Source organism: Eleutherodactylus coqui, chromosome 5 (genome assembly GCF_035609145.1).
Source record: "Eleutherodactylus coqui strain aEleCoq1 chromosome 5, aEleCoq1.hap1, whole genome shotgun sequence".
In the NCBI taxonomy this organism is placed as follows: domain Eukaryota; kingdom Metazoa; phylum Chordata; class Amphibia; order Anura; family Eleutherodactylidae; genus Eleutherodactylus; species Eleutherodactylus coqui.
In genome coordinates, this window is record NC_089841.1 from 270,584,578 (window position 1) to 270,656,666 (window position 72,089).

At 46.1% G+C, this 72,089-nt stretch overlaps 3 protein-coding genes across 3 annotated transcripts in view; all 3 read right to left on the reverse strand.

Annotated features, from left to right (window-relative positions):
- Positions 1-11,467: 11,467 nt before the first annotated feature.
- LOC136627127 (trypsin-3-like) lies at positions 11,468-22,437 on the reverse strand. The gene is made up of 5 exons (XM_066602062.1): positions 22,328-22,437; positions 20,235-20,379; positions 16,055-16,196; positions 15,228-15,479; positions 11,468-11,730 (listed from the first exon to the last, which is right to left on the reverse strand). Exons 1-5 carry the CDS (start codon positions 22,395-22,397, stop codon positions 11,578-11,580), a joined length of 762 nt encoding a protein of 253 aa, XP_066458159.1. The 5' UTR covers positions 22,398-22,437; the 3' UTR covers positions 11,468-11,577.
- Positions 22,438-39,288: 16,851 nt separating this feature from the next.
- On the reverse strand, positions 39,289-50,174 carry LOC136627128 (trypsin-3-like). The gene is made up of 5 exons (XM_066602063.1): positions 50,094-50,174; positions 48,020-48,164; positions 45,024-45,165; positions 44,197-44,448; positions 39,289-39,554 (listed from the first exon to the last, which is right to left on the reverse strand). Exons 1-5 carry the CDS (start codon positions 50,161-50,163, stop codon positions 39,402-39,404), a joined length of 762 nt encoding a protein of 253 aa, XP_066458160.1. The 5' UTR covers positions 50,164-50,174; the 3' UTR covers positions 39,289-39,401.
- Positions 50,175-66,571: 16,397 nt separating this feature from the next.
- Positions 66,572-72,089, reverse strand: part of LOC136627129 (trypsin-3-like) — a 10,878-nt gene continuing 5,360 nt past the window's right edge. The window contains exons 4-5 of the mRNA XM_066602064.1: positions 71,480-71,731; positions 66,572-66,837 (exon numbers count right to left, since the gene is read on the reverse strand). Coding sequence (XP_066458161.1) covers positions 66,685-66,837; positions 71,480-71,731 — 405 coding nt within the window. The 3' untranslated portion in view covers positions 66,572-66,684. The remainder of the gene's footprint in view (positions 66,838-71,479; positions 71,732-72,089) is intronic.

The following is a 72,089-nucleotide window of genomic DNA, read 5'->3' on the forward strand; positions in this document are numbered from 1 at the left end:
TCCTGTACTGCAGACTCCCCCGGTGTGCAGTCCTCCCTCCCACTGAGATACTGCAGTTGTGATATATCAGTGCACTGCCGGGCCTGTGATTGGTCCGACCTGCGGTGGCTGATAGCAGAGGAGGGGAGTGAGCCAGCAGGGTAACCAGGTATGCACCGCATGTAATCCTGTATGTATAGCTGGTATACGTTATACCAGCTGTTCATATATAAGTATATACAGTAGATATATTTAATTGTTTTCAAATAGCTCATCTACGTATGTAATATATCTACTAGAATGTCCCTGTAAGCTTCAATATACTGGACGCACCACCTAGACCCTGAGAAGTCGCATCAGGACTCAAATATACAGGAGATACCCCGGCTACACCAGCATGCTCCATATCACTATATACAGGAGACTTGACGAAGGCCGCGGCGACAGCCGAAACGTTGGCATCAAGCCCGTGTGGCTTCAATAAAGATGAAATTCTTTTATGTTTCTGCATTGAGGTATTTGGGTCCCCTGCTCTGCGGCTCCAACACATCATTTCTTGCTGGACTGTATAGGGGTCACAGATCAGACTCCTTTTGGGAGCCCGCAACACACACCGAAAGGAGCCTCCCTTATTCTATAAGGTACGCACAAGTGCTGTTGTGTTTGTGTTATTTGGTTCTACTATATGCAGGAGATATAGTAAATATATATATATATATACTAGCTGATATACCCGTTTTCATCTGAGTTAATTTGGTACAGGTGTTTACATGTAGTTCGCATTGAAAATTTTATGAAGTCGAGGTTACTTCAGAGGAACTGAGGAATAAAGTATGTATACTCATAGAGGAGCGTTAGATTCTCCTCACACTGCATGTACCGATGTGCCACCCCTCCCATTCTTGTCACTTTTCACCCTTAAAGGTAATGTCCCTTTTTATTCAAATTTCCCCCCATACTGGAGGTTGCAGTACCCTCCAGCTTGGATACAAGATGTGATATCAGCGGGCATGAAGGCTCTATTACCCTGTTTTACTGCCTCTAGCTTGGATACAAGATTTGATACGGGTGGGCATGGAGGCTCTAGTACTCTGTTATACCACCTCTAGCTTAGATACAAGATGTGATACAGGTGGGCATGAAGGCTCTAGTACCATGTTGTACCACCTCTAGTTTGGAGGCAAGATGTGATAGGGCGGGCATGGAGACTCTATGCCCTGTTGTATTACTTCTAGCTTGGATACAAGATGTGATATAGGCAGGCATGGAGGCTCTAGTACCCTGTTGTACCACCTCTAGCTTGGATACAAGATGTGATATGGGGGGGGGTGCATGGGGGCTCCACTACCGTGTTGTATCACCTCTAGCTCAGATACAAGATGTGATACAGGTGGGCATGGAGGCTCTAGTACCCTATTGTACCGCCTCTAGCTTGGATACAAGATGTGATATGGGGGGGGGGCATGGGGGCTCTACTACCGTGTTGTATCACCTCTAGCTCAGATACAAGATGTGATACAGGTGGGCATGGAGGCTCTAGTACACTGTTATACTGCCTTTAGCTTGAATATATGTATAAAATTCTATATGTACAGCTGGTATATGTTATACATCCTGTCTAAAGTGGTATGGACCATGCTGGTATAACTTGGGTATCTCCCTATGTGATTGCACAGTTTACACATAATTAAAAAATGTTGTATTGTTTAAATCGACATGTGGTTTTTAAATACCACATGCAGTTTTTGGATGTGTTTTTTTTTATTGTGGCTCAAAAATGCAACCAAAAACATGAACAGCCTAAGGGGCTACAAACACATTGTCATGTAGTCCAGGAAATGAGTCATGTTTTGAAAGCTTATGCCAAGGGGCTGGATCATGTATGTAGATTCATTTTGCAGCTGTATGCAGCACGGTTTAAGTATGGGTATAGGTGAGGGAGGGGGGACCGGGGCCCGAGCTGAACTTTTGCACCCGGGCCCCTGAGCCTTTACTTATGGCCCTGGTTGGAGCTGCGCATGCTTGTCGGATGATCAGACGCTCCTCTCTACTGGTGGTCTGTCCTGAGCCCGGTCATCTTGAGTGCCCTCACACATCTACTGGCCCCAACACCTCCTAACAGTCTGGTCAGACGCTCCTCTCTACTGGTGGTCTGTGGGGGGCATCCTGAGCCCGGTCGCCTTGTGTGCCCTCACACATCCACTGGTCCCAACACCTCCTAACAGTCTGGTCAGACACTCCTCTCTACTGGTGGTCTGTGGGGGGCATCCTGAGCCCGGTCGCCTTGTGTGCCCTCACACATTCACTGGTCCCAACACCTCCTAACAGTCTGGTCAGATGCTCCTCTCTACTGGTGGTCTGTGGGGGGCATCCTGAGCCCGGTCGCCTTGTGTGCCCTCACACATCTACTGGCCCCAACACCTCCTAACAGTCTGGTCAGAAAGGCCCGGGTTGCAGGCAGTGCGTTGATACGACCATCCATCTTCTTGCATCCCAATAATTCGCCCCTCTCAGACTCTGGTAACGGGTGTGGGGATTAGCGTTTAGGGTCAGTAGCAGCGTGGGCATCTGCGGCCAGAGACAGTGACACTGGGCAACAAAAGGTCCTTTAGTCCAGGCTTCGCCTGGGTTTATTGCAGCATACAACACAAATAAAACAGGCCTTGACTTCAGGCCAACAGAAAATAATCACCTGCTCGTCTGAGCGCTTACTACACAGAGTCCGGCCCTGACTACTCACTTCAAAACGTCACATAGCCAGTCCGGTCCTCAGACCTGTGGAGGTCTCACCACACCCTCCTGTGTGTTGAGGTTAGGGGTGTCACCCTGTCAACCTCGCCTTTGGCTCTCTCAGCCCACACGCTGGGCTAGCTGGGCTCCTTGCTCCACAGAGCCCTTTCTCTGGCTCTCAGCCAGACGCTCTCTCTATCTCTGACCTGCAGGCCCAGGCTTTATAAGGCCTGGTACCAGCCTCACCTGGTACGTGGGAGTGGCCATCCCACCCTTCACTCTGACCACTCCAGGAAAAGCCGGCCCGGACTATGCGGCTTGGAGCCGCTTACTTGCTACAAACGTGTTAGTAGCTTAATGCTACTAACACACAACTTCCGGCTTCCTCCACCGAGCCCAGGCTGCTCGGTGGCATGTATCTGCCCTCCAACACGCTATCAGTCACTGTCTTACACGAGGCAAAATCTCTTCTCTGCATCGTAGAGGCGTCTAGTGGCCAACAAGCTCTACACAAGCGGAAGAAGAGGTCACTGCACACAAGGAGCCTCCGAGACCCTCTTATAGGCCAAGGGGGGGAACCACTTTTAGGGCCTCATGTGACAAGACCGTTCATCTAATCACGACAACTCTTATCATTCACATATCTGCCTGAGATGGAACTGCAGGACGAGTTTTACAGCGAATAAGGGAGATATATATATATATATGTTACCTTTTATTGTCATCCAGCCTGTGACAATAATGAAATGACTGCTGAAAGGTTTAGTAACACTGTGTGTCTGTAGGTGACAATTAACATGTCTGGAATGAGCTCTTTGTTCCCAAATTACAGTATTTATATACATATACATCGGGCCGAACGTTATTAAATATTTTCTGCAGTGTTTTATATTTTTCACTCCTTTTTTAGTCCTCGGCTAGCTCAGTATAACTTGCCCTTTAAATGTGTCTGACAAGTAATACATTTGTAAGGCTGGAGGTTGTTCTTGTTCTTCTTTAAAACAGACCCTAAAATATTGGTCCCGGCTCTTCCTAGCTAGTGAAAAGCAGACCTGCTTTCAAATACAGTGAGCTATCCACTACATGTGAGTGTTCGCATACAAGCGCTGGCGGCAGCCGCTAGCATTCACAATTTAGTGTTTACTGCCACTCTAAATGTGCATGTCCAGGTGCAGCCTGACAATTAGCTTTACATTGTGACAGTCAGCGGCACTTGCAGATTCAGCTCGGCAATTGTCCGGGAGACGCGCATGCTAATGGCTCTTGCTAGCACCAATGTAATAGCAGCCTGAGGCTAGTTTTACACGAGCGTTTTATTGCAGCAACCTTGCCTCAATTAAACGCTAGCCGAAAATCGCGACCATCTGATGCTTTGGATTCCAATGCATCCTTTCAGATGGGCGATTTTCCGGGGCATAGAATACGGTGCGCATTCTGTCCAGCCGCTTTTCTGTCCGGCTTGAAAAGATAGGTCTTGTCCTATAATTTGCCAGAATACGACAACCGTTCTAATAGGCTCCTATGGAAGCCTATGAGAGTCGTCATACAAGGGAAAGGGGAGGGAGTTTAGCAGCGGTTCACGATGCTAAAAGTCCATCCCCTTGCCGGCAGCTCCCATAGGCTGGGGAGAGGGGAAGGGAGTTTAACACACTAGCTCTACTAAGCTTCCCCTCCCTCCCTTTGCCAGCAACCTTTGCCAGCACCAACCCCCTCCCTCCCGACAATGGCATTCCGAGCTACAGCCCAGCCATCTGAATGTGCCATAAAATGGGAGAAGGCCAAAAACTGCAGCACCCATGTGAAGGGGTTCTAAGAGTTTAGAAATAAACACTAATGATTACTGATTTTTACCGCCCTCATTCGTTATATATTCCTCATTTAATATCTACATAATGACTCTACAAAGACAGACTTGCAACATCAACCATTTTATTGACTAAGCTTTTTTATTGACATTTGACAGTAAATGATGGAAGTAGACAACTCATTGGATCAAATTTACCTCTTAACCCTAAAGTGCATATATGCCCACCCGCTAGGGGTGGGGTCTTTGACCCGCCCACAAAAGCTAACAAACCCTTTAACCTTTTAACTCCAATTCTTGCAGCAGCTTTTTAAATGAGATTATTAGGTACCGTTCCATTGTCATGGCAGCCCAGGAGCGTCTGAAGATTCCCAGGATTGCCATGAATGATTGTTTATATCAAGATGTGGCCACAGGCATGAGGCAATACTATGGTATTGCAGAAGACTGAATGAGTGATCAATCAATTAATCGCAAGCTCAAGTCTCACTAGGGTACAAAAGTTTTTTATTATTGTAAAAAATAAATAAAGAATATTAGAAGTTTAAAAAAAACTTTTCCCATATATCTAATTTTAAAAAAATCAAAACAGAAAAAAGACCAAAACATATTTGATACCACTGCTTTCATAAAAGTAGTACAGCAATTTTTTTTTTTTTTAATTTTTCAGTGCATTAGTCCCATTGAAAAATTGAACTCGGCCCACAAAAAATAAGCCCTCAGACAGCTATGTTGATGGAAAAATAAGACTTATGAGAAACCAAAAATTTTTAAAAAAGGGCTTCATCATCAAGGGGTTAAAGAAAAATCATATATTTTATTAATAAATAACAGAAGGATCGATACAATAAAATCCTGTGGCCATTCCTCAGGAGTAGAGATGAGCGAACGTAATCGTCCGAGCTTGATACTCGTTCCAGTATTAGCGTGTTCGGGATGCTCGTTACTCGTAACGAGTACCACGCGATGTTCGAGTTACTTTCACTTTCATCTCTGAGACGTTAGCGCGCTTTTCTGGCCAATAGAAAGACAGGGAAGGCATTACAACTTCCCCCTGTGACGTTCAAGCCCTATACCACCCCCCTGCAGTGAGAGGCTGGCGAGATCAGGTGTCACCCGAGTATAAAAATCGTCCCCTCCCGCGGCTCGCCACAGATGCGTTCTGACATAGCTGAGGGACAGTGCTATCGTGTTGGAGCTGCTGTAGGGAGAGTGTTAGGAGTTAGTGTAGGTTTCAAGAACCCCAACGGTCCTTCTTAGGGCCACATCTAACCGTGTGCAGTACTGTGGAGGCTGCTTTTTGCAGTGTTGCACTTTTTTTTTTTTTTGTATATCAGCCGTGCAGAGCATTGTGCCCTGCAGTAATTATACATAGTCCAGGGCCAGTAGTGGTGAGGCAGGGACAGAAGACATATTTAGTGTATATAGGCAGTGGGCCTTTCCAAAAACATTTGGGAAAAAAAATCTATTTGGGCTGCCTGTGACCGTCCTCAGTGTACTGGGTCTCTGCTGGGGGTAGTTGTCCTCCTAATTCATACGCAGCCAGCTAAGTGTTACAGCAGGCTTGCGCAAAATTATTTCCTGGCTCTGTGTTGGCTGTTAAATCACTATGAAGGTGCTGAAGGGTCCGGACAGTTACAAGGGTCTCTGTTCCTAAAAGCGTCAGGTTTGTTTCAGCAAGTCCAGAACTTAGTAGTCAAATTGGCAACAAATACAAGTTATAGATGGCTGGCCGACTTGGACGCAGTAGAGCAATATCACTATCCGAAGTCCAACCTTTGCACTGGGAGGGGGTATGATTGTGGTTACTTGTATTGGTTGTTCGGTCCTTTCCAGCCTCCGGCGGTCGTGTTCGCCTGTAGAGTAATATGAGAGAATATGGAAATAGAAAGCATTACTTGCTGTAACCGATAGTGGAAGGTTAATAGACTGAATTTTGAGTTTTTCTCCTAATTGCCAGTAGTGTTGGGTTATAATAGGGTGGTTTGGGTGGCCATCTAGGGCCCATGCCCACCCAAACCGCCCTACCATGGATACAAGCTCTCTTTAGTCTTTCAGAAGCAGCCGTATCCTACAAGTATAAGACGTGCCACATGGCGCCAAAAGAGGGCCGTGTTGCAGCAGCATTGCTTACAAGCAAGAAGCCATGACTGTGTGTAGCCTTGCTAGTGACTCCCAGCAGCCCACCCAAAGCCAGAAGTCCCACCACTGAGGAACATGTTGCCCTCTGTCCATCGAGGGGCAGCAGAGAGGAGAGGCAGATAATACTCTGATCAGGCAGCAGTGAAGCAAGTCAGCAGCTTCTGATCATTAACCCTTTCCAGCCCAACCTCCCTGCCGCCCGCACCCTCCCCAGCTCTTATTTTAGGTGGGAGAGTGCTTTGAGGATTCCTTGGAATTACTCAACAGAAACAAATAAAAATGATGTCAGGATGATTTTATTAGCATTTTTAAAAACAAGGTCAGTTAATATTATATATGTATATTACACTATCTGGGTGGATACGCTTTGTCTGTCTCCTCGGTTGAAGCCTGTCTGGCATGGGTGACCCTACCGGCAGAATACACTACCACCAGCATAGCTTTCAGCCTTATCGGAGCACGCAAGCCCCTCCCCCACGACAAGGGGGTATCTCTTGTCACAAGTCCATCAAGGATTTGATGTATTTTCTTGTGAGATTGCTATAATCCGAGGTTGATTACACTGTATGACATTGTAGCCCCATTAGGCTTTCATCGACATTACATGTACCCCTCTAAACTAAGTAGGTTACAAGTGCATCTGTGTAGTGAGGATTATCTATAGTCTTCTCTGTGAAGCCGTTCAATGGATGATAGATAGCATATATAACTATGATCACTGCATCTATCTATATTGACATAGATATTCACTAACAGATCAGGATATATGACATTTGGAGGGCACTGAATAATCTCTGAATTACCAGGCAATTTATGTAATTGAATGGGAGTATGCAGATAAACAGCAGCCCCTCTACTATATGGGGATGACATTATCCCTAACAGCCTCGAATTCTTCTTTCCTGTGTCCATTGAGAAATCTATACATTGGTCTTAGTATATCTGGTTTAAGCGCAGTTAAAAGGGTTGTCCCGCGAAAGCAAGTGGGGTATACACTTCTGTATGGCCATATTAATGCACTTTGTAATATACATCGTGCATTAATTATGAGCCATACAGAAGTTATTCACTTACCTGTTCCGTTGCTGGCGTCCTCGTCTCCATGGTGCCGTCTAATTTTCAGCGTCTAATCGCCGGATTAGACGCGCTTGCGCAGTCCGTTCTTCTTGTCTTCTGAATGGGGCCGCTCGTGCCAGAGAGCGGCTCCTTGTAGCTCCGCCCCGTCACGTGCCGATTCCAGCCAATCAGGAGGCTGGAATCGGCAATGGACCGCACAGAAGCCCTGCGGTCCACCGAGGGAGAAGATCCCGGCGGCCATCTTCACCAGGTAAGTAAGAAGTCACCGGAGCGCGGGGATTCAGGTAAGCGCTGTGCGGTTTTTTTTTTAAGTCCCTGCATCGGGTTTGTCTCGCGCCGAACGGGGGGGCTGTTGAAAAAAAAAAAAACCCGTTTCGGCGCGGGACAACCCCTTTAACTATCTATGGGGATGTAATAAGTATCAAGAACATCCTTTATAGGCCATAATTGGTGGGGTCGCCACAGTTAGACTGTCAGTAAAGGGATTGATCTATAGATACTGATAGCAATAGTAAGCGGTGGCGAGAAGCTGTGACGGTTTGTCCTCCGGTTCTTGCATGTCATTTTTGTACATATTTTCGCCACATTTTTAATATATTTAATAAAGGTTATATTTTAGGTCAGTTTTTTGTTCCCATTGGTGATTATAAGTATTTAATAAAGGTTAATTTTTGATTGCAGTGAAGGCATAAAAACTCTGGTACAGTTTGTTATATCAATGGGCCGTTTCCAAAGCATTCAGCACACTGTACATAACAAGATGTCAGCCATCGGGCCTAAGGGGGGCTTTACTTGAGATGAGTGTTGCGCACATAAGCGCCTGACATTCCTCTCATTGACTTATTGATTCTTGCTTTCACATAGGAGCGACAGTCATTCTATGAATGTAGGTGGAGCGCCGCAGATCTCTTCTGGCCGCCGGCCCCCATTCGCTGTGAAGAAGTAGTCATTGAAACCTGAACAATTGCTTGCTTACATTGAGCAAGAACTAGTTGCTCTTGTGTTTACACAGGATGTCTATTGCTGTAAATCACTCGCTTGTGCGATTTTTCGCCCGAGAGTCGTCCCATGTAAAGCCACCCCAACTGTACAGGTGACATCGCTCTCCTTGTCTTACCGCGGACACTGCCGGGCTCTCTATAGAGGCACGCATGTGTCAGCAGGTTAGTTCTCACCCTGCGACTAATGGATTATTTGAACCTGCTCAGAATTGACATATTTTGCCCAAATCTCTTGAGACCTGTGTGCACCATTTGAATATAAAGTTGAACAAGTGGGCAAAATAAGGTGAGCAAAACCATATACCATAAAAGTATATTGGAAACTGAAGCTTGTTTCCACTATAATTGGATTTCACACTCTATTTCGCCCACTTATTCATATGGGACACAGATAGGTCACGAGATTTTGCATTGGGGCCTCTGAACTTTAAAAATTCTGCATAACATGTTCTTCTTGTGATGTGAGGGCATTTAGTTGTATAAGTGCTCAGGACCGCTCCTATGACAGGCGAGCACTACACAGCAGCTATTCTAGTAGCTCTAGCCATACCGGTACATTGCCAGCTGGGCTTCTGTCTTTCAAATATAGTGAGAACTCTTTGAGACAACAACCGAAAATTGCAAAGCGGTCTTTTAGGGTCTTCTGTAAGAATATGTCCACCATGTAGTGGAATTGAAGCACAAGACCGCTGGGGTCAATGACTGACTGAAGTGGTCACGCACTTAAACAGGTATGTGACTGCGGGAACTGGAAGAGGAGACCACGGGAACCAGAGTACACAAGAGGTAAGTGTTAGTTTACTATGTTTTTAAGCTCCAGAAAACTTTTCAAATCTATCTGTAGTGTCCCCGAACAACATCCTGGTCCCCTCCATAATTGTCATACATGTCTGTCTCATGTGGATGCACTGTGTAAAACTGTCATGTCTATTTTCTGTATGTATGTTGCACGGCTGCAGCTTCTAAAGAGTTAACTCCCATAAAATCATCGCCTGTCAGCTCTGCTGCTGAATGTATCTATCCTCCTGTGTCATGTGGTACAAGTGAGGTTATAAAAGTGAGTGTCTGAGAGCGGGAAAGGTGGTTGTGGTTGATGATGATCCATCTGGCCATGCTGTTGGAGGACCCTGTAATGACTCTTCACAGGATTGGGCGTTGCATATCTGTGCCCTGGTACCGCTGCCATGGCCAGAAGCAGATGCACCATTGTTCTTTTGTTAAAGCAGACCTATTTGCAAGAGCTTCATGTAAAGACTGGCAAGACTGGCACGTTTCACCTGGTACAGGCATATAATAATAATCTTTATTTATATAGCGCCAACTTATTCCGCAGCGCTTATATGTTTTGCTCACTTCGTTTTGAGTGCCACATATCCCATATACGCTGGGAAAACCCTTGGTGAATATGTCAAATATATCCATAGAGCTCCAGTCAGCAGAAGAAGGCTGAAAGTTTATCCTTCCAGCATCTGCTGGCTGGTATTTTCTACAATGGGAATCAGTTGGCGCCACACGCCTGTGTAGTGTCATACATCAGAGCCCTGAGCACAGGCATGTTCGCCTGTGACTGATTGCTGCATTCTTGCAGAATGAACAGGGCTTTTTTGTTCGCACATCCGTGTGTTTTACTGTACTTTGTGCGCCGGTAAGGCGTGTTCATTTGCACCCAGCAAACAAAGACACACTGACTGACATGGCTAATTAGTCTTCATGAGTTCCAGATGTGTTTTTTTTTCCTGCGCATTCACACATCTTTGCGTATTGTATATACATTTGCGCATCCCCTATAGGCTTCTATGGATACCTTTGGTGAACAAGTAGAGCATGCTGATTTTCTTTTTGCGCCTTAAATCGACGCGCCAAACTCTGATGTTAATGGGTTTGGTCTAATTTCCATATTTTGTGCGCACATTTCGTACGTGCAAAAAAAATAGAACATGCTCTATTGTTTTGCATATTTGTGCACCAACGGTCCACATAGAAGTCAATGGGGGTGCGCAAATGTGCAAGCAATACATGAGTAGATGCATGAAACACTGCATGATTGTGCAGGAAAAAGAACACATCTGGAACTCATTAGACTAATTAGCCATTTCAATTGGTGCGCGTTTGTCTGCCGCGTGCAAATGAACATAAGTTGCAGGCGCAAAAAGTACAGTAAAATATGCTGATGTGCGCACAAAAGAGCCTCCTTCATTCTGCTAATACGCATACGCCCGTGTGAGGCTGGCCTAACACTTTCCCTCCATTGTATGCGTTAACTGTTGTACTACACCTCGAAAGTGCGTGGTTTACAGTGTTCCTAAGTGCACACTCCCAGACTTTGGCGTGAGAACATATGTTTTGTATCACTGATCTATAACCATCCGTAATTTGACCTGTTTTAATCTATATTAATAAAAGTTATATTTTAATTGTTTCTGCTTTTTACAGACAAAAAAATTAAAGATAGAATGTTGGCAGCCACCACTAGGGGGAGCTAAGGAGCGTACGTCATACAGTTATACATTGAACGCAGTCTGCAGTAACCTCCTAAGCTCTGGAGGTGGAGCCGTAGGATTATAGGTTGCGATTGATGGATTTGTGTCTTTTTTCAATGTTATCAACTATATAATAAGTTATCTTGGAACCAACGATGAATAACACTTTCTTGGAAACTCTGCAGTGCTGAATGCTGCTTGTTGTATAATGACCTGCAAGAAAATCTAAAACACACAACACTTCATAAATCTAATTTTTATACACTATTGAATATTTTTATTTTACTGTGAAAGTAAGGCCTGTATGATGAGTAATGTGAACATGCAGGAACAAAGGACCCCTAGAGGCAGAAATGTGCAACTATTAGAGATCTGGGGTTTCATATTGGGAGATGGTCTGTTTGATCCATTCCAAGTATTGGCCAACTCTTGCATAGACACCAGGAGGGTGATCATATCCGAATGACACGATGCCTTCTAAAGCCCCGTCACAAACGAGGGGTCCACCTGAGTCTCCCTATAAACACAAGAGGAAGAAATTAGGGAAACACATTATGAATCAGTCCTTGAGCCTAAAAATATATTCGTTTGTGGAGAAGAAACCCAAATATCTCTAGATCAGTCCAGCAATCATCATCTCACTGGTCGCTTTTTCTCCCAGTAAAACTGAATAGACCCCATTATGTCAAAGAGGTCCGTTTGGCCGAAAGACAGACCCATTCGACCAGGGGATTCCCCTTTCCTGCTCTCATATTGGAATCCAATACAGGGTCCTAACTAGAGATGAGCGAGCGTACTCGCTAAGGCAAATTACTAGAGCGAGTATTGCCTTTTGCGAGTACCTGCCCGCTCGTCTCAAAAGATTCGGGTGCCAGCGGGGGAGAGCGGGAGGAATGGAAGGAGATCTCTCTCTTCCCCCTGCTTTTCCCGCAACTCACTACTCACCCCCGCCAGCACCCGAATCTTTTGAGACGAGCGGGCAGGTACTCGCAAAAGGCAATACTCGCTCTAGTAATTTGCCTTAGCGAGTACGCTCACTCATCTCTAGTCCTTACTAGTATAGGCACACAACAGGCAGAAACTTTTCAGTTTTCTGCCAAAATCAGGATCAGATGCCATCAGGACAAAGAACAGGTACGCCCCCAGTGGCTCGGCCAGGAAAGAATCAGCCTGCTTGGTTATGATGGGATTTTTCCCTGTTCCTGGCAGAAAATATGCATGGAGCTGCATTACCAGATTCTGAAACATGGAGCTGCATTACCAGAGTCTGCAACATGGAGCTGCATTACTAGTGTCTGAAACATGGAGCTGCATTACCAGAGTCTGAAACATGGAGCTGCATTACCAGTGACTGAAACATGGAGCTGCATTACCAGAGTCTGAAACATGGAGCTGCATTACCAGAGTCTGAAACATGGAGCTGCATTACCAGAGTCTGAAACATGGAGCTGCATTACCAGTGACTGAAACATGGAGATGCATTACCAGAGTCTGAAACATGGAGCTGCATTACCAGAGTCTGAAACATGGAGCTGCATTACTAGTGTCTGAAACATGGAGCTGCATTACTAGTGTCTGAAACATGGAGCTGCATTACTAGTGTCTAAAACATGGAGCTGCATTACAAGAGTCTGAAACATGGAGCTGCATTACTAGTGTCTGAAACAATGAGCTGCATTACAAGAGTCTGAAACATGGAGCTGTATTACTAGCGTCTGAAACATGGAGCTGCATTACTAGTGTCTGAAACATGGAGCTGCATTACCAGTGACTGAAACATGGAGCTGCATTACCAGAGTCTGAAACATGGAGCTGCATTACTAGTGTCTGAAACATGAAGCTGTATTACAAGAGTCTGAATCATGGAGCTGCATTACTAGTGTCTAAAACATGGAGCTGCATTACTAGTGTCTGAAACATGGAGCTACATTACCAGAGTCTGAAACATGGAGCTGCATTACTAGTGTATGAAACATGAAGCTGCATTACTAGTGTCTGAAACATGGAGCTGCATTACAAGAGTCTGAAACATGGAGCTGCATTACAAGAGTCTGAAACATGGAGCTGCATTACAAGAGTCTGAAACATGGAGCTGCATTACAAGAGTCTGAAACATGGAGCTGCATTACAAGAGTCTGAAACATGGAGCTGCATTACAAGAGTCTGAAACACGGAGCTGCATTACAAGAGTCTGAAACACGGAGCTGCATTACAAGAGTCTGAAACATGGAGCTGCATTACTAGCATCTGAAACATGGAGCTGCATTACTAGCGTCTGAAACATGGAGCTGCATTACTAGTGTCTGAAACATGGAGCTGCATTACTAGTGTCTGAAACATGGAGCTGCATTACTAGCGTCTGAAACATGGAGCTGCATTACTAGTGTCTGAAACATGGAGCTGCATTACTAGTGTCTGAAACATGGAACTGCATTACCAGAGTCTGAAACATGGAGCTGCATTACTAGTATCTGAAACATGGAGCTGCATTACCAGAGTCTGAAACATGGAGCTGCATTACTAGTGTCTGACACATGGAGCTGCATTACTAGCGTCTGAAACATGGAGCTGCATTACAAGAGTCTGAAACATGGAGCTACATTACAAGAGTCTGAAACATGGAGCTGCATTACTAGTGTCTGACACATGGAGCTGCATTACCAGAGTCTGAAACATGGAGCTGCATTACTAGTATCTGAAACATGGAGCTGCATTACCAGAGTCTGAAACATGGAGCTGCATTACTAGTGTCTGACACATGGAGCTGCATTACTAGCGTCTGAAACATGGAGCTGCATTACAAGAGTCTGAAACATGGAGCTACATTACAAGAGTCTGAAACATGGAGCTGCATTACTAGTGTCTGAAACATGGAGCTGCATTACTAGTGTATGAAACATGAAGCTGCATTACTAGTGTCTGAAACATGGAGCTGCATTACAAGAGTCTGAAACATGGAGCTGCATTACAAGAGTCTGAAACATGGAGCTGCATTACAAGAGTCTGAAACATGGAGCTGCATTACAAGAGTCTGAAACATGGAGCTGCATTACCAGAGTCTGAAACATGGAGCTGCATTACCAGAGTCTGAAACATGGAGCTGTATTACTAGTGTCTGAAACATGGAGCTACATTACTAGTGTCTGAAGCATGGAGCTGCATTACAAGAGTCTGAAACACGGAGCTGCATTACAAGAGTCTGAAACACGGAGCTGCATTACAAGAGTCTGAAACATGGAGCTGCATTACTAGCATCTGAAACATGGAGCTGCATTACTAGCGTCTGAAACATGGAGCTGCATTACTAGTGTCTGAAACATGGAGCTGCATTACTAGTGTCTGAAACATGGAGCTGCATTACTAGCGTCTGAAACATGGAGCTGCATTACTAGTGTCTGAAACATGGAGCTGCATTACTAGTGTCTGAAACATGGAACTGCATTACCAGAGTCTGAAACATGGAGCTGCATTACTAGTGTCTGACACATGGAGCTGCATTACCAGAGTCTGAAACATGGAGCTGCATTACTAGTATCTGAAACATGGAGCTGCATTACCAGAGTCTGAAACATGGAGCTGCATTACCAGAGTCTGAAACATGGAGCTGCATTACTAGTGTCTGAAACATGGAGCTGCATTACCAGAGTCTGAAACATGGAGCTGCATTACAAGAGTCTGAAACATGGAGCTGCATTACCAGAGTCTGAAACATGGAGCTGCATTACTAGTGTCTGACACATGGAGCTGCATTACCAGAGTCTGAAACATGGAGCTGCATTACTAGTATCTGAAACATGGAGCTGCATTACCAGAGTCTGAAACATGGAGCTGCATTACCAGAGTCTGAAACATGGAGCTGCATTACTAGTGTCTGAAACATGGAGCTACATTACTAGTGTCTGAAACATGGAGCTGCATTACTAGTGTCTGAAGCATGGAGCTGCATTACTAGTGTCTGAAACATGGAGCTGCATTACTAACATTAGTTAGCCAGCAGTTTGCACAGCGCTTTACCTGACTGGAGTCAGTGATTCTGCTGTGGCTCCCAGCACAGATCATCCCTTCGGTCAATCCAGGATAGTACCGACGACACAACCTGCGGCTCACAATAGTAACATTGGTCTCAAATAATTTATCAGTGTAATGCGTCTGATCAATTTTCCCCCAGCCTGCGACACTGCACGGCGTATCTTTCGGAAGATCCATGGTGCTGGAAGGAAGTGGAATTGTCTGTACATATTCGTTTATCTCAGCCTGCGATGAAAGCTGTAGGAGCAGAAATGTAAGGTTACTATTACAAAATGGTCCTGGCTTATAAGGTTATAGCGGCAGATCAGGGTGTATTCACACGGGCGAGCGCGATATCCATCCAAGAAACTCCGAGTGATATCGATCTCTAAAGCCTCCGATTCTGGGTGCGAGCGCGATGTATTGTTGCATCTCTGTACTCGTGTTTTTCACACCTGTGAAATTATTTCAAAAGCTTCCAATAGTTTCAGTGGTAAAAATTGCATTGTAGTCGCATGTAAATCTCACGGCATGCGAGTGGGATTAGATTATTTTACAGATCATACAGGAAATAATGGGTCAGTTCTTGCAAGGAATCACCCAAAAATAGGACATGCAGTGATTTTTCAATCTCTCAGCATCGCTGCAAGAGAAAAGTAAGCCAACGTTTCCACCGCACTCACCTACCACATTATATGAAAACAGATGGAACATTTTATAACATTATGGAGAAAAGATAAGTGTTCTTAGCATATAATGTAGTGACAAAAAGTGCCTCCAAGTACAGCGACAGCCAGATGGTGCGGAGAAGTGAAGATGATCGCACATCTCACCTTTAACAACAGGACATCATTGAACGGCATGGCTGCTTCCTCATCGTATTCTGGGTGCATGTGATAGCTCTCAACCCCCAGAATCTGCTGCGTTGCCTCTGGCTGAGAGACATCATGAGCGCCAAGAATGACAACTGTGTCCCTGCAAAGACACCATCATCAGTAATTATGACAATACCAAAATATTATTTCTTTTAGGTTCTTCCACTTTTGTACAAAGAAAACCCTTTTTTTTTACATTTTTTATTCTTTTACGTTGTTAAATTCAAAGTCCCATAGCTTTTTTATTTTCCATGGATGGAGCTCTGTGAGGTCTTGTTTTGTGTGATGAGCTGTAGTTTTTAGTGGTACCATTTTGGGATTCATGTGATTACTTTTATTGCATTTTTTGGCTTATTCCAAGGATTGTATATCGGCTGCCATTTTCTTGGCTGTCTTCCCCTTCCCTCCACCTCACCGGCTCTCTGCTGTCCTCCCCTCTGGCTGTTTACAAGGGAAGGGAATGGTGGCGGAGCTAAGCTCCTGCCCCCTCTCTGCAGCCAGCAATGGAAGGGGGCAGGAGCTCCACCTCTGCCCCACCCCCTGGAAGGGAAAGACAGAGAGCCAGTAAGGGGGAGTGAAGGGGGAAGACAGCTCAGATGGTAGCGTATACATCAGCCAGCCGTGAAAACGGCGGACGGTATACACTGCTGTAGGAGGAAAAATGAACAAAATAAGCATTTTGCCTCCTTTTTTAGTTTTTTTTAGGTCTTTTTGCTGTGCAGAATGTATGGTGTGTTCAGTTTTTTTGTACAGGTCGTTACGGGTACGATGATCCCAAATATGTGGGTTTAAAAAAAAATAATAATAATTTTGTGTATACAAATGGGAAGTGTGCAAAAATTTTTTTTTGTTTGATACATTTTTTTAAACTATATACATTTTTAAAATATTTTTTATATCCCTGTAGGGGACTTTAAAGCTATGATCGCTTCACATAACGGGCAGTTCTCATCGATCCCCGTGGCTGCAGCGGGAGGCCGGCTATCAGTCACAACCGACTCCTGCTGCAGAATGACACAGGCCCACTTCTGAGCTCGCGCCATCCACAGGACATACGTTTACATCCTGTCGCATTAAGTTCCCCCCAGGCTGGATGTAAACTTATGTCCTGTGGCATTAAGTGGTTAATAACAATTCCTTCACCCACATAGCCACAAGAAGCCTTGTTTTTTGTGGGACCAGTTGTATCTTCTATTGGTGCCACTTTGGGAACATATAAGGCATTGTTTAACGTTTATTACTGTTTTTCTGGAGAGGATGGAAGGTAAACAGACAATACGCCATTGTTTTTTAGTTTTTTTTTTTATGGGCTTCACCGTACGGTAAAAACAAAATGTGACTTGTAGTCTGCAGGTCAATATAAGTTATGTTAGTATTCTTATACAATAAAAGCACTTCATTGTATTTGCATCGCCACCTTCCACGACCCATAAGATTTACATTTTTTTCGCCCAATGAGCCATGGGAAGCCTTGTATTTTGCAAGACAAGCTGTAGCTTCCTTCCGTACTACTTTGGGATATATGTGATACATGGGACTTTTTGATAACTTTTTATTGTGTTTTTTAGGAGGTGAGTGAATGAAAAAAATAAATTTTCACATTGTCTTTTTAATTTACCGTGTGGGAGAATGAAACTATAGTATCAGCTGTATCCCACTGTGAATTCCTGATAAGGCTGATCGTTCTCTTTCAGCACACTTAAAGGGGTGGTCTCGCGAAACCAAGTGGGTCTATACACTTCTGTATGGCCATATTAATGCACTTTGTAATATACATCGTGCATTAAATATGGGCCATACAGAAGTTATTCACTTACCTGCTCCGTTGCTAGCGTCCTCGTCTCCATGGTTCCGTCTAAATTCGCTGGCAGCTTGCTTTTTTAGACGCGCTTGCGCAGTCCGGTCTTCTCTATTCAGCACGAGCCGCTTCAGTGTGCTCCTCGCTACAGCTCTTCTGCGCATGCGCAGACGAGCTGTCACTGCTCGGGAGCGCGCTGCAGCGGCCATTCTGCACCTTCCTCTGTTAGAGGAAGGTGCAGAAACTGGAGCTGCCCAGCGGAGAAGCCCAGCCCAGCAGCCCCGAGAAGCGTCCCAGGTAAGTGATGGGTCGGGGGGGGAACTAGCGCTGCGCCGGGGGAACTAGCGCTGCGCCGGGGGGGGGCTGTCGCTGCGCCGGGGGGGCTGCCGCTGTGATGGGGGAACTAGCGCTAGGCCGGGGGGGCTGTCGCTGCGATGGGGGGGCTGCCGCTGCGCCGGGCTGCGCCGGGGGGGGGCTGTCGCTGCGCCGGGGGGGGGGGGGCTGCCGCTGTGATGGGGGAACTAGCGCTAGGCCGGGGGGGCTGCCGCTAGGCCGGGGGGGGCTGCCGCTGTGATGGGGGAACTAGCGCTAGGCCGGGGGGGCTGTCGCTAGGCCGGGGGGGGCTGCCGCTAGGCCGGGGGAACTAGCGCTGGGCTCCGGAACCTAGCGCTGGGCTCCGGGGCCTTCACCTGGGCTGAGGGTCTAGCGCTGGGGAGCCGGGGGCTAGCGCCTTACCTGCTGCCTGGCGGTGGGCGTCTGGTCGGCGGCTGCGGGGCGTCTGGTCGGCGGCTGCGATGCGTCCGGTTGCCATGGAGACACAGCTGGCGGCGTCTCGGGAGCGCGCACGTCGGGCTGCAGCGAGCGACGGGGAAAGAGCCGGCGGCCATCTTGAGAAAACTTTTATAAGTTGCTGAAACGCTGGAACGGTAAGTACGAACCAGCTAGAAATGTCATTTACAGGGGGGCTTAGTAATGTATGTTTAATGGGGGGGACTGGGCAAAAAAAAAATTTAACTGCTTCCTCGAGACATCTCCTTTAATAAAAACTGCACAACGTCAGTTATCGCTCAAAAGATGGCTTTGGGCAATTTTTAAATGCAAATCGTGTCTAATTCAGCCTTTAGGTTAGGAAATATGCTGCGCCTCCCAAAAAAGACGTGCATTTAAGTCACACTTTATATATGTAACTGTTGGGGATTAACCTGATTGTCCCGGGTAGCGCAATCCAGAGAATTGGAGCAGCTAGGGAAAAGTCTTGGAGAGAAGGGTTTAAGTTAAAAGTTTCTTTTAACTATATTTGATTGCACACTGCATACATTCAATACAAGTGGCATATCTTACACTGCAAGTAGTGAACTTAGTGAAATTTACTTATTTTGTAGTCATTATCACTTTACTTATTTTGGAAGAACTGTGTTTCTTAAAGGGGTTTTCCCATTATTTAAAATTGCTTCACAGCCACTGTGTCCTACCTGGTTGCAGCTGACCAGAACATGTGACTGCTGTAGCCAATCACTGGCCACAGCAGTGACTTTCTGTAGCCAGTGATTTGCTGCAGCATCACATGTCCTGGTCAGCAGCAATCAGGAAGGACAGAGCTGGTGTAAAGCATTTTTAAGTCATGTGAAAACGCTTTTAAGCAAGTTGTCACATCAAGACCAGCCCTCTTCATACGTCTAATCAGGGTATATATATATATATATATATATATATATATATATATATATATATATATATATATATATATATATATATATATCACTAGAGTTCCACCATAGTGACTGATGCAGTGGAAATGTATGGCTAGCCCTGACTCCCCCCAGTAATCACGGGTTTCTGAACCCAGACCTGAGGAAACCATCTGATCACTGGTCGAACTTTGTCAAGTTTGAAAAGGAGTTGTCTTTCTGAAACAACTCCCTGTAGAGACTTTCTAATTAAAGGGAATATATTACCTAAATCAAATCAAATCATGGTATTTGTATAGCGCCAACTTATTCTGCAGCGCTTTCAGGTAATTATTATTTATTATCCCCCCACCAAGCTGGGTTCTCATATTTAAATATATTATATATTACCTATTATTCTTTTACTAATATTCTAAACTACAATATTCAGAACCTTTATTTTTTTTCCAACTAATCCTTATTCTGTTTCTGTATGTGATCATTGGGCGGCCGTCCTGCCTGAGCCGCTGTTCTGTTCCGTGAACAGAGATTTGCTGTACAACAGCCACATGGACGTAGGAAACTGATACCTAGAGATGACTGTTGTGGCCATGCTCTGTGACCAGGCAGATGCTTAGTTAGAACACATATAAGTAAACTTGGATTAACTTACCCATTGCAATGGGCAGCAGATAAGACCCAGCCTGGAGAAATCAAAGAACCACCACAATAACCATAACCAATTTTTAAATGCGCTATATAAGGTCTTGAATGTGGTTTGGCTTCATTCCCTCCAACGATCTGATGGTGGAAGTTTTCTGCAATATACATCAAATTTAATACAATTTAGTATTCAGTAAAGGAAATACATGAATATCTTCCAATATTTTGTCACTAGTCATGATAGGCCAGTGTGCCAAAAATTGCAGAATTTGATTGGATCAGCCCAAGACAACAGTGCTAGTCTCTGAGCCACCAAACTTCCTCCTCCTTCCTTCTCCAGAGGTGAAGGAGATCTTCTCATCTTCCTCCTTTGCCTTCACTTCCGTTTTGCTTGCTTTCCTCTTATTCTTCTCCTTCTTTGTAAGAGGGGAGAAGTAAGAAGAAGAAAGAGAAAGGAGGAGCTGAAGGAAGAACAAGCATAGTGGCTCAGTTTAGCCCTGTTGCCTTGCAGTGCTGAAGTTCTACGTTCAAATGTGATAAAGGGCAACATTTGTATGGAGTTTTTCAAAGTCCATGCTGATGTTGTCTATGATGAGATTTGAACCTAGGACCCCAGCAAGGCAACAGTTCTAACTACTGAGCTACGCTCATTGAAGAGCCCCAAAAGCACTTTTCAGTATACATTATGGAAAACCTATTTTCAAGTGATGTTTGCCAAAAATCAGTTTGGGCTAATCCCATCCGATTCTGTGAAAATCAGCCTGATTTGACCCACCAGCCAATCACAATGAGCAACTCTACTTATAAGTCTTGAGTGGTTATGGACAAATATTGAATAGCCCTGAGGATCTACAGTGGTACATTGTAATATTCCTAGTGGTTTGGGATGGTGTAGTCAATGGGGTTATCCCAAAATATCAAGTTAATGATCAGTGGGGGTTTCACCGCAGACACCACACTCATCCCATCATCGGGGGTCCCATGTCTCTCCTCATCACTGTGGGTTAGCTGCATCCCCCACAGTGAGGATGAGCTTGAATAAAGAGGCTGTCGCGCATACGTGGTGCCACTCCATTCACTTGCAATGGGACTGCTGGAGATAGCCAAGTACACGAGATCATCAATTTTTGTAAGCCCCTTTAATGAAAGGAGCAGCGGCTGTGCTTGTCATGAGAAGAAGGGGGTACGGGACCCCGTTCTCAAAATCATAAAGATAACCAATCATAAAGATAACCAATCATAAAGATATCCCGTATTCTGTGGATAGACAATAACTTTAGATTTTGATATGACCCTTTGAATTACGTGTCATATAAAAAGATACAAACTTCTGTGTGGGGTCAAAGCTGTTTTACGGCTTCAGAGCTCCAAATATCCTATATCTTTTCACACCGCCAGCAGAGCACTAGGTGAAGCCCCCTGAAGTAGGGATTCATGGAGCGTAATAAGTCCATTTCACCCGCTTCTCTATTTGTCCTAGTTTAAAATAATAATTCATAAAGTTTTACTTTTTTAGGTAAAAAACCGCCTTATAGACAACCGACATGTAAATAAAGAATTCTCACCATCCAGTTGTGGTTCCTGATATCAGCATTCAAGAGACAAGCGATCACAGTATACAGAACATTAGGAAGCTGGAGCACAAGATACAGTCTGATGTAAGAAGTTATTATTTATAGGTTATAGAACCCCTTCATGTTCCCCGTAATAAACATCGATGTTACAAGTTGTATACACATAATATGGAAGACAATGGGGCAGATTTACTACCCAAAAGACAATAGTTTTGGGTGTAAATTACTGTCTTACATGATTTCTGCCACATTTACATTTTTTTTGACTTGCCCAAAAAGAGGTATAGCCAAAAATTTCACCTAAACTTTGGCATAATTTTTGTCGTAAACTAAGACAACAAATAGGTGATGTAAATTTAGACTAGTCCGTCTTAAAATTTGACAGATTTACCTTTCAGCTGGGATGTTTCTGGCACGTCTTGTCTTAGTTAGAACTAACTTTTAGACAGTATTAGTAAATGTGGCCCAATGTGATTACTCCGTTACACATTACAACAAAACACGCTCTGCTCTAGCTGGAAATACTGACCTGCAGACGGGGTTGATATGAAGAAGGCAGAAGATATACAGACCACAAGGATAAGCTGAACGTGTTCCATCTCACGCTGCTTCCAAGTCTCTACAAACTCTCTGCTTCTAGTCCCTTTATGAACTTCTTACCACTGATAATATCTGCAGTCACACCCCGGACCCACAGCATAGGCGACTGCTAGTAAGTCATGGAAATCAACTGGTTTCTTAAAAATTAATGATAATTCAGAATATTGGAGTAGTAATGAAACCTGAAAACTATGGTACTTCTTTTCACTTCGTTTATACCGTTCTGTGTGTGCTGTGCATTAGACAGAGGTTTCACCGCTAAACAGTACTGTAATATTACCGGGGCCACTGCAAAGTATTTCAGCTCTGCCGCTGTGCAGAGCATCCCACATTACCATTTCCTTTGGTGGGGTTGAGATCGCCGCAGTTACCAGCACTATCCACTGGCTTTAGAGTCTTCTCCCACTCCACACAGCCTCTATTATCTACAAGTCTCTGCGAGCTGTAAATTACCCCTAGTTATCAAGACAGCGGGTCAATTTTTTCAAGTCACAGCATAGAGCCTCCGCTATCTACAAGTCTCTGTGTGCGGTGAATTAAGGCCCAGTTGTCAGCGCTGTACAGTGGGGTAATTTATTTGGGCCCTGCTCTATTCTTAATCCGCCATGATGAGGAGTAGGGGAAAGAGTCGAGGACGTGGACGTGGTAGAGGACGCGGACGTCCAAGTGAGGGTGTGGGCACAGGCCGAGTTCCTGGTCCAGGTGAATCACAGCCGCCTGCTGCAGGATTAGGAGAGAGGCAAGTTTCTGGGCTCCCCAGCTTCATATCACAATTTATGGGTCCACGTGGTAGACCTTTATTACAAACAGAGCAGTGTGAGCAGGTCCTGTCGTGGGTGGCAGAAAATGCGTCCAGCAATGTATCGACCACCCAGTCTTCTACGCAGTCCACTACTCCCGGCTTAGGGACTGCAACTCTGAATCTTTTGGCTGCTGCTCCTCCTTCCTCCAGGCCTCCTCTCTCCATAAAAATGACATATTCTGAGGAGCAGGCAGACTCCCAGGAACTGTTCTCGGGTCCCTGCCTTGAGTGGGAAAAAATGGTTCCTCTCTCACCTGAGGAGTTTGTCGTGACCGATGCCCAACCTTTGAAAAGTTCCCAGAACCCGGGTGATGAGGCTGGGGACTTCCGGCAACTGTCTCAAGAGCTTTTTGTGGGTGAGGAGGAGGATGATGATGATGAGACACAGTTGTTTGTCAGTGAGGTAGTAGTAAGGGCAGTAAGTCCGAGGGATGAGCGCACAGAGGATTTGGAGGAAGAGCAGTTGGACGATAAAGTGACTGACCCCACCTGGTTTGCTAAGCCTACTGAGGACAGGGCTTCAGAGGGGGAGGCAAGTGCAGCAGCACGACAGGTTGGAAGAGGCAGTGGAGTGGCCAGGGGGAGAGGCAGGGTCAGAGCAAAGAAACCCCCAACTGTTTCCCAAAGCACCACCTCACAGCAAGCCTCCGTGCAGAGGGCTAGGTGTTCAAAGGTGTGGATGTTTTTCAGTGAGAGCGCGGATGACCGACGAACAGTGGTGTGCAACCTGTGTCGCACCAAGATCAGCCGGGGAGCCACCACTACCAGCCTCACCAGCATGCAGAGGCATATGATGGCCAAGCACCCCACAGGGTGGGGCGAAGGACATTCACCGCCTCCGGGTCACACCACTGCCTCTTCCCCTGTACCCCAACCTGCCACACAGATCCAATCCCCCTCTCAGGACACAGGCACGAGCGCCTCCTGGCCTGCACCCACACCCTCACCTCCACTGTCTTCCACCCCATCCAGCAATGTCTCTCAGCGCAGCGTTCAGCTGTCGCTAATACAAGCGTTGGAGCAAAAGCGCAAATATGCCGCCAGGCACCTGCATGCACAATCTTTAAATGTGCACATTGCCAAATTAATCAGCCTGGAGATGCTGCCGTACAGGCTTTTGGAAACATAGGCTTTCAAAAACATGATGGCTGCGGCGGTCTTGCACTACTCGGTCCCCAGTCGCCACTGTTTTTCCTCGTGTGCCGTCCCAGCCCTACACCAGCATGTCTCCCACAACATTAATCGTGCCCTCACCAACGCGGTTACTGGGAAGGTCGACTTAACCACAGAAACGTGGACAAGTACTGGCGGGCAGGGCCACTACATTTCCCTGACGGCACATTGAGTGAATTTGGTGGAGGCTGGGACCGAATTAGAGCCTGGGACCGCTCACGTCCTACCCACCCCCAGAATAGCGAGTCCTACCTCGGTGCTGGTATCTGCGGCGTTTTATGCCACCTCCTCCAAACCCTCCCCCTCCTCCTCCTCCACCACCTCTACCTCTCAATTAAGAAGTGTGAGCACGTCGCCAGCAGTCGGTATCGCGTGTCGCGCCAGCACAATAGTGGGCAAGCGTCAGCAGGCCGTGCTGAAACTAATTAGCTTAGGTGACAAGAGGCACACGGCCCCCGAACTGTTACAGGGTCTGACAGAGCAGACCGACCTCTGGCTTTCGCCGCTGAGCCTCCAACCGGGCATGGTCGTGTGTGACAATGGCCGTAACCTGGTGGCGGCTCTGCAGCTCGGCAGACTCACACACGTGCCATGCCTGGCCCACGTCTTCAATCTGGTGGTTCAGCAGTTTCTGAAAAACTACCCCACTTGTCTGACCTGCTCGGCAAGGTGCGCCGTGTCTGCGCACATTTCCGCAAGTCCACCACGGACGCTGCCAACCTGAGGAGCCTGCAACATCGGTTTCAGCTGCCAGAGCACCAACTGCTGTGCGACGTGCCCACATGCTGGAATTCTACGCTGCACATGTTGGCCAGGCTGTGTGAGCAGCATAGAGCAATAGTGGAATTCCAGCTGCAACATGGGCGGCGGAGTGGTAGCTCTACGGAGCAGGATTGGAATATGATGTGCGCCCGATGACGCGGCACGCTCTAGTCATGTGACCACGCTGTATGGGCGTGACGTAATGACGTCACAATGAACGCAATGAGACTTACACAGATTCTGGCCAGTAGGAGCCCCATACAACAGATCTCCATGACAACATATCCACACAAGGAAGTAAAAGGTTGCTAGCACAATGCTCCACCATAGCTACAACCCCGCAACATGTGCATGCCATGATGACATCAATGAATGCAGGTGAATTTTATCATGTGATCTATTGTGATTGGTTTACTGTGATACTAGACACACTATATATTTGTATATTGTTCACTTGTTGTCCATACTTGACAAAGACTCTTGTAGTCGAAACGTCGTGTTTATCTGTCTGGGAGGAAAGAAATAAAGAAAACTTCATTGTTTTGCACCTTGATCTGCTGCCTTCACTACTTTTTCAACATTTGTAGTAAAAGTATAGGCAGACCCCTGTAACATTCCTGTAGCAAGAGTATAGGCGAACCCCTGAAACATTGGTGTACCATGAGTGTAGGCGAAGGCTGGAAAAATTAGTTAGAAAACAGTATAGGCGAGGGCCAGAAAAAGTTGTGTACCAAGAGTACAAGTATATCCCTGAAAAATTGCTCAGCCGCGAGGGCAGGTGAAAGTCATAAACATTTTTTAAAGATACAGCTCGCTGTTGCTTAATTTGTAACAGAGCCTGGAGGCAGAACTGTGAAAAAAATTGTTTTCTGACTGTTAAAGTATCAATACAATGCTTTTGAAACTTTGAAAAATTGTAAAAAAATTGTAAGCAGAGCCTTTTGGGCTGCAGAAAAATTGGCAGTTCAGCGTGATAACATGCTATTTTAGGAGGAGGAGGAGTAATAATATCCGAGAGTGATTGACAAAGCTAATTCCCCCTTTTTTTTCTGGTGATAGAGAATGCTTTTTTCTCCGGTTGCAGCGAAAAGAATCTTTAGGTTCCGCTGCTCTCCACCGGTGGAGAAGATGTAAGCATGTCGGCACTGGCAGTTGACAGGCGGGTACGCTTATTCGTGATGATTCCCCCAGCTGCACTAAACACCCTCTCTGACAAGACGCTAGTGGCAGGGCAGGCCAGCACCTCCAGGGCGTACAGCGCAAGTTCGTGCCGCGTGTCCAGCTTTGATACCCAATAGTTGTATGGAGCAGAGGCATCACGGAGGACGGTGGTACGATTGGCTATGTACTCCCTCACCATCCTTTTACAGTGCTCCCGCCGACTCAGCCTTGACTGGGGAGCGGTGACACAGTCTTGCTGGGGAGCCAGAAAACTGTCAAAGGCCTTAGAGAGTGTTCCCCTGCCTGTGCTGTACATGCTGCCTGATCTCCGCGCCTCCCCTGCTACCTGGCCCTCGGAACTGCGCCTTCTGCCACTAGCGCTGTCGGATGAAAATTTTACCATCAGCTTGTCCGCCAGGGTCCTGTGGTATAGCATCACTCTCGAACCCCTTTCCTCTTCGGGTATGAGAGTGGAAAGGTTCTCCTTATACCGTGGGTCGAGCAGTGTGTACACCCAGTAATCCGTAGTGGCCAGAATGCGTGTAAGGCGAGGGTCACGAGAAAGGCATCCTAACATGAAGTCAGCCATGTGTGCCAGGATACCTGTACGCAACACATGGCTGTCCTCACTAGGAAGATCACTTTCAGGATCCTCCTCCTCCTCCTAAGGCCATACACGCTGAAAGGATGACAGGCAAGCAGCATGGGTACCCTCAGCAGTGGGCCAAGCTGTCTCTTCCCCCTCCTCCTCATGCTCCTCCTCATCCTCCTCAACGTGCTGAGATATAGACAGGAGGGTGCTCTGACTATCCAGCGACATACTGTCTTCTCCCGCCTCCGTTTCCGAGTGCAAAGCGTCTGCCTTTATGCTTTGCAGGGAACTGCTCAAGAGGCATAGCAGAGGAATGGTGACGCTAATGATTGCAGCATCGCCACTCACCATCTGGGTAGACTCCTCAAAGTTTCCAAGGACCTGGCAGATGTCTGCCAACCAAGCCCACTTTTCTGTAAAGAATTGAGGAGGCTGACTCCCACTGCGCCGCCCATGTTGGAGTTGGTATTCCACTATAGCTCTACGCTGCTCATAGAGCCTGGCCAACATGTGGAGCGTAGAGTTCCACTGTGTGGGCACGTCGCACAGCAGTCGGTGCACTGGCAGATTAAACCGATGTTGCAGGGTCTGCAGGGTGGCAGCGTCCGTGTGGGACTTGCGGAAATGTGCGCAGAGCCGGCGCACCTTTTTGAGCAGGTCTGACAAGCGTGGGTAGCTTTTCAGAAAGCGCTGAACCACCAAATTAAAGACGTGGGCCAGGCATGGCACGTGCGTGAGGCTGCCGAGCTGCAGAGCCGCCACCAGGTTACGGCCGTTGTCACACACGACCATGCCCGGTTGGAGGCTCAGCGGCGCAAGCCAACAGTCGGTCTGCTCTGTCAGACCCTGCAGCAGTTCGTGGGCTGTGTGCCTCCTATCTCCTAAGCTGAGTAGTTTCAGCACGGCCTGCTGACGCTTGCCCACCGCTGTGCTGCCACGCCGCGCGACACCGACTGCTGGCGACGTCCTGCTGCTGCTGACACATCTAGATTGCGAGACAGAGGTTGAGGAGGAGGAGGAGGAGGAGGGTGCTTTAGTGGACGAAGCATACACCGCCGAACATACCAGCACCGAGCTGGGGCCCGCAATTCTGGGGGTGGGTAGGCCGTGAGCGGTCCCAGGCTCTGACTCTGTCCCAGCCTCCACTAAATTCACCCAATGTGCCGTCAGGGAGATGTAGTGGCCCTGCCCGCCTGTGCTTATCCACGTGTCCGTAGTTAAGTGGACCTTGCCACTAACCGCATTGGTGAGGCCGCGTACAATGTTGCGGGAGACGTGGTCGTGCAGGGCTGGGACGGCACATCGGGAAAAGTAGTGGCGACTGGGAACTGAGTAGCGCGGGGCCGCCGCCGCCATCATAGCTTTGAAAGCCTCCGTTTCCACAACCCTATACGGCAGCATCTCAAGGCTGATAAATTTGGCGATGTGGACGGTTAACGATTGAGCGTGCGGGTGCGTGGCGGCGTACTTGCGCTTGCGCTCCAACACTTGCGCTAGCGACGGCTGGACTGTGCGGTGCGAGACATTGGTGGATGGGGCCGAGGACAGCGGAGGTGAGGGTGTGGGTGCAGGCCATGAAACGGTTGTGCCTGTGTCCTGAGAGGGGGGTTGTATCTCAGTGGCAGGTTGGGGCACAGGGGGAGAGGCAGCGGTGCAAACCGGAGGCGGTGAACGGCCTTCGTCCCACCTTGTGGGGTGCTTGGCCATCATATGTCTACGCATGCTGGTGGTGGTGAGGCTGTTGGTGGTGGCTCCCCGGCTGATCTTGGCGCGACAAAGGTTGCACACCACTGTTCGTCGGTCCTCAGGTGTCTCTGTGAAAAACTGCCAGACCTTTGAGAACCTCGGCCTCTGCAGGGTGGCATAGCGCGAGGGAGCGCTTTGGGAAACAGTTGGTGGATTATTCAGTCTGGCCCTGCCTCTACCCCTGGACACCGCACTGCCTCTTGCAACCTGCCCTGCTGCTGCCTCCCCCTCTGAAGACCTGTCCTGAGTAGGCGTTGCACACCAGGTGGGGTCAGTCACCTCATCGTCCAGCTGCTCTTCCTCCGAATCCTCTGTGCGCTCCTCCCTCGCACTTACTGCCCTTACTACTACCTCACTGCAAGACAACTGTGTCTCATCGTCATCGTCCTCCTCACCCACTGAAAGGTCTTGAGACAGTTGGCAGAAGTCCCCAGCCTCATCCCCCGGACCCCGGGAACATTCCAATGGTTGGGCATCAGTGACGATAAACTCCTCTGGTGGGAGAGGAACCACTGCTGCCCAATCTGAGCAGGGGCCCGAGAACAGTTCCTGAGAGTCTTCCCGCTCCTGAGCATGTGTCATTGTAGTGGAGTGAGGAGGCTGGGAGGAAGGAGGAGCAGCAGACAGAGGATTCGGATTTGCAGCACTGGACGGCGCAGAACTCTGGGTGGATGATAGCTTGCTGGAAGCACTTTCTGCCATCCAGGACAGGACCTGCTCACACTGCTCATTTTCTAATAAAGGTCTCCCGCGTGGACCCATTAATTGTGCGATGAATGTGGGGACGCCAGAAACGTGCCTCTCTCCTAATCGCGCAGCAGTCGGCTGCGACACACCTGGATCAGGAGCTCGGCCTGTGCCCACACCCTCACTTGGGCCTACGCGTCCTCGGCCGCGTCCACGTCCTCTAGCCCTACCCCTACCCCTCAGCATGCTGTATTACCAGTGATTTCACAGCCAGGAAATAAATTGGCGCAAGCCTGCAGGCCAAATAGAATTTTTTCCCTGCTTTTTACAAGGAACACCCACACTGCGTGTATTCAATGAATACTAAGTTTAATAACTGTGTTGTGGCCCTGCCAATTTGTCCCAGAACTGCAGTGATGCAAAGTAATTCGCTACCTACAGCAGATCAGGGATTTCCCATGCAGGAAAAAAATTGCCGCACGCCTGCGGTAAAACGTAGCTGACTGCGTCTGATTTTTTCTGAACGTTCAGCGCACAGCACACACGTACACAGAGCCCTGAGTACTGTAAGAGGCAGGCCAAATAGAATTTTTTCCCTGCTTTTTACAAGGAACACCCACACTGCGTGTATTCAATGAATAATGTATGTCTTCTGGCCCTGCCTACACAATTCTATCCCTGTAGTATTAATGCCGGGTGCAATGCCCTGCACAGCCGGTTTTGAGAAGAAAAAAAAAAAATGCAACACTGCTAACAGCAGCCTGGACAGTACTGCACACGGATAGATGTGGCCCTAGAAAGGACCGTTGGGGTTCTTGAAGCCTACACTAACTCCTAACACTCTCCCTGCCTAACCCCCACTTCTGTCCCTATTGCAGGGCGCAATGCTCTGCAGATCCAATTTTGGAAAAAAAAATAAAAATACTGTGCTAACACAGTACTGCACAATAGTAGATGTGGCCCTAAGAAGGGCCGTTGGGGTTCTTGAAGCCTACACTAACTCCTAACGCTCTCCCTACAGCAGCTCCAGCACGATAGTACTTTCCCTCAGCTAAGTCACAAGGCATGTGTGGCGAGCCGCGGGAGGGGCCGATTTTTATACTCGGGTGACACCTGATCTCGCCAGCCACTCACAGCAGGGGGGTGGTATAGGGCTTGAACGTCACAGAGGGAAGTTGTAATGCCTTCCCTGTCTTTCAATTGGCCAGAAAAGCGCGCTAACGTCTCAGAGAGGAAACTGAAAGTAACCGGAACACCGCGTGGTACTCGTTACGAGTAACGAGCATCCCGAACACCCTAATATTCGCACGAATATCAAGCTCGGATGAGTACGTTCGCTCATCTCTACTACTAACCCCAGCAGAGACGCAGTACACTCAGGACGGTCACAGGTAGCCCAAATATATTTTTTTGTCCCAAATTTTTTGGGAAAAGCCCACTGCCTATATAGACAGTATATGTCTTTCACGTTTTTCACTGTCCCTGCCTCAGCACTACTGGCCCTATACTATGTAAAATTACTGCAGACTGAGGACGCAATGCTCTGCACGGCCGATATACAAAAAAAAAAGTGCAACACTGCAAAAAGCAGCCTCAACAGTACTGCACACGGTCAGATGTGGCCCTAAGAAGGACCGTTGTGGTTCTTGAAGCCTAAAATCACTCCTAACACTCTCCCTATAGCAGCTCCAGCATCAGCAGCACTTTCCCTGAGCTATGTCAGAATGCATCTGTGCCGAGCCGCGGGAGGGGCCGATTTATATACTATTTATTGGACGTCCAGGAGGCTCGGTGAGATGTTTGTGTATTTTGGGCAATACGTATATGGTAGGTATATTTGGATGTTGTATATACAAGTTCTTTGATAAAGCTAAATCTATATTGCCTTCACAAAGGGCCTCATTTAAGATACTCCTCAACTCCGTCTGATAATTATCCGTGGGATCACTTGTGGTGTCTGTCATAGGAGTGGGGCAGAATGACAAACCTTTGCATAATACCTTCATCTCAAGGGTAGTCAGAGTCCTTGATGAAATGTTCACAACCGTATTTATGTCGTCACTTGTGGTGATAGTTTCTTGTTGGTAGATCGCGTCATCATTGATTGTGGTCCTTTTGCGGAATCAGTGATGTTTGCGGCCCCCTCGCCGCCGATGCCATGGCCATCTCGTCTCGATTTGGAGGGTCTCATATGACGTGTCTCTAAAAAATTCCTCGGATTTCATAGATGCTTGAGAGGAATCATCTGTAGAGTCCGATGTGGCGGATGTAAACCCAAATTTGTTAGTGTCCATCTGATGATTTCTTCTATTGGGTCTCCGTGTGCGCCTATTCATTGGATTATCACGATTACGAGACACCTGCCAAACAACACAGGAGGTGAGGAGTAGAATTTCGAGTCACAAGAGTGCAATACGCACCAAGAAATTATTTTTATGACAGTGGACACTCGGTATGTCAACTGAAACTTTGCATCATTGATTCGGTACCTGAAACATCTAAAGGGGGTGACAGAACACGAATGTTATTAAAGAAAGAATTCTATTGGATCTATACACTTGATACCATGACCCCGAGGGGTCTAAATCCTGATTCTGATACCCATATGTTCCTGTAATTATTTCCGTGCTTCTCTGCATCGATGATGCCATTTATATGGATTTTAATTCACTTGTGTATTTGTACTTTTATGTTTTCACAGTGCATTCATGATGTTGTTATGGCACGAAAGAATTTACGCCACATTGCATTGTTATGCGAATGAATAGCAAAATTTGGGTGCATTGATTATATCCGATTATTGGTGGTAGTCCTGTGGTGGCTACAGCATTATTTGAATATTGATAAATGCATGATCATCTATTTTGATATTCATGTCCACTATCAGTGCCGTTATTGACCTATTATTATGATTATGTGCATATGACATGCTATACTCGGATTTTTTGTCCAATTGCTTTGCAACAATTCATGATATTCTGTAGATGTCTGTTTTCTTTGAATATAGACATTTAAGAGTTAAAGAACAAACTATGGGTTTTTTTTCACATAGAGGCCACGCCCTTTTGGGAGGAGCCTACGTGTGTGGTTATGACTTAGCAACTACATAATGTATCCCTGACTTACTTCTTATTGTGTGTCTTTACACAACAATGCCTTATATATCTTGTGATGTTCATTATAGAAGCTATTTATTCAGGGCATGTCACATAGTGGGATCTGAATGCGCGTTTATGACGTGCCTGATGACGCGGTACGTCTCGGACATGTGATCACGCTCTATTGGCGCGGCTTGATTGCGTCAAGATGACTATCAGGAATTACTGATATTTCCTGTCTATCAGTAGCTCTACGGAGCAGGATTGGAATATGATGTGCGCCCGATGACGCGGCACGCTCTAGTCATGTGACCACGCTGTATGGGGGTGACGTAATGACGTCACGATGAACGCGATGAGACTTACACAGATTCTCGCCAGTAGGAGCCCCATACAACAGATCTCCATGACAACATATCCACACAAGGAAGTAAAAGGTTGCTACCACAATGCTCCTCCATAGCTACAACCCCGCAACATGTGCATGCCATGATGACATCAATGAATGCAGGTGAATTTTATCATGTGATCTATTGTGATTGGTTTACTGTGATACTAGACACACTATATATTTGTATATTGTTCACTTGTTGTCCATACTTGACAAAGACTCTTGTAGTCGAAACGTCGTGTTTATCTGTCTGGGAGGAAAGAAATAAAGAAAACTTCATTGTTTTGCACCTTGATCTGCTGCCTTCACTACTTTTTCAACATTTGTACTAAGGAACGGTTTGGTTTGGATCCCAAGCTCAGTGGGCGTGCAGGATACCTGTTCAACCTTATGGTATTTACATTGTGCTGCTGACAACCTTTTGCTTTTGGATATACTTTTACTACAGAAATGTTACAGGGGTCCGCCTATACTTCTGCTACAGAAATGTTACAGGGGTCCGCCTATACGTCTACTACAGAAATGTTACAGGGGTCTGCCTATACTTTTGCCACATAAATGTTACTGGTGTCCGTCTATACTTTTACTACCGAAATGTTACCGGGGTCTGCCTATACTTCTGCTACAGAAATGTTACAGGGGTCCGCCTATAAGTCTGCTACAGAAATCTTACTGGGGTCCGCCTATACTTTTGCTACAGAAATGTTACTGGGGTCCGCCTATACTTTTGCTACAGAAATGTTACTGGCGTCCGTCTATACTTTTACTACAGAAATGTTACTGGGGTTTGCCTATACCTTTGCTACAGAAATGTTACAGGGGTCTGCCTATACCTTTGCTACAGGAATGTTACAGGGGTCTGCCTATACCTTTGCTACAGGAATGTTACAGGGGTCTGCCTATACCTTTGCTACAGGGGTCTGCCTATACTTTTATTACAGGAATGTTACTGGGGGTCCATCTGTACTTTTACTACAGAAATGTTACAGGGATCTGCCTATACCTTTGCTACAGGAATGTTACTGGGGTCTGCCTATACTATGGGTGCACAAACACTTCCCATTGCGGTCTTTTACCTATCTGGCACAAATACACTGACTGACTAGGGCAGAAATGTGGACCGAGGCCAAGGTCCTTGGCGGGGTGAAACTCTCCCATGCTTGGGCACTCTGATTTCTTCCTGTGTAATACCATCTTTGTGCGCTGACTGCACAGGCGAGCCCAAGGAACTCAAAGACTTCCCCTTGCGGTGTTGTGCTATCTGCGTTTGGACACATGGATTTCCCATTGCTATGTAACTCAGGGCAACTTGGGTCACACGAGGTGGAGGCTGAGACAGAGCCTGACCCAGGGCCCGCTCACATACTTTCCACACAGACTATAGCGGGTCCTGGTCCTGGTTTCTTGGCCTTGTAATGCCAGCTCCTACTCCTGCTTGGGGTCAGGGGATCAGCACTGGGCAGCATGTATTTTCTGTCGTCTTACCACAGTTATCTGAGGCACTGGTTTGGGCCAAACAAAAGGAGCGTCACTGCATTAATGAGACGTTCACTGCTGTACTAGCATCAGAGTCTGCTTTATGCCCACGATTGCTGAGGGTGTGGGCAGAGGCCAAGGTCCTCGGCGGAGTGAAAGGCTGCCATGTTTTGGCACTGTAATTGCTTCATGTTTAACACTTTCCTTGGATTCCTTTGACTTTGACTTCCTTTCCCCTTGCGGTGTTGTGCTATCTGTGTTTGGACACCTGGATTTCCTATTGCTATGTAACTCAGGGCACCTTGGGTCACACAAGGTGGAGGCTGAGACCGAGCCTGACCTAGGGCCACTCACATACTTCCCACACAGACTATAGCGGGTCCTGGTCATGGTTTCTTGGCCTTGTAATGCCACCTCCTCTTCCTGCTTGGGGTCAGGGGATCAGCACTGGGCAACATGTATTTTTTCTCATGTTACCACAGTTATCTAAGACACTGGTTTGGGCCAAACAAAAGGAGCGTTACTGCAATAATGAGACATTCGCTGCTGTACTAGCATCGGAGTCCGCTTTATGCCCACGATTGCTGAGGGTGTGGGCAAAGGCCTATGTCCTGGGGGAAATGCAACTGCTCCAGGTTGGGCCTGTGGAACTTCTTCCTGGTTAATCCAGTCTTTGGAGCGGGGTAAGCAACCATAACTGATTTAATGAGACATTCACAGCTGTACTAGCATCGGTGTCTGCTTTATGCCCATGATTGCTGAGGGTGTGGGCAAAGGCCTATGTCCTGGGGGAAATGCAACTGCTCCAGGTTTGGCCCGTGGAACTTCTTGCTGGTTCATCCAGTCTTTGGAGCGATGAAAGCAACCGCAACTAATTAAATGAGACGTTCACAGCTGTACCAACATCGGAGTCCGCTTTATGCCCATGATTGCTGAGGGTGTGTGCAGAGGCTGAGATCCTCGGCAGAGTGAAAGTCTGCCATGTTTAGGCACTATAATTGCTTCATGTTTAATACTTTCCTTGGATTCCTTTGGCTCGCCTCTGCTGTGGGTGCACAAAGACTCCCCATTGCGTTGTTTTACCTGTCTGGCACAAACACACTGAATGACTAGGGCAGAAATGTAGGCCGAGGCCCTTAGCAGAGTGAAACTCTGCCATGTTTGGGTACTCTGATTTCCTGATGTGTAATACCATGCTTGAGTTCCTTGGGCTCGCCTATGCTGTGAGTGCACAAAGACTTCCAATTGTGTTGCTTTACCTGTCTGGCACAAATACACTGACTGACTAGGGTAGAAATGTGGGCCGAGGTCCTTGGCGGGGTGAAACTCTGCCATGTTTGGGCGCTCTGATTTCTTCTTGTGTAATAACATCTTTGTGCGCCGACAGCATAGGGAAGCCCAAGGAACTCAAAGACTTTTACATAGGAGCGACAGTTGTTCAGTGAATGTAGGTGGAGCGCCGCAGATCTCTTCTGGCCGCCGGCCCCCATTCGCTGTGAAGAAGTAGTCATTGAAACCTGAACAATTGCTTGCTTACAGTGAGCAAGAACTAGTTGCTCTTGTGTTTACACAGGATGTCTATTGCTGTAAATCACTCGTTTGTACGATTTTTTCGCCCGAGAGTCGTCCCATGTAAAGCCACCCCAACTGTACAGGTGACATCGCTCTCCTTGTCTTACCGCAGACACTGCCGGGCTCTCTATAGAGGCACACGTGTCAGCAGGTTAGTTCTCACCCTGCGACTAATGGATTATTTGAACCTGCTCAGAATTGTCATATTTTGCCCAAATCTCTTGAGACCTGTGTGCACCATTTGAATATAAAGTTGAACAAGTGGGCAAAATAAGGTGAGCAAAACCATATACCATAAAAGTATATTGGAAACTGAAGCTTGTTTCCACTATAATTGGATTTCACACTCTATTTCGCCCACTTATTCATATGGGACACAGATAGGTCACGAGATTTTGCATTGGGGCCTCTGAACTTTAAAAATTCTGCATAACATGTTCTTCTTGTGATGTGAGGGCATTTAGTTGTATAAGTGCTCAGGACCGCTCCTATGACAGGCGAGCACTACACAGCAGCTATTCTAGTAGCTCTAGCCATACCAGTACATTGCCAGCTGGGCTTCTGTCTTTCAAATATAGTGAGAACTCTTTGAGACAGCAACCGAAAATTGCAAAGCGGTCTTTTAGGGTCTTCTGTAAGAATATGTCCACCATGTAGTGGAATTGAAGCACAAGACCGCTGGGGTCAATGACTGACTGAAGTGGTCACGCACTTAAACAGGTATGTGACTGCTGAAACTGGAAGAGGAGACCGCGGGGACCAGAGTGGCGGAGTACACAAGAGGTAAGTGTTAGTTTACTATGTTTTAAAGCTCCAGAAAACTTTTCAAATCTATCTGTAGTGTCCCCGAACAACATCCTGGTCCCCTCCATAATTGTCATACATGTCTGTCTCATGTGGATGCACTGTGTAAAACTGTCATGTCTATTTTCTGTATGTATGTTGCACGGCTGCAGCTTCTAAAGAGTTAACTCCCATAAAATCATCGCCTGTCAGCTCTGCTGCTGAATGTATCTATCCTCCTGTGTCATGTGGTACAAGGGAGGTTATAAAAGTGAGTGTCTGAGAGCGGGAAAGGTGGTTGTGGTTGATGATGATCCATCTGGCCATGCTGTTGGAGGACCCACAGTGATGCAGGGAAGCACCTTTAGCTTCTTTGCATTAAAAATGGAGACAAAGGAGAGGCTCCCCATGGAGGAGCTGAGGATCTTCCCTCTTCCCCGATCTGCTGGAGAAACCACAAGGGCACAGGGAGACACTTCTGGTTTCCTTGTGTCTAATATGGAGGAGAAGAAGAGACATCCCTACCGCATGTGAAATTCATGGGAGAATGAGTGAGTTACCAAATTCCCCAGAGTGAGAGCAACCCCGAAATAATTCTATATAGAGCGGCCAACCATATCAGGTACCTGTTCACATTCCTGTGGCCGTCCCCAATAAGGATCACCACACAGAGGTACGTAATTGTGACCCCCACGCGAACAATGTGCGGGGTGCATCTGGGCTAAGCCGTCTCCTTAAGTAATTTCTGCCGCCAGAGTGTATGTGGAGTGATCCCTGTGTTTTATCTCCTCTGGAGTATTCCCAATTTCCAGCACCAGTGACATAGATAACGTGGACTATAGGGCCGTATTGTTTCTGTGTTTCCTCCCAACCTCTGAGCTCCTGCCTGTAACTTCTACAAGCGATTGATGCCTGTAACTACCTGTTATACAAAGTTTAATGCAAGTAAAGTTTTCCCGGGCCTGAACCGTTCCTGAGAGTCCTTCCCTGCAGTATCTCACTCATTGGTGTTGCAGAAGTTGCAGCGGCCACCCTGTAATGACTCTTCACAGGATTGGGCGTTGCATATCTGTGCCCTGGTACCGCTGCCATGGCCAGAAGCAGATGCACCATTGTTCTTTTGTTAAAGCGGACCTGTTTGCAAGAGCTTCATGTAAAGACTGGCAAGACTGGCACGTTTCACCTGGTACAGGCATATAATAATCTTTATTTATATAGCGCCATCTTATTCCGCAGCGCTTATATGTTTTGCTCACTTCGTTTTGAGTGCCACATATCCCATATACGCTGGGAAAACCCTTGGTGAATATGTCAAATATATCCATAGAGCTCCAGTCAGCAGAAGAAGGCTAAAAGTTTATCCTTCCAGCATCTGCTGGCTGGTATTTTCTACAATGGGAATCAGTTGGCGCCACACGCCTGTGTAGTGTCATACATCAGAGCCCTGAGCATAGGCATGTTCGCCTGTGACTGATTGCTGCATTCTTGCAGAATGAACAGGGCTTTTTTGTTCGCACATCCGTGTGTTTTACTGTACTTTGTGCGCCGGTAAGGCGTGTTCATTTGCACCCAGCAAACAAAGACACACTGACTGACATGGCTAATTAGTCTTCATGAGTTCCAGATGTGTTTTTTTTCCTGCGCATTCACACATCTTTGCGTATTGTATATACATTTGCACATCCCCTATAGGCTTCTATGGATACCTTTGGTGAACAAGTAGAGCATGCTGATTTTCTTTTTGCGCCTTAAATCAACGCGCCAAACTCTGATGTTAATGGGTTTGGTCTAATCTCCATATTTTTTGCGCACATTTCGTACGTGCAAAAAAAAAAAAAAATAGAACATGCTCTATTGTTTTGCATATTTGTGCACCAACGGTCCACATAGAAGTCAATGGGGGTGCGCAAATGCGCAAGCAATACATGAGTAGATGCATGAAACACTGCATGATTGTGCAGGAAAAAGAACACATCTGGAACTCATTAGACTAATTAGCCATTTCAATGGATGCGCGTTTGTCTGCCGCGTGCAAATGAACATAAGTTGCGGGCGCAAAAAGTACAGTAAAATATGCTGATGTGCGCACAAAAGAGCCTCCTTCATTCTGCTAATACGCATACGCCCGTGTGAGGCTGGCCTAACACGTTCCCTGCATCGTATGCGTTAACTGTTGTACTACACCTCGAAAGTGCGTGGTTTACATTGTTCCTAAGTGCACACTCCCAGACTTTGGTGTGAGAACATATGTTTTGTATCACTGATCTATAACCATCCGTAATTTGACCTGTTTTAATCTATATTAATAAAAAATATATTTTAATCGTTTCTGCTTTTTACAGACAAAAAAATTAAAGATAGAATGCTGGCAGCTTGCAGCCACCACTAGGGGGAGCTAAGGAGCGTACGTCATACAGTTATACATTGAACGCAGTCTGCAGTAACCTCCTAAGCTCTGGAGGTGGAGCCGTAGGATTATAGGTTGCGATTGATGGATTTGTGTCTTTTTTCAACGTTATCAACTATATAATAAGTTATGTTGGAACCAACGATGAATAACACTTTCTTGGAAACTCTGCAGTGCTGAATGCTGCTTGTTGTATAATGATCTGCAACAAAATCTAAAACACACAACACTTCATAAATCTAATTTTTATACACTATTGAATATTTTTATTTTACTGTGAAAGTAAGGCCTGTATGATGAGTAATGTGAACATGCAGGAACAAAGGACCCCTAGAGGCAGAAATGTGCAACTATTAGAGATCTGGGGTTTCATATTGGGAGATGGTCTGTTTGATCCATTCCAAGTATTGGCCAACTCTTGCATAGACACCAGGAGGGTGATCATATCCGAATGACACGATGCCTTCTAAAGCCCCGTCACAAACGAGGGGTCCACCTGAGTCTCCCTATAAACACAAGAGGAAGAAATTAGGGAAACACATTATGAATCAGTCCTTGAGTCTAAAAATATATTCGTTTGTGGAGAAGAAACCCAAATATCTCTAGATCAGTCCAGCAATCATCTTACTGGTCGCTTTTTCTCCCAGTAAAACTGAATAGACCCCATTATGTCAAAGAGGTCGGTTTGGCCGAAAGACAGACCCATTCGACCAGGGGATTCCCCTTTCCTGCTCTCATATTGGAATCCAATACAGGGTCCTAACTAGAGATGAGCGAGCGTACTCGCTAAGGCAAATTACTAGAGCGAGTATTGCCTTTTGCGAGTACCTGCCCGCCTGTCTCAAAAGATTTGGGTGCCAGCAGGGGAGAGCGGGAGGAATGGAAGGAGATCTCTCTCTTCCCCCTGCTTTTCCCGCAACTCACTACTCACCCCTACCAGCACCCGAATCTTTTGAAACGAGCGGGCAGGTACTCGCAAAAGGCAATACTCGCTCTAGTAATTTGCCTTAGTGAGTATGCTCACTCATCTCTAGTCCTTACTAGTATAGGCACACAACAGGCAGAAACTTTTCAGTTTTCTGCCAAGATCAGGATCAGATGCCATCAGGACAAAGCCGAGGTACGCCCCCAGTGGCTCGGCCAGGAAAGAATCAGCCTGCTTGGTTATGATGGGATTTTTCCCTGTTCCTGGCAGAAAATATGCATGGAGCTGCATTACCAGCGTCTGAAACATGGAGCTACATTACTAGTGTCTGAAACAAGGAGCTGCATTACCAGTGTCTGAAACATGGAGCTGCATTACTAGTGTCTGAAACATGGAGCTGCATTACTAGTGTCTGAAACATGGAGCTACATTACTAGTGTCTGAAACATGGAGCTGCATTACCAGAGTCTGAAACATGGAGCTGCATTACTAGTGTCTGAAACATGGAGCTGCATTACCAGAGTCTGAAACATGGAGCTGCATTACTAGTGTCTGAAACATGGAGCTGCATTACCAGTGTCTGAAACATGGAGCTGCATTACCAGTGACTGAAACATGGAGCTGCATTACTAGTGTCTGAATCATGGAGCTGCATTACCAGTGACTGAAACATGGAGCTGCATTACCAGCGTCTGAAACATGAAGCTACATTACTAGTGTCTGAAACATGGAGCTGCATTACCAGTGACTGAAACATGGAGCTGCATTACCAGTGACTGAAACATGGAGCTGCATTACTAGTGACTGAAACATGGAGCTGCATTACCAGTGACTGAAACATGGAGATGCATTACTAGTGTCTGAAACATGAAGCTGTATTACCAGTGACTGAAACATGGAGCTGCATTACTAGTGTCTGAAACACGGAGCTGCATTACTAGTGTCTGAAACATGGAGCTGCATTACCAGTGACTGAAACATGGAGCTGCATTACCAGAGTCTGAAACATGGAGCTGCATTACCAGAGTCTGAAACATGGAGCTACATTACAAGAGTCTGAAACATGGAGCTACATTACTAGTGTCTGAAACATGGAGCTGCATTACTAGTGTCTGAAACATGGAGCTGCATTACTAGTGTCTGAAACATGGAGCTGCATTACAAGAGTCTGAAACATGGAGCTGCATTACTAGTGTCTGAAACATGGAGCTACATTACTAGTGTCTGAAACATGGAGCTGCATTAGTAGTGTGTGAAACATGGAGCTGCATTACTAGTGTCTGAATCATGGAGCTGTAATACCAGAGTCTGAAACATGGAGCTGCATTACCAGTGTCTGAAACATGGAGCTGCATTACTAGTGTCTGAAACATGGAGCTGCATTACTAGTGTCTGAAACATGGAGCTGCATTACTAGTGTCTGAAACATGGAGCTGCATTACTAGTGTCTGAAACATGGAGCTGCATTACAAGAGTCTGAAACATGGAGCTGCATTACCAGAGTCTGAAACATGGAGCTGCATTACTAGTGTCTGAAACATGGAGCTACATTACCAGAGTCTGAAACATGGAGCTGCATTTCTAGTGTCTGAAACAAGGAGCTGCATTACCAGTGACTGAAAGATGGAGCTGCATTACCAGTGACTGAAACATGGAGCTGCATTACCAGTGACTGAAACATGGAGCTGCATTACCAGTGACTGAAACATGGAGCTGCATTACCAGTGACTGAAACATGGAGATGCATTACTAGTGTCTGAAACATGGAGCTACATTACCAGAGTCTGAAACATGGAGCTGCATTACTAGTGTCTGAAACATGGAGCTGCATTACCAGTGACTGAAACATGGAGCTGCATTACCAGTGACTGAAACATGGAGCTGCATTACCAGTGACTGAAACATGGAGCTGCATTACCAGTGACTGAAACATGGAGATGCATTACTAGTGTCTGAAACATGAAGCTGTATTACAAGAGTCTGAATCTTGGAGCTGCATTACTAGTGTCTAAAACATGGAGCTGCATTACTAGTGTCTGAAACATGAAGCTGCATTACCAGAGTCTGAAACATGGAGCTACATTACAAGAGTCTGAAACATGGAGCTACATTACTAGTGTCTGAAACATGGAGCTGTATTACTAGTGTCTGAAACATGGAGCTGCATTACTAGTGTCTGAAACATGGAGCTGCATTACTAGTGTCTGAAACATGGAGCTACATTACTAGTGTCTGAAACATGGAGCTGCATTACTAGTTTCTGAATCATGGAGCTGTAATACCAGAGTCTGAAACATGGAGCTGCATTACCAGTGTCTGAAACATGGAGCTACATTACTAGTGTCTGAAACATGGAGCTGCATTACTAGTGTCTGAAACATGGAGCTGCATTACTAGTGTCTGAAACATGGAGCTGCATTACAAGAGTCTGAAACATGGAGCTGCATTACAAGAGTCTGAAACATGGAGCTGCATTACAAGAGTCTGAAGCATGGAGCTACATTACCAGAGTCTGAAACATGGAGCTGCATTACTAGTGTCTGAAACATGGAGCTACATTACCAGAGTCTGAAACATGGAGCTGCATTACAAGTGACTGAAACATGGAGCTGTAATACCAGTGACTGAAACATGGAGCTGCATTACCAGTGACTGAAACATGGAGCTGTATTACAAGAGTCTGAATCATGGAGCTGCATTACTAGTGTCTAAAACATGGAGCTGCATTACTAGTGTCTGAAACATGAAGCTGCATTACCAGAGTCTGAAACATGGAGCTGCATTACAAGAGTCTGAAACATGGAGCTACATTACTAGTGTCTGAAACATGGAGCTGCATTACTAGTGTCTGAAACATGGAGCTGCATTACCAGAGTCTGAAACATGGAGCTACATTACAAGAGTCTGAAACATGGAGCTACATTACTAGTGTCTAAAACAGGGAGCTGCATTACTAGTGTCTGAAACATGAAGCTGCATTACCAGAGTCTGAAACATGGAGCTACATTTCAAGAGTCTGAAACATGGAGCTGCATTACTAGTGTCTGAAACATGGAGCTGTATTACTAGTGTCTGAAACATGGAGCTGCATTACAAGAGTCTGAAACATGGAGCTGCATTACTAGTGTCTGAAACATGGAGCTGCATTACTAGTGTCTGACACATGGAGCTGCATTACTAGTGTCTGACACATGGAGCTACATTACTAGTGTCTGACACATGGAGCTGCATTACTAGTGTCTGAAACATGGAGCTGCATTAGTAGTGTCTGAAACATGGAGCTGCATTACTAGTGTCTGAAACATGAAGCTGCATTACCAGAGTCTGAAACATGGAGCTACATTACAAGAGTCTGAAACATGGAGCTACATTACCAGAGTCTGAAACATGGAGCTGCATTACTAGAGTCTGAAACATGGAGCTGCATTACTAGTGTCTGAAACATGGAGCTGCATTACTAGTGTCTGAAACATGGAGCTGCATTACCAGAGTCTGAAACATGGAGCTGCATTACTAGTGTCTGAAACATGGAGCTACATTACTAGTGTCTGAAACATGGAGCTGCATTACTAGTGTCTGAATCATGGAGCTGTAATACCAGAGTCTGAAACAAGGAGCTGCATTACTAGTGTCTGACACATGGAGCTGCATTACTAGTGTCTGAAGCATGGAGCTGCATTACTAGTGTCTGAAGCATGGAGCTGCATTACAAGAGTCTGAAACATGGAGCTGCATTACTAGTGTCTGAAACATGGAGCTGCATTAGTAGTGTCTGAAGCATGGAGCTGCATTACTAGTGTCTGAATCATGGAGCTGTAATACCAGAGTCTGAAACAAGGAGCTGCATTACTAGTGTCTGAAACATGGAGCTGCATTACTAGTGTCTGAAGCATGGAGCTGCATTACTAGTGTCTGAAGCATGGAGCTGCATTACTAGTGTCTGAAGCATGGAGCTGCATTACTAGTGTCTGAAGCATGGAGCTACATTACTAGTGTCTGAAGCATGGAGCTGCATTACTAGTGTCTGAAACATGGAGCTACATTACTAGTGTCTGAAACATGGAGCTGCATTACTAGTGTCTGAAACATGGAGCTGCATTACTAGAGTCTGAATCATGGAGCTGCATTACTAGTGTCTGAAACATGGAGCTGCATTTCAAGAGTCTGACACATGGAGCTGCATTAGTAACATTAGTTAGCCAGCAGTTTGCACAGCACTTTACCTGACTGGAGTCAGTGATTCTGCTGTGGCTCCCAGCACAGATCATCCCTTCGGTCAATCCAGGATAGTACCGACGACACAACCTGCGGCTCACAATAGTAACATTGGTCTCAAATAATTTATCAGTGTAATGCGTCTGATCAATTTTCCCCCAGCCTGCGACACTGCACGGCGTATCTTTCGGAAGATCCATGGTGCTGGAAGGAAGTGGAATTGTCTGTACATATTCGTTTATCTCAGCCTGCGATGAAAGCTGTAGGAGCAGAAATGTAAGGTTACTAATACAAAATGGTCCTGGCTTATAAGGTTATAGCGACAGATCAGGGTGTATTCACACGGGCGAGCGCGATATCGATCCAAGAACCTCCGAGTGATATCGCTCTCTAAAGCCTCCGATTCTGGGTGCGAGCGCGATGTATTGTTGCATCTCTGTACTTGTGTTTTTCACACCTGTGAAATTATTTCAAAAGCTTCCAATAGTTTCAGTGGTAAAAATTGCATTGTACTCGCATGTAAATCTCACGGCATGCGAGTGGGATTAGATTATTTTACAGATCATACAGGAAATAATGGGTCAGTTCTTGCATGGAATCACCCAAAAATAGGACATGCAGTGATTTTTCAATCTCTCAGCATCGCTGCAAGAGAAAAGTAAGCCAACGTTTCCACCGCGCTCACCTACCACATTATATGAAAACAGATGGAACATTTTATAACATTATGGAGAAAAGATAAGTGTTCTTAGCATATAATGTAGTGACAAAAAGTGCCTCCAAGTACAGCGACAGCCAGATGGTGCGGAGAAGTGATGATGATCGCACATCTCACCTTTAACAACAGGACATCATTGAACGGCATGGCTGCTTCCTCATCGTATTCTGGGTGCATGTGATAGCTCTCAACCCCCAGAATCTGCTGCGTTGTCTCTGGCTGAGAGACATCATGAGCGCCAAGAATGACAACTGTGTCCCTGCAAAGACACCATCATCAGTAATTATGACAATACCAACATTTTATTTTTTTTTTAGCTTTTTCCACTTTTGTACAAAAACCCTTTTTTTTTTACATTTTTTATTCTTTTACATTGTTAAATTCTAAGTCCCATAGCTTTTTTATTTTCCATGGATGGAGCTCTGTGAGGTCTTGTTTTGTGTGATGAGCTGTAGTTTTTAGTGGTACCATTTTGGGATTCATGTACTCATTAATCCAAGGAGTGTATATCGGCCACCATTTTTACAGCTGGCTGATATACGCTACCATCTGAGCTGTCTTCCCCTTCCCTCCACCTCACCGGCTCTCTGCTGTCCTCCCCTCTGGCTGTTTACAATGGAAGGGAATGGTGGCGGAGCTAAGCTCCTGCCCCCTCTCTGCAGTCACCAATGGAAGGGGGCAGGAGCTCCACCTCTGCCCCACCCCCTGGAAGGGAAAGGCAGAGAGCCAGTAAGGGGGAGTGAAGGGGGAAGACAGCTCAGATGGTAGCGTATATACCAGCCAGCCGTGAAAACGGCGGACGATATACGCTCCTGTAGGAGGAAAAATGAACAAAATAAGCATTTTGCCTCCTTTTTTAGTTTTTTTTAGGTCTTTTTGCTGTGCAGAATGTATGGTGTGTTCAGTTTTTTTGTACAGGTCGTTACGGGTACGATGATCCCAAATATGTGGGTTTAAAAAAATAATAATTTTGTTTATACAAATGGGAAAGTGTGCAAAAATTTTTTTTTGTTTGTTACATTTTTTTAAACTATATACATTTTTAAAATATTTTTTATATCCCTGTAGGGGACTTTAAAGCTATGATCGCTTCACATAACGGGCAGGGAGGCCGGCTATCAGTCACAACCGACTCCTGCTGCAGAATGACACAGGCCCACTTCTGAGCTCGCGCCATCCACAGGACATACGCTTACATCCTGTCGCATTAAGTTCCCCCCAGGCTGGATGTAAACTTATGTCCTGTGGCATTAAGTGGTTAATAACAATTCCTTCGCCCACATAGCCACAAGAAGCCTTGTTTTTTGTGGGACCAGTTGTATCTTCTATTGGTGCCACTTTGGGAACATATAAGGCATTGTTTAACATTTATTACTGTTTTTCTGGAGAGGATGGAAGGTAATCAGACAATACGCCATTGTTTTTTTTTTTCTATGGGCTTCACCGTACGGTAAAAACAAAATGTGACTTGTAGTCTGCAGGTCAATATAAGTTATGTTAGTATTCTTATACAATAAAAGCACTTCATTGTATTTGCATCGCCACCTTCCACGACCCATAAGATTTACATTTTTTTCGCCCAATGAGCCATGGGAAGCCTTGTATTTTGCAAGACAAGCTGTAGCTTCCTTCCGTACTACTTTGGGATATATGTGATACATTGGACTTTTTGATAACTTTTTATTGTGTTTTTTAGGAGGTGAGTGAATGAAAAAAATAAATTTTCACATTGTCTTTTTAATTTACCGTGTGGGAGAATGAAACTATAGTATCAGCTGTATCCCACTGTGAATTCCTGATAAGGCTGATCGTTCTCTTTCAGCACACTTAATAAAAACTGCACAACGTCAGTTATCGCTCAAAAGATGGCTTTGGGCAATTTTTAAATGCAAATCGTGTCTAATTCAGCCTTTAGGTTAGGAAATATGCTGCGCCTCCTGAAAAAGATGTGCATTTAAGGCATACTTTATATATGTAACTGTTGGGGATTAACCTGATTGTCCCGGGTAGCGCAATCCAGAGAATTGGAGCAGCTAGGGAAAAGTCTTGGAGAGAGGGGTTTAAGTTAAAAGTTTCTTTTAACTATATTTGATTGCACACTGCATACATTCAATACAAGTGGCATATCTTACACTGCAAGTAGTGAACTTAGTGAAATTTACGTATTTTGTAGTCATTATCACTTTACTTATTTTGGAAGAACTGTGTTTCTTAAAGGGGTTTTCCCATTATTTAAAATTGCTTCACAGCCACTGTGTCCTACCTGGTTGCAGCTGACCAGGACATGTGACTGCTGTAGCCAATCACTGGCCATAGCAGTGACTTTCTGTAGCCAGTGATTTGCTGCAGCATCACATGTCCTGGTCAGCAGCAATCAGGAAGGACAGAGCTGGTGTAAAGCATTTTTAAGTCATGTGAAAACGCTTTTCAGCAAGTTGTCACATCAAGACCAGCCCTCTTCATACGTCTAATCAGGGTATATATATATATATATATATATATATATATATATATATATATATATATATCACTAGAGTTCTACCATAGTGGCTGATGCAGTGGAAATGTATGGCTAGCCCTTACTCCCCCCAGTGATCACGGGTTTCTGAACCCAGACCTGAAGAAACCATCTGATCACTGGTCGAACTTTGTCAAGTTTGAAAAGGAGTTGTCTTTCTGAAACAACTCCCTGTAGAGACTTTCTAATTAAAGGGAATATATTACCCAAATCAAATCAAATCAAATCATGGTATTTGTATAGCGCCAACTTATTCCGCAGCGCTTTCAGGTAATTATTATTTATTACCCCCCACCAAGCTGGGTTCTCATATTTAAATATATTATATATTACCTATTATTCTTTTACTAATATTCTAAACTACAATATTCAGAAACTTTATTTTTTTTCCAACTAATCCTTATTCTGTTTCTGTATGTGATCATTGGGCGGCCCTCCTGCCTGAGCTGCTGTTCTGTTCCGTGAACAGAGATTTGCTGTACAACAGCCACATGGACGTAGGAAACTGATACCTAGAGATGACTGTTGTGGCCATGCTCTGTGATCAGGCAGATGCTTAGTTGGAACACATATAACTAAACTTGGATTAACTTACCCATTGCAATGGGCAGCAGATAAGACCCAGCCAGGAGAAATCAGAGAACCACCACAATAACCATAACCAATTTTTAAATGCGCTATATAAGGTCTTGAATGTGGTTTGGCTTCATTCCCTCCAACGATCTGATGGTGGAAGTTTTCTGCAATATACATCAAATTTAATATAATTTAGTATTCAGTAAAGGAAATACATGAATATCTTCCAATATTTTGTCACTAGTCATGATAGGCCAGTGTGCCAAAAATTGCAGAATTTGATTGGATCAGCCCAAGACAACAGTGCTAGTCTCTGAGCCACCAAACTCCCTCCTCCTTCCTTCTCCAGAGGTGAAGGAGATCTTCTCATCTTCCTCCTTTGCCTTCACTTCCGTTTTGTTTGCTTTCCTCTTATTCTTCTCCTTCTTTGTAAGAGGGGAGAAGTAAGAAGAAGAAAGAGAAAGGAGGAGCTGAAGGAAGAACAAGCATGGTGGCTCAGTTTAGCCCTGTTGCCTTGCAGTGCTGAAGTTCTACGTTCAAATGTGATCAAGGGCAACATTTGTATGGAGTTTTTCAAAGTCCATGCTGATGTTATCTATGATGAGATTTGAACCTAGAACCCCAGCAAGGCAACAGTTCTAACTACTGAGCTACGCTCATTGAAGAGCCCCAAAACCACTGTTCAGTATACATTATGGAAAACCTATTTTCAAGTGATGTTTGCCAAAAATCAGTTTGGGCTAATCCCATCCGATTCTGTGAAAATCAGCCTGATTTGACCCACCAGCCAATCACAATGAGCAACTCTACTTATAAGTCTTGAGTGGTTATGGACAAATATTGAATAGCCCTGAGGGTCTACAGTGGTACATTGTAATATTCCTAGTGGTTTGAGATGGTGTAGTCAATGGGGTTATCCCAAAATATCAAGTTAATGATCAGTGGGGGTTTCCCCGCAGACACCACACTCATCCCATCATCGGGGGTCCCATGTCTCTCCTCATCACTGTGGGTTAGCTGCATCCCCCACAGTGAGGATGAGCTTGAATGAAGAGGCTGTCACGCATACGTGGTGCCACTCCATTCACTTGCAATGGGACTGCTGGAGATAGCCAAGTACACGAGATCATCAATTTCTGTAAGCCCCTTTAATGAAAGGAGCAGCGGCTGTGCTTGTGATGAGAAGGGGGTACGGGACCCCATTCTCAAAATCATAAAGATAACCAATCATAAAGATATCCCCTATTCTGTGGATAGACAATAACTTTAGATTTTGATATGACCCTTTGAATTACGTGTCATATAAAAAGATACAAACTTCTGTGTGGGGTCAAAGCTGTTTTACCGCTTCAGAGCTCCAAATATCCTATATCTTTTCACACCGCCAGCAGAGCACTAGGTGAAGCCCCCTGAAGTAGGGATTCATGGAGCGTGATAAATCCATTTCACCCACTTCTCTGTTTGTCCTAGTTTAAAATAATAATTCATAAAGTTTTACTTTTTTAGGTAAAAAAACGCCTTATAGACAACCGACATGTAAATAAAGAATTCTCACCATCCAGTTGTGGTTCCTGATATCAGCATTCAAGAAACAAGCGATCACAGTATACAGAACATTAGGAAGCTGGAGCACAAGATACAGTCTGATGTAAGAAGTTATTATTTATAGGTTATAGAACCCCTTCATGTTCCCCGTAATAAACATCCATGTTACAAGTTGTATACACATAATATGGAGGACAATGGGGCAGATTTACTACCCAAAAGACAATAGTTTTGGGTGTAAATTACTGTCTTACATGATTTCTGCCACATTTACATTTTTTTTGACTTGCCCAAAAAGAGGTATAGCCAAAAATGGCACCTAAACTTTGGCATAATTTTTGTCGTAAACTAAGACAACAAATAGGTGATGTAAATTTAGACCAGTCAGTCTTAAAATTTGACAGATTTACCTTTCAGCTGGGATGTTTCTGGCACGTCTTGTCTTAGTTAGAACTAACTTTTAGACAGTATTAGTAAATGTGGCCCAATGTGATTACTCCGTTACACATTACAACAAAACGCGCTCTGCTCTAGCTGGAAATACTGACCTGCAGACGGGGTTGGTATGAAGAAGGTAGAAGATATACAGACCACAAGGATAAGCTGAACGTGTTCCATCTCACGCTGCTTCCAAGTCTCTACAAACTCTCTGCTTCTAGTCCCCTTTATGAACTTCTTACCACTGATAATATCTGCAGTCACACCCCGGACCCACAGCATAGGCGACTGCTAGTAAGTCATGGAAATCAACTGGTTTCTTAAAAATTAATGATAATTCAGAATATTGGAGTAGTAATGAAACCTGAAAACTATGGTACTTCTTTTCACTTCGTTTATACCATTCTGTGTGTGCTGTGCATAGACAGAGGTTTCACAGCTAAACAGTACTGTAATATTACCGGGGCCACTGCAAAGTATTTCAGCTCTGCCGCTGTGCAGAGCATCCCACATTACCATTTCCTTTGGTGGGGCTGAGATCGCCGCAGTTACCAGCACTATCCACTGGCTTTAGAGTCTTCTCCCACTCCACATAGCCTCTATTATCTACACGTCTCTGCGAGCGGTAAATTACCCCTAGGTATCAAGACAGCGGGTTAATTTTTTCAAGTCACAGCATAGAGCCTCCGCTATCTACATGTCTCTCTGTGTGCGGTGAATTAAGCCACAGTTGTCAGCGCTGTACAGTGGGGTAATTTATTTGGGCCCTGCTCTATTCTTAATCCGCCATGATGAGGAGTAGGAGAAAGAGTCGAGGACGTGGCCGTGGTAGAGGACGCAGACGTCCAAGTGAGGGTGTGGGCAGAGGCCGAGTTCCTGGTCCAGGTGAATCACAGCCGCCTGCTGCGGGATTAGGAGAGAGGCAAGTTTCTGGGGTCCCCAGCTTCATATCACAATTTATGGGTCCACATGGTGGACCTTTATTACAAACAGAGTGAGCAGGTCCTGTTGTGGATGGCAGAAAATGCGTCCAGCAATGTATCGACCACCCAGTCTTCTACGCAGTCCACTACTCCCGGCTTAGGGACTGCAACTCTGAATCTTTTGGCTGCTGCTCCTCCTTCCTCCCAGCCTCCTCTCTCCATAAAAATGACATATTCTGAGGAGCAGGCAGACTCCCAGGAACTGTTCTCGGGTCCCTGCCTTGAGTGGGAAAAATGGTTCCTCTCTCACCTGAGGAGTTTGTCGTGACCGATGCCCAACCTTTGGAAAGTTCCCAGAACCCGGGTGATGAGGCTGGGGACTTCTGGCAACTGTCTCAAGAGCTTTTTGTGGGTGAGGAGGAGGATGATGATGATGAGACACAGTTGTTTGTCAGTGAGGTAGTAGTAAGGGCAGTAAGTCCGAGGGAGGAGCGCACAGAGGATTTGGAGGAAGAGCAGTTGGACGATAAAGTGACTGACCCCACCTGGTTTGCTAAGCCTACTGAGGACAGGGCTTCAGAGGGGGAGGCAAGTGCAGCAGCAGGACAGGTTGGAAGAGGCAGTGGAGTGGCCAGGGGGAGAGGCAGGGTCAGAGCAAAGAAACCCCCAACTGTTTCCCAAAGCACCCCCTCGCGCCAAGCCTCCGTGCAGAGGGCTAGGTGTTCAAAGGTGTGGATGTTTTTCAGTGAGAGCGCGGATGACCGACGAACAGTGGTGTGCAACCTGTGTCGCACCAAGATCAGCCGGGGAGCCACCACTACCAGCCTCACCAGCATGCACAGGCATATGATGGCCAAGCACCCCACAGGGTGGGGCGAAGGACATTCACCGCCTCCGGGTCACACCACTGCTTCTTCCCCTGTACCCCAACCTGCCACACAGATCCAATCCCCCTCTCAGGACACAGGCACGAGCACCTCCTGGCCTGCACCCACACCCTCACCTCCACTGTCTTCCACCCCATCCAGCAATGTCTCTCAGCGCAGCGTTCAGCTGTCGCTAATACAAGCGTTGGAGCAAAAGCGCAAATATGCCGCCAGGCACCTGCATGCACAATCTTTAAATGTGCACATTGCCAAATTAATCAGCCTGGAGATGCTGCCGTACAGGCTTTTGGAAGCATAGGCTTTCAAAAACATGATGGCTGCGGCGGTCTTGCACTACTCGGTCCCCAGTCGCCACTGTTTTTCCTCGTGTGCCGTCCCAGCCCTACACCAGCATGTCTCCCACAACATTAATCGTGCCCTCACCAACGCGGTTACTGGGAAGGTCGACTTAACCACAGAAACGTGGACAAGTACTGGCGGGCAGGGCCACTACATTTCCCTGACGGCACAGTGAGTGAATTTGGTGGAGGCTGGGACCGAATCAGAGCCTGGGACCGCTCACGTCCTACCCACACCCAGAATAGCGGGTCCTACCTCGGTGCTGGTATCTGCGGCATTTTATGCCACCTCCTCCAAACCCTCCCCCTCCTCCTCCTCCACCACCTCTACCTCTACCTAAGAAGTGTGAGCACGTCGCCAGCAGTCGGTATCGCGTGTCCCGCCAGCACAACAGTGGGCAAGCGTCAGCAGGCCGTGCTGAAACTAATTAGCTTAGGTGACAAGAGGCACACGGCCCCCGAACTGTTACAGGGTCTGACAGAGCAGACCGACCTCTGGCTTTCGCCGCTGAGCCTCCAACCGGGCATGGTCGTGTGTGACAACAGCCGTAACCTGGTGGCGGCTCTGCAGCTTGGCAGACTCACACACGTGCCATGCCTGGCCCACGTCTTCAATCTGGTGGTTCAGCAGTTTCTGAAAAACTACCCCACTTGTCTGACCTGCTCGGCAAGGTGCGCCGTGTCTGCGCACATTTCCGCAAGTCCACCATGGACGCTGCCACCCTGAGGAGCCTGCAACATCGGTTTCAGCTGCCAGAGCACCGACTGCTGTGCGACGTGCCCACATGCTGGAATTCTACGCTGCACATGTTGGCCAGGCTGTATGAGCAGCATAGAGCAATAGTGGAATTCCAGCTGCAACATGGGCGGCGGAGTGGTAGCTCTACGGAGCAGGATTGGAATATGATGTGCGCCCGATGACGCGGCACGCTCTAGTCATGTGACCACGCTGTATGGGCGTGACGTAATGACGTCACAATGAACGCAATGAGACTTACACAGATTCTGGCCAGTAGGAGCCCCATACAACAGATCTCCATGACAACATATCCACACAAGGAAGTAAAAGGTTGCTACCACAATGCTCCACCATAGCTACAACCCCGCAACATGTGCATGCCATGATGACATCAATGAATGCAGGTGAATTTTATCATGTGATCTATTGTGATTGGTTTACTGTGATACTAGACACACTATATATTTGTGTATTGTTCACTTGTTGTCCATACTTGACAAAGACTCTTGTAGTCGAAACGTCGTGTTTATCTGTCTGGGAGGAAAGAAATACAGAAAACTTCATTGTTTTGCACCTTGATCTGTTAAAGTATCAATACAATACTTTTGAAACTTTGAAAAATTGTAAAAAAATTGGAAGCAGAGCCTTTTGGGCTGCAGAAAAATTGGCAGTACAGCGTGATGACATGCTATTTTAGGAGGAGGAGGAGTAATAATATCCGGGAGTGATTGACAAAGCTAATTCCCCCTTTTTTTTCTGGTGATAGAGAATGCTTTTTTCTCCGGTTGCAGCGAAAAGAATCTTTAGGTTCCGCTGCTCTCCGCCGGTGGAGAAGATGTAAGCATGTCGGCACTGGCAGTTGACAGGCGGGTACGCTTATTCGTGATGATTCCCCCAGCTGCACTAAACACCCTCTCTGACAAGACGCTAGTGGCAGGGCAGGCCAGCACCTCCAGGGCGTACAGCGCAAGTTCGTGCCACGTGTCCAGCTTTGATACCCAATAGTTGTATGGAGCAGAGGCATCACGGAGGACGGTGGTATGATTGGCTATGTACTCCCTCACCATCCTTTTACAGTGCTCCCACCGACTCAGCCTTGACTGGGGAGCGGTGACACAGTCTTGCTGGGGAGCCAGAAAGCTGTCAAAGGCCTTAGAGAGTGTTCCCCTGCCTGTGCTGTACATGCTGCCTGATCTCCGCGCCTCCCCTGCTACCTGGCCCTCGGAACTGCGCCTTCTGCCACTAGCGCTGTCGGATGGGAATTTTACCATCAGCTTGTCCGCCAGGATCCTATGGTATAGCATCACTCTCGAACCCCTTTCCTCTTCGGGTATGAGAGTGGAAAGGTTCTCCTTATACCGTGGGTCGAGCAGTGTGTACACCCAGTAATCCGTAGTGGCCAGAATGCGTGTAACGTGAGGGTCACAAGAAAGGCATCCTAACATGAAGTCAGCCATGTGTGCCAGGATACCTGCACGCAACACATGGCTGTCCTCACTAGGAAGATCACTTTCAGGATCCTCCTCCTCCTCCTCAGGCCATACACGCTGAAAGGATGACAGGCAAGCAGCATGGGTACCCTCAGCAGTGGGCCAAGCTGTCTCTTCCCCCTCCTCCTCATGCTCCTCCTCCTCCTCAACGTGCTGAGATATAGACAGGAGGGTGCTCTGACTATCCAGCGACATACTGTCTTCTCCCGCCTCCGTTTCTGAGCGCAAAGCGTCTACCTTTATGCTTTGCAGGGAACTTCTCAAGAGGCATAGCAGAGGAATGGTGACGCTAATGATTGCAGCATTGCCGCTCACCATCTGGGTAGACTCCTCAAAGTTTCCAAGGACCTGGCAGATGTCTGCCAACCAAGCCCACTTTTCTGTAAAGAATTGAGGAGGCTGACTCCCACTGCGCCGCCCATGTTGGAGTTGGTATTCCACTATAGCTCTACGCTGCTCATAGAGCCTGGCCAACATGTGGAGCGTAGAGTTCCACTGTGTGGGCATGTCGCACAGCAGTCGGTGCACTGGCAGATTAAACCGATGTTGCAGGGTCTGCAGGGTGGCAGCGTCCGTGTGGGACTTGCGGAAATGTGCGCAGGGCCGGCGCACCTTTCTGAGCAGGTCAGACAAGCGTGGCTAGCTTTTCAGAAAGCGCTGAACCACCAAATTAAATACGTGGGCCAGGCATGGCACGTGCGTGAGGCTGCCGAGCTGCAGAGCCGCCACCAGGTTACGGCCGTTGTCACACACGACCATGCCCGGTTGGAGGCTCAGCGGCGCAAGCCAGCGGTCGGTCTGCTCTGTCAGACCCTGCAGCAGTTCGTGGGCCGTGTGCCTCTTCTCTCCTAAGCTGAGTAGTTTCAGCACGGCCTGCTGACGCTTGCCCACTGCTGTGGAGGAAGCATACACCGCCGCAGATACCACCACCGAGCTGGGGCCCGCAATTCTGGGGGTGAGTAGGACGTGAGCGGTCCCAGGCTCTGACTCTGTCCCAGCCTCCACTAAATTCACCCAATGTGCCGTCAGGGAGATATAGTGGCCCTGCCCGCCTGTGCTTGTCCACGTGTCCGATGTTAAGTGGACATTGGCAGTAACCGTGTTGCGGGAGACGTGGTCGTGCAGGGCTGGGACGGCACATCGGGAAAAGTAGTGGCGACTGGGAACCGAGTAGCGCGGGGCTGCCGCCGCCATCATGCTTTTGAAAGCCTCCGTTTCCACAAGCCTATATGGCAGCATCTCCAGGCTGATCAATTTGGCTATGTGCCGTTTAACGCTTGAGCGTGCGGGTGCGTGGCGGCGTACTTGCGCTTGCGCTCAAACACTTGCGCTAGCGACTGCTGGACGCTGCGCTGAGAGACATTGGTGGATGGGGCCGAGGACAGCAGAGGTGAGGATGTGGGTGCAGGCCAGGAGACGGTAGTGCCTGTGTCCTGAGAGGGGGGTTGGATCTCAGTGGCAGTTTGGGGCTCAGGGGGAGAGGCATTGGTGCAAACCGGAGGCGGTGAACGGCCTTTGTCCCACCTTGTGGGGTGCTTGGCCATCATATGTCTGCGCATGCTGGTGGTGGTGAGGCTGGTGGTGGTGGCTCCCCGACTGATCTTGGCGCGACAAAGGTTGCACACCACTGTTCATCGGTCGTCTGCACTCTCAGTGAAAAACTGCCAGACCTTTGAGCACCTCGGCCTCTGCAGGGTGGCATGGCGTGAGGGGGCGCAATACGCACCAAGAAATTAGATCAGCCGGTGCCACGCCATTTTTATGACAGTGGACACTCGGTATGTCAACTGAAACTTCGCATCATTGATTCTGTACCTGAAACATCTAAAGGGGGTGACAGAACACGAATGTTATTAAAGAAAGAATTCTATTGGGTCTATACACTTGATACCATGACCCCGAGGGGCCTAAATCCTGATTCTGATACCCATATGTTCCTGTAATTATTTCCGTGCTTCTCTGCATCGATGATGCCATTTATATGGATTTTAATTCACTTGTGTATTTGTACTTTTATGTTTTCACAGTGCATTCATGATGTTGTTATGGCACGAAAGAATTTACGCCACATTGCATTGTTATGCGAATGAATAGCAAAATTTGGGTGCATTGATTATATCCGATTATTGGTGGTAGTCCTGTGGTGGCTACAGCATTATTTGAATATTGATAAATGCATGATGATCTATTTTGATATTCATGTCCACTATCAGTGCCGTTATTGACCTATTATTATGATTATGTGCATATGACATGCTATACTCGGATTTTTTGTTAAAGAACAAGCTATGGTTTTTTTTTCACATAGAGGCCACGCCCTTTTGGGAGGAGCCTACGTGTGTGGTTATGACTTAGCAACTACATAATGTATCCCTGACTTACTTCTTATTGTGTGTCTTTACACAACAATGCCTTATATATCTTGTGATGTTCATTATAGAAGCTATTTATTCAGGGCATGTCACATAGTGGGATCTGAATGCGCGTTTATGACGCGCCTGATGACGCGGTACGTCTCGGACGTGTGATCACGCTCTATTGGCGCGGCTTGATTGCGTCAAGATGACTATCAGGAATTACTGATATTTCCTGTCTATCAGTAGCTCTACGGAGCAGGATTGGAATATGATGTGCGCCCGATGACGCGGCACGCTCTAGTCATGTGACCACGCCGTATGGGGGTGACGTAATGACGTCACGATGAACGCGATGAGACTTACACAGATTCTGGCCAGTAGGAGCCCCATACAACAGATCTCCATGACAACATATCCACACAAGGAAGTAAAAGGTTGCTACCACAATGCTCCACCATAGCTACAACCCCGCAACATGTGCATGCCATGATGACATCAATGAATGCAGGTGAATTTTATCATGTGATCTATTGTGATTGGTTTACTGTGATACTAGACACACTATATATTTGTATGTTGTTCACTTGTTGTCCATACTTGACAAAGACTCTTGTAGTCGAAACGTCGTGTTTATCTGTCTGGGAGGAAAGAAATAAAGAAAACTTCATTGTTTTGCACCTTGATCTGCTGCCTTCACTACTTTTTCAACATTTGTACTAAGGAACGGTTTGGTTTGGATCCCAAGCTCAGTGGGCGTGCAGGATACCTGTTCAACCTTATGGTATTTACATTGTGCTGCTGACAACCTTTTGCTTTTGGATATACTTTTACTACAGAAATGTTACAGGGGTCCGCCTATACTTCTGCTACAGAAATGTTACAGGGGTCCGCCTATACGTCTACTACAGAAATGTTACAGGCGTCTGCCTATACTTTTGCCACATAAATGTTACTGGCGTCCGTCTATACTTTTACTACAGAAATGTTACTGGGGTCCATCTATACTTTTACTACCGAAATATTACCGGGGTCTGCCTATACTTCTGCTACAGAAATGTTACAGGGGTCCGCCTATAAGTCTGCTACAGAAATCTTACTGGGGTCCGCCTATACTTTTGCTACAGAAATGTTACTGGGGTCTGCCTATACTTCTACTACAGAAATGTTACTGGCGTCCGTCTATACTTTTACTACAGAAATGTTACTGGGGTTTGCCTATACCTTTGCTACAGAAATGTTACAGGGGTCTGCCTATACCTTTGCTACAGGAATGTTACAGGGGTCTGCCTATACCTTTGCTACAGGAATGTTACAGGGGTCTGCCTATACCTTTGCTACAGGAATGTTACAGGGGTCTGCCTATACCTTTGCTACAGGAATGTTACAGGGGTCTGCCTATACCTTTGCTACAGGAATGTTACAGGGGTCTGCCTATACCTTTGCTACAGGAATGTTACAGGGGTCTGCCTATACCTTTGCTACAGGGGTCTGCCTATACTTTTATTACAGGAATGTTACTGGGGGTCCATCTGTACTTTTACTACAGAAATGTTACAGGGATCTGCCTATACCTTTGCTACAGGAATGTTACTGGGGTCTGCCTATACTATGGGTGCACAAACACTTCCCATTGCGGTCTTTTACCTATCTGGCACAAATACACTGACTGACTAGGGCAGAAATGTGGACCGAGGCCAAGGTCCTTGGCGGGGTGAAACTCTCCCATGCTTGGGCACTCTGATTTCTTCCTGTGTAATACCATCTTTGTGCGCTGACTGCACAGGCGAGCCCAAGGAACTCAAAGACTTCCCCTTGCGGTGTTGTGCTATCTGCGTTTGGACACATGGATTTCCCATTGCTATGTAACTCAGGGCAACTTGGGTCACACGAGGTGGAGGCTGAGACAGAGCCTGACCCAGGGCCCGCTCACATACTTTCCACAGAGACTATAGCGGGTCCTGGTCCTGGTTTCTTGGCCTTGTAATGCCAGCTCCTACTCCTGCTTGGGGTCAGGGGATCAGCACTGGGCAGCATGTATTTTCTGTCGTCTTACCACAGTTATCTGAGGCACTGGTTTGGGCCAAACAAAAGGAGCGTCACTGCATTAATGAGACGTTCACTGCTGTACTAGCATCAGAGTCTGCTTTATGCCCACGATTGCTGAGGGTGTGGGCAGAGGCCAAGGTCCTCGGCGGAGTGAAAGGCTGCCATGTTTTGGCACTGTAATTGCTTCATGTTTAACACTTTCCTTGGATTCCTTTGACTTTGACTTCCTTTCCCCTTGCGGTGTTGTGCTATCTGTGTTTGGACACCTGGATTTCCTATTGCTATGTAACTCAGGGCACCTTGGGTCACACAAGGTGGAGGCTGAGACCGAGCCTGACCTAGGGCCACTCACATACTTCCCACACAGACTATAGCGGGTCCTGGTCATGGTTTCTTGGCCTTGTAATGCCACCTCCTCTTCCTGCTTGGGGTCAGGGGATCAGCACTGGGCAACATGTATTTTTTCTCATGTTACCACAGTTATCTAAGACACTGGTTTGGGCCAAACAAAAGGAGCGTTACTGCAATAATGAGACATTCGCTGCTGTACTAGCATCGGAGTCCGCTTTATGCCCACGATTGCTGAGGGTGTGGGCAAAGGCCTATGTCCTGGGGGAAATGCAACTGCTCCAGGTTGGGCCTGTGGAACTTCTTCCTGGTTAATCCAGTCTTTGGAGCGGGGTAAGCAACCATAACTGATTTAATGAGACATTCACAGCTGTACTAGCATCGGTGTCTGCTTTATGCCCATGATTGCTGAGGGTGTGGGCAAAGGCCTATGTCCTGGGGGAAATGCAACTGCTCCAGGTTGGGCCTGTGGAACTTCTTCCTGGTTAATCCAGTCTTTGGAGCGGGGTAAGCAACCATAACTGATTTAATGAGACATTCACAGCTGTACTAGCATCGGTGTCTGCTTTATGCCCATGATTGCTGAGGGTGTGGGCAAAGGCCTATGTCCTGGGGGAAATGCAACTGCTCCAGGTTTGGCCCGTGGAACTTCTTGCTGGTTCATCCAGTCTTTGGAGCGATGAAAGCAACCGCAACTAATTAAATGAGACGTTCACAGCTGTACCAACATCGGAGTCCGCTTTATGCCCATGATTACTGAGGGTGTGTGCAGAGGCTGAGATCCTCGGCAGAGTGAAAGTCTGCCATGTTTAGGCACTATAATTGCTTCATGTTTAATACTTTCCTTGGATTCCTTTGGCTCGCCTCTGCTGTGGGTGCACAAAGACTCCCCATTGCGTTGTTTTACCTGTCTGGCACAAACACACTGAATGACTAGGGCAGAAATGTAGGCCGAGGCCCTTAGCAGAGTGAAACTCTGCCATGTTTGGGCACTCTGATTTCCTGATGTGTAATACCATGCTTGAGTTCCTTGGGCTCGCCTATGCTGTGAGTGCACAAAGACTTCCAATTGTGTTGCTTTACCTGTCTGGCACAAATACACTGACTGACTAGGGTAGAAATGTGGGCCGAGGTCCTTGGCAGGGTGAAACTCTGCCATGTTTGGGCGCTCTGATTTCTTCTTGTGTAATAACATCTTTGTGCGCCGACAGCATAGGGAAGCCCAAGGAACTCAAAGACTTTTACATAGGAGCGACAGTTGTTCAGTGAATGTAGGTGGAGTGCCGCAGATCTCTTCTGGCCGCCGGCCCCCATTCGCTGTGAAGAAGTAGTCATTGAAACCTGAACAATTGCTTGCTTACATTGAGCAAGAACTAGTTGCTCTTGTGTTTACACAGGATGTCTATTGCTGTAAATCACTCGTTTGTACGATTTTTTCGCCCGAGAGTCGTCCCATGTAAAGCCACCCCAACTGTACAGGTGACATCGCTCTCCTTGTCTTACCGCAGACACTGCCGGGCTCTCTATAGAGGCACACGTGTCAGCAGGTTAGTTCTCACCCTGCGACTAATGGATTATTTGAACCTGCTCAGAATTGCCATATTTTGCCCAAATCTCTTGAGACCTGTGTGCACCATTTGAATATAAAGTTGAACAAGTGGGCAAAATAAGGTGAGCAAAACCATATACCATAAAAGTATATTGGAAACTGAAGCTTGTTTCCACTATAATTGGATTTCACACTCTATTTCGCCCACTTATTCATATGGGACACAGATAGGTCACGAGATTTTGCATTGGGGCCTCTGAACTTTAAAAATTCTGCATAACATGTTCTTCTTGTGATGTGAGGGCATTTAGTTGTATAAGTGCTCAGGACCGCTCCTATGACAGGCGAGCACTACACAGCAGCTATTCTAGTAGCTCTAGCCATACCGGTACATTGCCAGCTGGGCTTCTGTCTTTAAAATACAGTGAGAACTCTTTGAGACAACAACCGAAAATTGCAAAGCGGTCTTTTAGGGTCTTCTGTAAGAATATGTCCACCATGTAGTGGAATTGAAGCACAAGACCGCTGGGGCCAATCACTCATATATGGAGTGGGACCAGAGTGGTGGAGTACACAAGAGGTAAGTGTTAGTTTACTATGTTTTAAAGCTCCAGAAAACTTTTCAAATCTATCTGTAGTGTCCCCGAACAACATCCTGGTCCCCTCCATAATTGTCATACATGTCTGTCTCATGTGGATGCACTGTGTAAAACTGTCATGTCTATTTTCTGTATGTATGTTGCACGGCTGCAGCTTCTAAAGAGTTAACTCCCATAAAATCATCGCCTGTCAGCTCTGCTGCTTAATGTATCTATCCTCCTGTGTCATGTGGTACAAGTGAGGTTATAAAAGTGAGTGTCTGAGAGCGGGAAAGGTGGTTGTGGTTGATGATGATCCATCTGGCCATGCTGTTGGAGGACCCACAGTGATGCAGGGAAGCACCTTTAGCTTCTTTGCATTAAAAATGGAGACAAAGGAGAGGCTCCCCATGGAGGAGCTGAGGATCTTCCCTCTTCCCCGATCTGCTGGAGAAACCACAGGGGCACAGGGAGACACCTCTGGTTTCCTTGTGTCTAATATGGAGGAGAAGGAGAGACATCCCTACCGCATGTGAAATTCATGGGAGAATGAGTGAGTTACCAAATTCCCCAGAGTGAGAGCAACCCCGAAATAATTCTGTATAGAGCGGCCAACCATATCAGGTACCTGTTCACATTCCTGTGTGGCCGTCCCCAATAAGGATCACCACACAGAGGTACGTAATTGTGACCCCCACGCAAGCAATGTGCAGGGTGCATCTAGGCTAAGCCGTCTCCTTAAAGGGATTCTGTCATTACAATCTGTATTTTTTTTCTCCAGTAAATCTGCCCCGCTGGCACAACCTGTGGTAAATAACACATATAAAACGTTTTTTTCAGAAGTAGTACTTACCTAGGCTCCATTTTTCACCTCCATGCTCTGTTTACATCTTCAGCCCCTCCTGCTAGGAGGTCATCTCCCAGCACCCCTTGCTGTGCTGACCACTTCCGCCCTCACAAAGCTACTTCCGCCCATCCAGTGCAGTGAATAGTCCTGCCTGCAGTCTACCAAAATCTGCTAGTGTTTCTCCCTGGGTCTCTGAACACCCAGAGTTTCCCAAGGGCCTCCAGATCTTCCCTGCAATCTCACTGTAGTCACTCAAAGCAGTCACTCATAAAAATCACTCACAGTAGCCCCTCACAGTAGTCACTCCACATGGTAAAAACAGGAATATTCCCCATGCAATGTATTGTATGAGTGTATGTATATATACATTTATCTATGCGTATATGTATCATGATGTGTGTGTATAGATATATGTATGTATGTGTGTGTGTATGTGTATATATATATATATATATATATATATATATATATATATATATACACACATACACACACACACACACATATAATATGTATAGTAATATATCTGCACATTGCATAGGACATGTACGTTCCACGCTTACACCCATGTGCGGCTGCCCTCAGAGAGACAAAAAAGTGCATAAAAGTGTGCGCAACTGCACTTACATCTGTGTAAAGCTGGTCCTATTGTATGTATATATGTATGTCCTGTTGTACCGCCTCTAGCTTGGATACAAGATGTGATACAGGGGGCATGCAGGCTCTAGTACCCTGTTGTACCACCTCTAGCTTGGATACAAGATGTGATACAGGTGGGCATGCAGGCTCTAGTACCCTGTTGTACCACCTCTAGCTTGGATACAAGATGTGATACGGGCGGGCATGCAGGCTCTAGTACCCTGTTGTACCACCTCTAGCTTGGATACAAGATGTGATACAGGCAGGCATGGAGGCTCTAGTACCCTGTTGTACCACCTCTAGCTTGGATTCAAAATGCGAAACGGACGGGCATGGACGTTCTAGGACCCTGTTGTATCGCCTCTAGCTTGGATACAAGACGTGATATGGGTGGGCACGCTGCCACTTGGGATGCATTATGCATTGACACTTGGGGGTCAGGATAACAGCATGCTGACAATAGAGGGCAATGTATAGCTTTATGTCTTTGGTGATGTTAAATTCATTCTCTGTGGCTGATTTTACACAAGTGAGCACTATATCAGCCCGAGAAACTCAAACCTATATCTTGCATGGCAAATATGCGAGTGTGTCTGCCAGTGCAGTGCGCCTTGTAAGAACAATGCATTGCGATGTGTGTATGTGTGTAAAATATATACACATACATACACACATACATATACAAACACACACACACCGCTTTAGGAGCAACTGTAAGAAACAAAATAAATGGTGGGAATACGGCGGCCGCCTGATCTTTCACGCACATAGTATTCATAGGGGAGGTCCTATATTTTCTCGGTCAAGTATTAACGAGAGAGAAACCACAGTAATCATAAGCTTAGTTTTGTCCCAATATACGGCCGTGACAATCATGGCCGCATAAGGGAAGAAAATTACATTCGCCTGAAACCGCCATATACACACACACAGACAAATAAAGCTAGATAGATATATGTGTGTATATACACATAAACATATAGATGAATAGACGCGGATGGATAGACGGGCAGACGCAGACGGATAAATGCAGGCGGATAGACAAATAAATGCAGACGGATAGATGGATAAATACAGACGCATAGAGAGATAAATGTAGACGGATAAATACAGACGGATAGACGGATAAATACAGACGGATAGAAACAGACGGGTAGACAGATACAGATAGCATATATGCTTTTTATATATATACTTTTATTTATATATATATATTTATATAAATAAAATATATATATGCTTATATGCAGAAGCTTGCATTTCCATTGGCTAATAGAAATGTATTCTGCCTGACAACAGTGTCAGGGATACATTTCTATTGGCAGAGAGTGTGCACGTGTAACGTGCTCCCAGGTGAGCGCGAGCACGCCGCAGACTCGCGCATGCGCAGTTGTGTGCCGCTGTCTCGCGCGTGCGCAGTCGTGCCGTTGTCTCGCGCGGCTACCTTCATTCCGCGCTTCCTCACAAGACAATGTACGCACACATCACTAGTGACGTATGTGTACATTGACCTGAAGGAAGCGGAAGGTAGGCAGTGTACGCTTTTTGACCGGATGGAAGAAAATCGGGTGCTGGAGGTCACGTGACCGAATTGACAAGCGGCTCCAGGAGAAGATTTGGGATAAGAAGAAGAGGTAAGCAGGCTGCCTGGGGAGCAATAGGTAAGTATAAAATTTTTTGTTTTTAATGACAGAACCCCTTTAAGTAATTTCTGCCGCCAGAGTGTATGTGGAGTGATCCCTGTCTTTTACCTCCTCCGGAGTATTCCCAATTTCCAGCACCAGTGACATAGATAACGTGGACTATAGGGCCGTATTGTTTCTGTGTTTCCTCCCAACCTCTGAGCTCCTGCCTGTAACTTCTACAAGTGATTGATGCCTGTAACTACCTGTTATACAAAGTTTAATGCAAGTAAAGTTTTCCCGGGCCTGAACCGTTCCTGAGGACCCGCGGTACGATACACAAGTCTCTGTGTTTTTACTCTGCCACATAGATTAATGGTGTGTTAGAACGGTGGCATCACAACGGGATATTTACGACTACACCCCTCATCCTGCGGACCACTGGCCCTATCCTCTGCTGCAGTAACTCCCTATGGGACCAGGAGTTGGTAAGTGCCACCGTAATGGGTCCAAGCACCACACCCTCCCAACCCCAGCCATATGCGTGGGTAGAGAGTCCTTCCCTGCAGTATCTCACTCATTGGTGTTGCAGAAGTTGCAGCGGCCACCCTGTAATGACTCTTCACAGGATTGGGCGTTGCATATCTGTGCCCTGGTACCGCTGCCATGGCCAGAAGCAGATGCACCATTGTTCTTTTGTTAAAGCGGACCTATTTGCAAGAGCTTCATGTAAAGACTGGCAAGACTGGCACGTTTCACCTGGTACAGGCATATAATAATAATCTTTATTTATATAGCGCCAACTTATTCCGCAGCGCTTATATGTTTTGCTCACTTCGTTTTGAGTGCCACATATCCCATATACGCTGGGAAAGCCCTTGGTGAATATGTCAAATATATCCATAGAGCTCCAGTCAGCAGAAGAAGGCTAAAAGTTTATCCTTCCAGCATCTGCTGGCTGGTATTTTCTACAATGGGAATCAGTTGGCGCCACACGCCTGTGTAGTGTCATACATCAGAGCCCTGAGCATAGGCATGTTCGCCTGTGACTGATTGCTGCATTCTTGCAGAATGAACAGGGCTTTTTTGTTCGCACATCCGTGTGTTTTACTGTACTTTGTGCGCCGGTAAGGCGTGTTCATTTGCACCCAGCAAACAAAGACACACTGACTGACATGGCTAATTAGTCTTCATGAGTTCCAGATGTGTTTTTTTTTCCCCTGCGCATTCACACATCTTTGCGTATTGTATATACATTTGCGCATCCCCTATAGGCTTCTATGGATACCTTTGGTGAACAAGTAGAGCATGCTGATTTTCTTTTTGCGTCTTAAATCGACGCGCCAAACTCTGATGTTAATGGGTTTGGTCTAATCTCCATATTTTTTGCGCACATTTCGTACGTGCAAAAAAAAATAAATAGAACATGCTCTATTGTTTTGCATATTTGTGCACCAACGGTCCACATAGAAGTCAATGGGGGTGCGCAAATGCGCAAGCAATACATGAGTAGATGCATGAAACACTGCATGATTGTGCAGGAAAAAGAACACATCTGGAACTCATTAGACTAATTAGCCATTTCAATGGATGCGCGTTTGTCTGCCGCGTGCAAATGAACATAAGTTGCGGGCGCAAAAAGTACAGTAAAATATGCTGATGTGCGCACAAAAGAGCCTCCTTCATTCTGCTAATACGCATACGCCCGTGTGAGGCTGGCCTAACACTTTCCCTCCATCGTATGCGTTAACTGTTGTACTACACCTCGAAAGTGCGTGGTTTACATTGTTCCTAAGTGCACACTCCCAGACTTTGGTGTGAGAACATGTTTTGTATCACTGATCTATAACCATCAGTAATTTGACCTGTTTTAATCTATATTAATAAAAAATATATTTTAATGGTTTCTGCTTTTTACAGACAAAAAAATTAAAGATAGAATGCTGGCAGCTTGCAGCCACCACTAGGGGGAGCTAAGGAGCGTACGTCATACAGTTATACATTGAACGCAGTCTGCAGTAACCTCCTAAGCTCTGGAGGTGGAGCCGTAGGATTATAGGTTGCGATTGATGGATTTGTTTCTTTTTTCAACGTTATCAACTATATAATAAGTTATGTTGGAACCAACGATGAATAACACTTTCTTGGAAACTCTGCAATGCTGAATGCTGCTTGTTGTATAATGACCTGCAAGAAAATCTAAAACACACAACACTTCATAAATCTAATTTTTATACACTATTGAATATTTTTATTTTACTGTGAAAGTAAGGCCTGTATGATGAGTAATGTGAACATGCAGGAAAAAAGGACCCCTAGAGGCAGAAATGTGCAACTATTAGAGATCTGGGGTTTCATATTGGGAGATGGTCTGTTTGATCCATTCCAAGTATTGGCCAACTCTTGCATAGACACCAGGAGGGTGATCATATCCGAATGACACGATGCCTTCTAAAGCCCCGTCACAAACGAGGGGTCCACCTGAGTCTCCCTATAAACACAAGAGGAAGAAATTAGGGAAACACATTATGAATCAGTCCTTGAGTCTAAAAATATATTCGTTTGTGGAGAAGAAACCCAAATATCTCTAGATCATTCCAGCAATCATCTCACTGGTCGCTTTTTCTCCCAGTAAAACTGAATAGACCCCATTATGTCAAAGAGGTCCGTTTGGCCGAAAGACAGACCCATTCGACCAGGGGATTCCCCTTTCCTGCTCTCATATTGGAATCCAATACAGGGTCCTAACTAGAGATGAGCGAGCGTACTCGCTAAGGCAAATTACTAGAGCGAGTATTGCCTTTTGCGAGTACCTGCCCGCCTGTCTCAAAAGATTTGGGTGCCAGCAGGGGAGAGCGGGAGGAATGGAAGGAGATCTCTCTCTTCCCCCTGCTTTTCCCGCAACTCACTACTCACCCCTACCAGCACCCGAATCTTTTGAAACGAGCGGGCAGGTACTCGCAAAAGGCAATACTCGCTCTAGTAATTTGCCTTAGTGAGTATGCTCACTCATCTCTAGTCCTTACTAGTATAGGCCCACAACAGGCAGAAACTTTTCAGTTTTCTGCCAAGATCAGGATCAGATGCCATCAGGACAAAGCCGAGGTACGCCCCCAGTGGCTCGGCCAGGAAAGAATCAGCCTGCTTGGTTATGATGGGATTTTTCCCTGTTCCTGGCAGAAAATATGCATGGAGCTGCATTACCAGCGTCTGAAACATGGAGCTACATTACTAGTGTCTGAAACAAGGAGCTGCATTACCAGTGTCTGAAACATGGAGCTGCATTACTAGTGTCTGAAACATGGAGCTGCATTACTAGTGTCTGAAACATGGAGCTACATTACTAGTGTCTGAAACATGGAGCTGCATTACCAGAGTCTGAAACATGGAGCTGCATTACTAGTGTCTGAAACATGGAGCTGCATTACCAGAGTCTGAAACATGGAGCTGCATTACTAGTGTCTGAAACATGGAGCTGCATTACCAGTGTCTGAAACATGGAGCTGCATTACCAGTGACTGAAACATGGAGCTGCATTACTAGTGTCTGAATCATGGAGCTGCATTACCAGTGACTGAAACATGGAGCTGCATTACCAGCGTCTGAAACATGAAGCTACATTACTAGTGTCTGAAACATGGAGCTGCATTACCAGTGACTGAAACATGGAGCTGCATTACCAGTGACTGAAACATGGAGCTGCATTACTAGTGACTGAAACATGGAGCTGCATTACCAGTGACTGAAACATGGAGATGCATTACTAGTGTCTGAAACATGAAGCTGTATTACCAGTGACTGAAACATGGAGCTGCATTACTAGTGTCTGAAACACGGAGCTGCATTACTAGTGTCTGAAACATGGAGCTGCATTACCAGTGACTGAAACATGGAGCTGCATTACCAGAGTCTGAAACATGGAGCTGCATTACCAGAGTCTGAAACATGGAGCTACATTACAAGAGTCTGAAACATGGAGCTACATTACTAGTGTCTGAAACATGGAGCTGCATTACTAGTGTCTGAAACATGGAGCTGCATTACTAGTGTCTGAAACATGGAGCTGCATTACAAGAGTCTGAAACATGGAGCTGCATTACTAGTGTCTGAAACATGGAGCTACATTACTAGTGTCTGAAACATGGAGCTGCATTAGTAGTGTGTGAAACATGGAGCTGCATTACTAGTGTCTGAATCATGGAGCTGTAATACCAGAGTCTGAAACATGGAGCTGCATTACCAGTGTCTGAAACATGGAGCTGCATTACTAGTGTCTGAAACATGGAGCTGCATTACTAGTGTCTGAAACATGGAGCTGCATTACTAGTGTCTGAAACATGGAGCTGCATTACTAGTGTCTGAAACATGGAGCTGCATTACAAGAGTCTGAAACATGGAGCTGCATTACCAGAGTCTGAAACATGGAGCTGCATTACTAGTGTCTGAAACATGGAGCTACATTACCAGAGTCTGAAACATGGAGCTGCATTTCTAGTGTCTGAAACAAGGAGCTGCATTACCAGTGACTGAAAGATGGAGCTGCATTACCAGTGACTGAAACATGGAGCTGCATTACCAGTGACTGAAACATGGAGCTGCATTACCAGTGACTGAAACATGGAGCTGCATTACCAGTGACTGAAACATGGAGATGCATTACTAGTGTCTGAAACATGGAGCTACATTACCAGAGTCTGAAACATGGAGCTGCATTACTAGTGTCTGAAACATGGAGCTGCATTACCAGTGACTGAAACATGGAGCTGCATTACCAGTGACTGAAACATGGAGCTGCATTACCAGTGACTGAAACATGGAGCTGCATTACCAGTGACTGAAACATGGAGATGCATTACTAGTGTCTGAAACATGAAGCTGTATTACAAGAGTCTGAATCTTGGAGCTGCATTACTAGTGTCTAAAACATGGAGCTGCATTACTAGTGTCTGAAACATGAAGCTGCATTACCAGAGTCTGAAACATGGAGCTACATTACAAGAGTCTGAAACATGGAGCTACATTACTAGTGTCTGAAACATGGAGCTGTATTACTAGTGTCTGAAACATGGAGCTGCATTACTAGTGTCTGAAACATGGAGCTGCATTACTAGTGTCTGAAACATGGAGCTACATTACTAGTGTCTGAAACATGGAGCTGCATTACTAGTTTCTGAATCATGGAGCTGTAATACCAGAGTCTGAAACATGGAGCTGCATTACCAGTGTCTGAAACATGGAGCTACATTACTAGTGTCTGAAACATGGAGCTGCATTACTAGTGTCTGAAACATGGAGCTGCATTACTAGTGTCTGAAACATGGAGCTGCATTACAAGAGTCTGAAACATGGAGCTGCATTACAAGAGTCTGAAACATGGAGCTGCATTACAAGAGTCTGAAGCATGGAGCTACATTACCAGAGTCTGAAACATGGAGCTGCATTACTAGTGTCTGAAACATGGAGCTACATTACCAGAGTCTGAAACATGGAGCTGCATTACAAGTGACTGAAACATGGAGCTGTAATACCAGTGACTGAAACATGGAGCTGCATTACCAGTGACTGAAACATGGAGCTGTATTACAAGAGTCTGAATCATGGAGCTGCATTACTAGTGTCTAAAACATGGAGCTGCATTACTAGTGTCTGAAACATGAAGCTGCATTACCAGAGTCTGAAACATGGAGCTGCATTACAAGAGTCTGAAACATGGAGCTACATTACTAGTGTCTGAAACATGGAGCTGCATTACTAGTGTCTGAAACATGGAGCTGCATTACCAGAGTCTGAAACATGGAGCTACATTACAAGAGTCTGAAACATGGAGCTACATTACTAGTGTCTAAAACAGGGAGCTGCATTACTAGTGTCTGAAACATGAAGCTGCATTACCAGAGTCTGAAACATGGAGCTACATTTCAAGAGTCTGAAACATGGAGCTGCATTACTAGTGTCTGAAACATGGAGCTGTATTACTAGTGTCTGAAACATGGAGCTGCATTACAAGAGTCTGAAACATGGAGCTGCATTACTAGTGTCTGAAACATGGAGCTGCATTACTAGTGTCTGACACATGGAGCTGCATTACTAGTGTCTGACACATGGAGCTACATTACTAGTGTCTGACACATGGAGCTGCATTACTAGTGTCTGAAACATGGAGCTGCATTAGTAGTGTCTGAAACATGGAGCTGCATTACTAGTGTCTGAAACATGAAGCTGCATTACCAGAGTCTGAAACATGGAGCTACATTACAAGAGTCTGAAACATGGAGCTACATTACCAGAGTCTGAAACATGGAGCTGCATTACTAGAGTCTGAAACATGGAGCTGCATTACTAGTGTCTGAAACATGGAGCTGCATTACTAGTGTCTGAAACATGGAGCTGCATTACCAGAGTCTGAAACATGGAGCTGCATTACTAGTGTCTGAAACATGGAGCTACATTACTAGTGTCTGAAACATGGAGCTGCATTACTAGTGTCTGAATCATGGAGCTGTAATACCAGAGTCTGAAACAAGGAGCTGCATTACTAGTGTCTGACACATGGAGCTGCATTACTAGTGTCTGAAGCATGGAGCTGCATTACTAGTGTCTGAAGCATGGAGCTGCATTACAAGAGTCTGAAACATGGAGCTGCATTACTAGTGTCTGAAACATGGAGCTGCATTAGTAGTGTCTGAAGCATGGAGCTGCATTACTAGTGTCTGAATCATGGAGCTGTAATACCAGAGTCTGAAACAAGGAGCTGCATTACTAGTGTCTGAAACATGGAGCTGCATTACTAGTGTCTGAAGCATGGAGCTGCATTACTAGTGTCTGAAGCATGGAGCTGCATTACTAGTGTCTGAAGCATGGAGCTGCATTACTAGTGTCTGAAGCATGGAGCTACATTACTAGTGTCTGAAGCATGGAGCTGCATTACTAGTGTCTGAAACATGGAGCTACATTACTAGTGTCTGAAACATGGAGCTGCATTACTAGTGTCTGAAACATGGAGCTGCATTACTAGAGTCTGAATCATGGAGCTGCATTACTAGTGTCTGAAACATGGAGCTGCATTTCAAGAGTCTGACACATGGAGCTGCATTAGTAACATTAGTTAGCCAGCAGTTTGCACAGCACTTTACCTGACTGGAGTCAGTGATTCTGCTGTGGCTCCCAGCACAGATCATCCCTTCGGTCAATCCAGGATAGTACCGACGACACAACCTGCGGCTCACAATAGTAACATTGGTCTCAAATAATTTATCAGTGTAATGCGTCTGATCAATTTTCCCCCAGCCTGCGACACTGCACGGCGTATCTTTCGGAAGATCCATGGTGCTGGAAGGAAGTAGAATTGTCTGTACATATTCGTTTATCTCAGCCTGCGATGAAAGCTGTAGGAGCAGAAATGTAAGGTTACTAATACAAAATGGTCCTGGCTTATAAGGTTATAGCGACAGATCAGGGTGTATTCACACGGGCGAGCGCGATATCGATCCAAGAACCTCCGAGTGATATCGCTCTCTAAAGCCTCCGATTCTGGGTGCGAGCGCGATGTATTGTTGCATCTCTGTACTTGTGTTTTTCACACCTGTGAAATTATTTCAAAAGCTTCCAATAGTTTCAGTGGTAAAAATTGCATTGTACTCGCATGTAAATCTCACGGCATGCGAGTGGGATTAGATTATTTTACAGATCATACAGGAAATAATGGGTCAGTTCTTGCATGGAATCACCCAAAAATAGGACATG

Coding starts and splice junctions, on each gene's coding strand:
- LOC136627128 (XM_066602063.1), bottom strand. CDS start 50,163: ATGGAACACGTTCAGCTTATCCTTGTGGTCTGTATATCTTCTACCTTC. Junction 48,165..50,093: donor CATACCAACCCCGTCTGCAG/GTCAGTATTTCC, acceptor TGTATATTGCAG/AAAACTTCCACCATCAGATC. Junction 44,449..45,023: donor ATGATGTCCTGTTGTTAAAG/GTGAGATGTGCG, acceptor CTGCTCCTACAG/CTTTCATCGCAGGCTGAGAT.
- LOC136627127 (XM_066602062.1), bottom strand. CDS start 22,397: ATGGAACACGTTCAGCTTATCCTTGTGGTCTGTATATCTTCTGCCTTC. Junction 20,380..22,327: donor CATATCAACCCCGTCTGCAG/GTCAGTATTTCC, acceptor TGTATATTGCAG/AAAACTTCCACCATCAGATC. Junction 11,731..15,227: donor GAATCACTGACTCCAGTCAG/GTAAAGCGCTGT, acceptor TTGTGTTTATAG/GGAGACTCAGGTGGACCCCT.